This window comes from Gossypium hirsutum, chromosome A04 (genome assembly GCF_007990345.1).
Source record: "Gossypium hirsutum isolate 1008001.06 chromosome A04, Gossypium_hirsutum_v2.1, whole genome shotgun sequence".
Classification (NCBI taxonomy): domain Eukaryota; kingdom Viridiplantae; phylum Streptophyta; class Magnoliopsida; order Malvales; family Malvaceae; genus Gossypium; species Gossypium hirsutum.
The window spans coordinates 79,478,261-79,550,349 of NC_053427.1; the positions used below are offsets into that span (position 1 = coordinate 79,478,261).

The following is a 72,089-nucleotide window of genomic DNA, read 5'->3' on the forward strand; positions in this document are numbered from 1 at the left end:
AAAACATCCAAAGGTTAGATCTGCTATGTCTTCGATCTGCTCTCCTTCGAATATGGAGATGCCAAATCTGTTTCTTTGATTTTTTCTTTGACAATACAGAGATGTTAAATCATCTTGGATCTGCTTCAGCGTAAACACCTAAAGGTTAAATCTACTATGCTTTAGCCTGTTACCCTACTGCTTAGGGGGTTAAGGCGCATCAATCTTCATTGTCCCTTGAAGGACATAACCTGTATAATGTGTATGAGTTCATGCCTAATGATTAGGATGCTATGATCGAAGTGAGTCAAATACTCCTAATTAAACCTGTTATAATGCAAAATGTTTATGAATATGACCTCTATTCCAGACGTCACCACTCATTCTTTCGTCGAAGTTTATCCTTATTTCTCTCGAAGTATCATTCCTACTCAGGTTGTGGGTTTGTACCATTCTTCAAATGCTATGACCCACCAAAAATGTCTATAAGATTATCCTCTCTTTGGATCGAATCGTTTGATTTATCCAATCATCATTTTAGACTAAAGAAAGAATTTTCTCAAGTTCTTTCAAACGTCACTTACGTGAATTCTTCGAACAATTATTCTATTTTAGTTTCTTGTATTATCTAGAAATTTCTAGAGTAATGAGCAAAACTTCATTTGTGAAAATTATTTAGTTCATCTATCATTATTTTAATGCAACATACTTTAAGAATAATGGAAGATGAATTTAATCTTGAGAATAATTAGATTTGAATAAATTTGTCAAAAATACAAAGGAAATTAATCTGAAAGCCTATCTTTGAGAAGAAAAAGAATCTAAAGATAGCAAACAGGACAAAAGTTAGATGCCCTAGATATCGCCGCTTGAGCGTTTATATGCCAGCTCCATGAACTCAACATGTGTTTAAAAGATCCAAAGTACTTTGTTGATGCCCCGATATGCAACGTGCTTCACTCTTCGTTGAATCAGATATAGCAAGACTACCGTGTGCTTTTCAAAATTTGAGCTGCCTTTTCGGGTTTTCAACTCAAAACCCCTTTGGTCACAAGGCGCCCTTTGCGAGTTTTCACCTTGGCCTCTCCATTTTTTTTCGAAAACTCAAGGCACCCTTTGCGGGTTTTCACCCTAAATTCTTCTCTCCTTTAGACAAAGTACTTTTTGACTGAGTCTGAATTCACTGGATTAGGCAAACTCTTCCCATCCATTTCCGTTAAGATCAATGCACCCCCAGAGAAGAACTTCTTTACGACATACGGCCTTTCCCAATTTGGCATCCATTTTCCTCTAAAGTCCTTCTAAATAGGGAGGATCTTTTTTAGCACAAGATCCCCCTCGTGGAATTCTCTTGGTCGCACTTTCTTGTCGTAAGCTCACATCATTCGCTTCTGATACATCTGACCATAACGAATGGTCTTTAGCCTCTTTTCCTCAATCAAGTTCAACTGATCATATCGCGATTGTATCCATTTAGCTTCATTCAACTTTATCTCTGACAAGACTTGAAGAGACGGTATTTCCACTTTAATGGGTAACACTGCTTCCATCCTATAAACCAACGAGAAAGGAGTTGCCCCGGTAGAGGTTCTGACAGACATTTGGTAAGCTAAGAGTGCAAATAGTAACTTCTCATACCAGTCTCTGTAGGTTTCAGTCATTTTCCCCACTATCTTCTTGATGTTTTTGTTAGCAGCTTCCACTACCCCATTCATCTTTGGGCGATACAGCGAAGAGTTATGATGCTAAATCCTGAACTGACTGCAAACTTCTGCTATCGTTTTGTTGTTCAAGTTTAGTGCATTGTCTGATATGATCCTTTCAAGCATCCCATACCGACAAATAATCTCTTTCTTCAAGAATCGACTCACAGCCGACTTAGTAACATTCGCATAAGAAGCAGCCTCTACCCATTTCGTGAAGTAATCAATGACCACAAAAATAAAGTGATGCCCATTTGAAGCTTTTGGTGATATTGGCCCAGTGACATCCATGCCCCACATGGAAAAAGGCCATGGAGAAGTCATAACATGTAGAGGTAAAGGTGGTACATGAATCTTGTCTCCATAAATCTGACATTTATGGCATTTTTTGGCGTAGTTGATACAATCCCCTTCCAAAGTAGACCAATAATATCTAAACCTCATGATTTGTCTATACATCGTGAAACCATTAGCGTGCGTCCCACGAACACCCTCGTGAACTTCTTCCAAGATTAACTTAGCTTCCCCGGCGTCAACACATCTCAATAGTACTTGGTCCTTTCTTCTTTTGTACAAGATGTCCCCGTCCAAAATGTAGTCGCAGGCTAATTTCCTTAAAGTTCGCTTATCATTTTCAGTTGGCTGTTCTGGGTATTTACAATCTCTCACACATCGCAATATATCCTGATACCAAGGGTTATCATCCTTTTCTTCTTCCTCAATGTTACAACAGTGAGCTGGAGCCTCAAAGATACTCATCTGAATGGGTCTCATCTCCTCCTCTTTATTCACTTTAATTATTGAAGCCAAGGTTGCTAGAGCATCTGCCATCTAGTTTTCGTCTCGTGGGATATAATTGAAAGTGATGTCATCGAACTCCTCAAGTAACCCCAAAACTACCTTTCGATAATTGATCAATTTAGGATCTCTTGTCTCCCATTCACCTTTAAGCTGGTAAATTACCAACGCGGAGTCTCCATAAACTTCCAAGGTTCTTATTCTTCGCTCTATAACCGCTCGGAGTCCTATGATGCACGCTTCATACTCGGCCATATTGTTTGTGCAATCAAAATCCAATTTGTACGTGAATGGATAATAATCACCATTTGGGGATACCAAGACTGCTCCAATTCCATTTCCCACTGCATTGGATGCCCCATCAAAGCTCAACTTTCAAGGATAATCCTCTGTAGCTGCTACACACATCAACTCCTCATTTGGGAAATCAAAATTCAACAGCTCATAGTCTTCTAGAGCTCTACTAGCTAGAAATTCCGCTATCGCACTTCCTTTTATAGCCTTCTGGCTCACATAAACTATGTCAAACTCTAAAAGTAGAATTTGCCACCTCGCCATTCTTCCATTCAAAGCTGTTGGCTCCATCATATACTTCAGAGGATCAAGTTTTGAAATAAGCCAAGTAGTATGATACAACATATATTACCTCAACCTTCGAGTCATCTAGATTAAAGCATAGCACCAATTTCTCAATTGGCGAATATCTCATCTCACACTCTGTGAATTTCTTGCTGAGGTAGTATATCGCCTTCTCCTTTCTTCCCGAATCGTCATGTTAGCCAAGCACACATCCCATAAAATTGCTAAACACTGATAAGTACAGAATTAATGGTCTACTTGGATTAAGTAGAGATAACACAGGAGCATTTAACAAGTATTGCTTAACCTTATCGAAAGCACTCTGGCATTCATCATCCCAAGTACCTTGGTTGTGTTTTCTAAGGAGGCGAAATATAGGGTCACATTTTTTAGTTAATTGTGAAATAAACCGAGCAATATAATTCAACCTTCCAAGAAAACCCCGAACTTCTTTCTGAGTACGCGGTGAAGGCAAATCTTGTATGGCTCTAACTTTGTCTGAATCAACTTCTATTCCTTTTTCACTGACCACAAAACCTAGTAACTTCCCCGACCTGGCTCCGAAAGTGTATTTTGCCAAATTAAGTTTTAACTGAAACTTCCTTAATCTCAAGAGTAGTTTCTTTAAAACCTCAATATGTTCCTCCTCTGTTCAAGATTTGGCAATCATATCATCAACATACATCTCAATTTCCTTGTGCATCATATCGTGAAATAAGGTCACTATAGCCCTTTAGTATGTTGCCCCTGCATTCTTTAGCCCAAAGGGCATTACCTTGTAACAGAAAGTCCCCCACAAGGTTATGAAGGTGGTTTTGTCCATGTCTTCAAGATGCATCTTTATCTGATTGTACCTTGAAAAACCATCCATGAAGGAGAACAACAAATATCCTGATATGTTGTCTACCAAAGTGTCTATGTGAGGCAGAGGGAAATTATCTTTTGGGCTAGCTTTGTTCAGATCCCTGTAATCAACACACATTCGTACCTTCCCATCCTTCTTAGGAACTGGTACAATGTTAGCTACCCATTCAGAATACTTCACCTCTTGTAAGAATCCTGCATCGAACTGTTTCTTGACTTCATCCTTTATTTTTAATACGATATCTGGTCTCATTCTTCACAACTTCTGTTGAACTGGTTTACAATCCTATCTTGTTGGAAGACGATGCACCATAATATCAGTATTTAACCCTGGCATATCTCGATAGGACCATGCGAAGATATCTTTGAACTCACGTAACAACTCAATCAGTCCTTGCCTTATATCATCAGTAATATGTGTGCCAATTTTCACCTCTTTCCCTTCCTCTGGGGATACATTCTCTACTGCCTCTTTCTCATATGGCATGATTTGTTTCTCCTCCTGTTTTACCATCCTCAAAAGATCTAAAGACACATCACAATCCTAGACATCTTCAAAATCCTGTGATTCCTATAAACACATGTCTTACTCACGAGAGAAATCAGGATTTGTAATATCAATGCTCATGTCATTGATATCTAGGGATCTTTAAAGTATAAAGAATGAATGAATTTAAGAATGATTATTTAAGTACTATGAATGAAAGAATAAGAATTGCCAAAATTTAACAGAATATTGGTTGATAAAAATGAAACAATACTCGTTCAAATTGATAAAAGTTATGTTTTATTAAAAAAAATAATAGATGATCGTAAGCTCATTCCACAAATGTAATCCTATTACTCCTAAGCCCTAGAGTAACAAGAATGTTTTAGGAATTATTCTGAAAAATTCCTAAAGACTACAGGAAGTTTCTCCGTAGTCCATGTAATATCCCGAATTAAGGCCTAATCAGAATAGTGGTTTCATGACCACAAATCCAAGATAAAAATAATTATTTTAAAAAAATTTTGAGGTTTATGATATGATTGCATGATTGTGTGAAAATTTCGTGATGAAATTCTATGCATAAAGTGCTTAAGATGAGATTAGGGACTAAATCGAATAAGTTACAAAACTTGCATTCTAGAAGTTTTTAGTATGAAATTGCTTTGAAATATTAGTTAGGAGGTCTTAAATGGTAATTTGAGCAATTTTAAGTTCATGGACAAAATTAGGACATGGAAGGAATTTTTGGAAAGTTTAGTAGTAAGGGCATTTTGGTCATTTGGATATTAAATGAAATAAAAATAGGAAAAATAACCCAAAATGATCATCTTCTCCATATTGTTCTGCCGAATTTTGCTCTCCTCCATAGCTGGGGTTTCTTCAACTTTCAAACTTCATAGTAAGTGATTTCAAGCCCCGTTTTTAATGATTTTTATGTTTTTACAAACCCGGTAGCTCGATTTAGCTTATGTTAACAATAATTCAACTTATGGTTCATATTTGGAAAAATACTCATAGGTGAAATTTGTGTATTTTGGTGTTTTATGACAGAATATGAGGTTTTAAATTTTGTTAGACAACTTGTGCTACTCGGTATTGAGTAAAAACGAGTAAAAAGGTTTAATCGGTAAAAATATTTAGTAGTCATAAATACATGTTAGAGTGAGAATTTGATGTTGCCATAGAAGGGAAAAATGATAAAAATGTCATAAAACATAATAATAAGGGATGAAGTTTAATTCCCGAGCCTAGGGGCAAAAGTGTAATTATGCAAAAGTTTAGGGGTAAAATGGTAATTTTGCCAAAGTTCGTATTAAGGACTGTTTTAATGAATGTATGTATTAAATAAGATTAATTTGGTATTATAGATCAAGAGAAACGAGATTCAAGTCGTGATCGGGGGAAAAACAAAGTTTACGAGGAATAGGCTCGATTGTTAAAAATTTTGTACCAAGGTAAGTTCATGTGTAAATAAGGTAGCATAATTGTTATTTTTAAGTTATTGATGTTAAATATATGATATGCTGATTTTTATCATGAAATATATGCTTTGTGGTTATTTTCGAATAAAATGCAAATTAAGTGTATTATTTGTTAAATATAAAGTACTACCGAGTATTGGTTTCGGTATTTTACGGAAGATGGTAAGGAGATGTGTTCGAGGAAAATCCCGTTTGAACCTTAGGAATAGATTAGGATACAAGTGACATGTCACTAGGATGGTTGAACATCCGAACTCGTTGAGTTGAGTCCGAGTTCACTTATGGATGTGAAATGTCTGAACTCGTTGAGTTGAGTCCGAGTTCACTTATGGATGCGAACGCCCGAGCTCTTTGAGTTGAGTCCGAGTTCACTTATGGGCAGGTTACAGGGTAGCTTGGCTACAAATGTGGCACTTATGTGCAAATTATCCATGTATCCGAATTATATTCCGATGTGTTCAACGGGTAAAATTTCTAGTGAAATGGAAGAACACTTAAGATGCAGGTGACGTATTGGTAAGTATTGTGAAATGGACACTTTGGACAGGTATGTACTTAACCCTCGGGTTGAAAATAGATACAACAACGATAAGGTGGTAAGATGATGAATGATGTTTAAAAATGTGATATATGTTTTGGTGATACCATGCTAAGGTTGTTTGGTATAATTGTATGGTTATGTTATTTGTTATTTGCATATGAACTTACTAAGCATTTATGCTTACTCCCTACTTTTCGTTCATTATAGTTTTTAACAAGCCGACTTGAGAATTGGGATAGGTCGAAGACTCGTTCACACTATCCGAAGGCCTAAATTGGTAAAATGGCTTGTGTGTTTTGAATGTGGCATGTATGGCAAAATACTCACTTTGTGTAAATGATCTTATGATATGGCTATGGTTTGGAAAGAAAAGGGTTTGTAAATGATTAGCCATTGGAATGGCTAATCTAAGTCATATTTGATGTTATGTATGTTTAAAATGCTATTTAGTCCATGAAAATCCTTAGTAAAGTGAAATCTGCCATAAAATAGAATCTGACAGCAGCAGTGATGTAAATTTGAAAAATCACTAAAAATGGTAGAAATGGAATTAAATGATGAGAAAGTTATGAAATTTAATCTTAATGAGTCTATTTTCATATGGATTGAACAAAACAGGTATATGAATTATATTTTATGAGATATTTGAATTTTTGTGAAACAGGGCCAGAGTGATTTCTGGATCCCCTGTTCTGACTTTAGAAATTCACCATAAATTGTACCAAAATAATTAGGTGGTTTATTTTATATTATTAGAATCCTTATTTAGTCTAGTTTCAGGAGAAACAAACGGAATAGTTATTGAAACTCTGTACAGGGATATATATGATTTGTAATACACAGAGGTCAGAGCAGTCGAACCCTGAAACAGGGGAGACTTTAACTAATAAACTGTACTAATTGGCCTGACCAAAAATTCTAGAAAAAATTTAGTAGATAGATATATGAGTCTAGTTTAAGGAAAAATTTACGGAATTGGATTTTGAGCTTCGGAACTCGATATATGAATTTTTAAGTAACTGTGATGCAGTTGGACAGCTTGTTCGATTTTGTTTAAGTGCTCAAATAAGTTTAGTAATGCCTCGTGCTCGACTCCGGCGACGGTCTCGGGCGTGGGGGCGTTACAATCCAATTGTTCAGAAAGCTTCCCGGTTCGTAAGGGCAAATGCCCTCAAGGTTTCCTTAATCAGTCCCTTCTTCATGTATGGCATTGATGGAATGATTTTCATTTCCAAACACCCCCATCTCCAGGTAAGCTATCCCTCCTGATACAAAAGTCTAGGATATGTAAGGGAGCGTCTTCTTTTCGCTCAACCGTGACCCTCTTCTCTCTTTCTCTCTTTCTTTCTCTGTTTAACCTTAATTAGGGTCTTTCTATAAACTTGAATGCATATGATACAATGAGATGCTATGAAATGCAAATGCATGAATGCAAAAAGATGTCGATTCTGATTCAATTTCATTTTAGAAAATGTTATTTAAGGAACAAAAATCTTTTCATAATACGGATTACAAATACGCTTTTGCCCGTAGGCCTAGAGTCTTAACCCTATCTAATAACAATGTTAACTCCCATCCTCTGTCTGACGATGACTCATACATTATACTCAGCGTTCTAGCTTGTACTGCCAAATCCTGCAAGTGTTCAGCAACCTCTCGAATCTGAACTAAGGCTCCCCCCATGAGATAATCCCTATTTCCAACTTGATCCTAAAGATGGTGAAGTTCTCCCTTCCACTATTCTTCTCTTGCCTCGATCTGCTCAATCCGTAGCTCACAGCCCTGTAGTGCTACTTCCAGCCTTCCAATATCGTGCTTCATTTCCTCGATCTTATTCAAGCTTGCCTTTAACTCAATTGCAAGGTTACGACTTCGGTGATGATGAAGAGATTGTCCAAGTTCAGCCACCTTAGTTTTTAATCCTTGAATTTCCTTCTCTAGGGCCTGATTACGCGACTGCATCTCTTGGAACTTCTTCTCCCAATACTCAGCTTTGGCTCTTTCTTCCTAAATCTCCTACTGCCACTGCTCTGGAGATCTCCCTAATCCGACCCTTTTCAACTTTACCTGGGCCTTTTTGTAGTGCGTCTTTAAGTCATCTCGATCTTCTTCGATCTTTCTCTTTTCCTTTTTCACCTTCTCGACTTCCATCTTTTGAACATCGACGTCGAGACTTAAGCACATTTTTCCTCTTCGAGCTTCTCAATCCTCTTTTCAATCTCTGAATTCTTTCTCTTGAACTCTTGCTTCATAACCTCTAACTCTAATGGAATCACTCGTAAGCTCTCCTCTAATGATCGATCCACTCCCAAAATTGGCCTAGGGATATTATCGTTGACTCTCCTACTAAACCACCCTTTATACTCAAGGATTGACGTCGAGCCTTCGGTCAAGATCTTCATATAGAAAAGCTTCTTCCAAGCCTCAGAAATCTCTCGCATCTTCTTCTTATAGTGATCTCCTTTATAAGAGAAATCACTTTGAGCTAGACTCTGTGTAACCAGTATGAACTGCCTCGCTCTATATTGCCTTAGAACAAGCAATGGTGCATATCCAACAACTCCCCAAATTCCTAGCAAAGGGACCCAATCAAAACTGCCACAGCGGTAAAGGACTTCACTAGGAACCAACCAAAGAGCCTTCCACATAACATCTTCCTCTCGAAGATTCTGAAGAATGTCTATCCACCTCTCCTCTGAAATGTCATCTCTCCTCGGCATGTCTACTACTTCTTTTAAGGGAGAATAACCCTCAAAGAATACTCGGCAAGGAACCTTATCAAGCTTCCAAAAATGACTATGGAACCAAACCAACAGCAATTGTGCACATCTAATGAATCTACCTTCGCCGGCTCTTCAACATGCACTCAAAGATCAAAATGTCTCAGCTAGGATTGCTGGTACCGGTGTATTCTGCTTACCAACATGATCGAACAAATCCAAAACTGCCTCATCTATGTGGCCCAAAGCCTTTGGGAAAATCACCATGCCGTAAATACTCAAAGCCAGGACGTCGACCCTTTCTTTATGTCTGGATGTGTCGATATCAAATCCCTCAAAACGGCCCATAGAATACACTTACTATCACCCTTTTGTTGTATACGAGCTACAGCCCACTGCTCACTCATCCCAGTAATCATCACCAACTTCTTTGCAAAAGTTAGAAGACTATCAGGCCTAACATAAGCCTTGTGACCCTGAATCCTCGGGCAACGCAGTAAAGTCGTATACTCCTCCAAAGTAGGTGCAAGATCAACATCACCAAATGTAAAGCAACTATAAGCAGGGTTCCAGAACTGTACCATAGCTCGAAACAAGTGCCTATCTACTTTGACGTCTAGCAAATAGGGAAAGTCTCCATAAGTCTGATAGAAAAGCTGCTTAGCCTCATCATCCCATTGGGCTCAAATGTTTCTCAGCTCCTGAAACTCATTCTGATTCGGATTAATATGGGTGAAGTCTCATAACTCTTACGTATATCCCTCAGTGACACTATCTCCTTTCTCTAACTGGGTTTTCTCTGACTAGGTACAGACAGAAGCATTATCCTCCACTCTATCAAGGTATTCATTCCTCATTTCAAAACTTTCTAATCAAGAAATCGAGCCATGAATCGGCACTTTTAAATGCCAGATGACATGCAATGACAGTAAAATAAAAATAGGTCAATATCATAAAAAAATGATAAACAAGTACTTACAAGGGTAGCTTACTAAAGGCTATCACTATCTTTCCTAAACTCTTTAAAGTTCACTATATGAGTTTTAGCTCTAAAGCCAGGGTACCTGAACCAGCAGATTCCTTGGTCTTCACCCATTATAGGCTCATATAGACCAAGTTTAGTTCAGGGGGACACATTTCCCTATGGCCATACGAAGATGAAAATCTCACGAAGACATAGGTACAGTATCCCGGAAGCAATCCACTAGCTCATACGAAGGTGAAAACCTTACGAAAGCGTAACTTCTCACTCCCACTTAAGGGTGTGACCACAACGGTCATGCAAATGCAATGTACAGCAATAAGGTAACAAATATATGCAGCAAACACATGTAAAAAGGATCCAATTTTAAATTTTCCAAACTTCCGACATTAAGACAGAAAATACTCAATTTCTTGGCTTAACTTTCTTAAGTCCCTAGCGGAGTCGCCAAGCTGTCGAAACCATTTTTTAAAGGGATGTTTGAAAAATGGGGATCGACTTTTGAAAAACGAAAACGGGAGTCGCCACCAACCTTTTTAGGTGTGATTGAATCACCTTATAAAACGTTTTGGTCTACGAAAATTAAGAAAACAGGTTCGGGAGTCAGTTACGTACGAGGAAGGATTAGCACCCTCGCAACGCTCAAAATTGGTACCAAATTGAATATTTTTCTGTCTTAATGTCAAAATTTTGAAAGGATTTAAAAAATAGGATCCCTTTTTTAAAACCGGAATTATTTAAGTTGAAAAATCGAGATTCCTTAGCTCTGAAAGAATACAAACATCACATCCAGCATGATAGGACACGATGTTCTTAAACTCTCGTAACTGAAATCATCTCGTGATTTACAAAATCTATTTAGAATGATACTTTAGGCATTTAGACAAACGGGAAATCGCAACCCAGTATGTTAGGGCACTATTTCCCGAATTCCTAAATACGAAAAACATTGCCTCATTTTAGAAAAATTTAGGATAAAATATGACAATTAAATGAAATATATTTTTTTTAAAATAATGATTTGAGTAAAATTTAAAAAATAATTTACTAAGAGTAATACTAAAAAAAATTTATTAAAAAATGAAAGAGTTTGATATGATACTAAAATTATTAAAAAATTAAAATATATATAAAAAAATCAGGGAAACATGGATTAAATCAAAATAAAAAGGGTTGAAAAACGAAGATGAACAAAGAATAAAATAAGAACAAACCGTAGAAAATAAGAACGTAAAAGGGAGAGAAATTTGAGTGAAAGCTCTCAAAAATTTTTATTGTTTCCCAAAACTCCAGTGTGTTTATAATGAAGGAAGAGGCCTCTATTTATAGTTGAACCTCCTCAAATCCAACGGTACAGATGAATTACATCAACGGTTAAGATTAAAAGGTATCTACAAATTAAATCTCTAAGATTATAAAATCATATCTTCTAAGATTGCATATCATATCTAAGATTACAATCATATCTAAGATTGTATCATATCTAAGATTGCATATCATTGAAGATTATATTTCCATATGAGTCAAGCTTGTAGATGGACGTTAAATCTTTTCAAGTAATGGGCCATTCCGATCGGGCCAAATTATATTTGTAATTCTGGACTAAACTTGGACTTCGTTTTTTTTTTTGGGGGGGTTAATTATTTTTGTTTTTGGACTTATTTCTGGGCCCAGGCAAAATTGAGTGTCTACAAATTACATCTTCCGAAATATGTCCACAAACCCTACAAACCGAATTGTGTCCAAGGCCTCAAGGAACTCTCTCTGTACTAGTAAGCAACCGTTGTTCGTGTAATGACCCAAAATTCACGGGCATCAAAAAAGTACAATACCGGGCCTTTGTCTTAATAAATCGAGTTCAAAAAAATAATTATTAGAAATATTTATGAGTCTAGTGATGTGTTTAATTATGTTTAAATTAGGTGAATTTAGCTTAATTTAGAGTAATTGGTGAAAAGGATTAAATTAATTAAGGTGTAAAGTTTAATGATAAAGTAAAAGAAAATAAGAGGGACTAAATAGGTAAATAAGCCAATGGCTTAAGATGAGGCGGCAATACATGAAAAAATCTTAGATTTTTTTATTTATATTATAAAAATATTATTTAATTAAAACATTATAAATTATATTAATTAAAGTTAAGATATTATATTATAGGAACTAAATAAAATAAAGACAATTGTATGATAAATAAATTAAAAATTTGCCAAATGGATGGTGATGATATTGTACAAATGTACAAAAATATATGTGTACAATTGTAGTATTTATACTTGTTATTAAATAGATATTTATTATAGTGTATTATTATTATTAATTTATTAAATTATAATTTATATTAATTATATTATGAGATTTTTATAGGTTGATGAAATATTATATGATGAAATAAAATGAAGACAAGTGGATGGAGATGATTTATTATAAGTGTATAAATAAAATATATACATTTGTAATATTTATATTTAAATTGAAAAATAGATATTTATTAATTATTATTGTTAAGTTAAAGATATTTATTAATTAAATTATAAGATTTTTGTTTGATAAACAAATTAAATAATGACAATTGTAATAAAATTATTAGTACAAATGTAAAATAAATATATAATTACTTATAATTTAAGCTAAAAGATATTTGTTATTAAATAATTATTATATATTATATTATTATAACATAAAGTAATTAAACCAAAAAGAAATGAAAAGAAAAACAAAGAAGAAAGAAACAGAGGCATTCGAAACAGTGAGGAAAAAGAAAGAAAGAAAAGAAAAAGGAAAAACTAAGGGTTTAAGGTTTAAAGCCTTGATTGGTAAGTCAATTAAGCCTTTTTTTATTTATTTGAATGATTTAAAAGCTTTAAAACAAAGATTTGTTGAAAATAAGTTGAGGTTTTGAAAGTTTATAAGTTTTTAAGCATGGTTCATGTTGGACAAATTGTTGAATTAGGGATTTAATTGAATGAATTTCAAGTTAGAATTGATAAAGTGATTAAATTGTAAAAGAAACTATAAGTTTTGTGTTGTAGGGACTAAATTGAGAAAAATTTGAAATTAGGGATTTATGCTGAAAATTTAATAGTTAAATTTGAGTTTGGTTAAAATTTGAATAGAAATAAAGTATAAATTGAGTTAGGAAAGTAAGTGAACTTAGTTAGGATCAAATTGAGAATAAAGAAGAAATTGAATAGAAATTTAATTATTACTGTAAAATTTGTGTTATAATTAATAGTATAATTACTTAATTTTTGTAGCTAATAAAGAATTCGAGTTATCGGCACAAAAAGGGAAGGAGAAGGTCGTCGAGGAGTAATTGCGAAATTCGGGTTTGTATTACTATAATTCAAATTATTTATTTATTCATTAAATGTTAAATTAATTTATGTATATGGTAAGTAAATTATAAGGTAAGTTTTATTGTTGAATTGAATGAAAATTGAGTTGAGTGATGAATATGTATTGAAATTGAATTGTATGTGGATTGAAATGGAAAAGTATATTGAATTGAGTTGTAATTAAATTGAGAATGAAATTGAAATTGAAAAGTAATATGGAATACCCTATTAACTAGTCGGGCTGAGTCGAATATAATTGACATGCCATAGGATTTGGAAGAGTACGAGATTTATCGGCTTTGCTGATCGGCACTTTATGTGTCGTATTTCAGGCACCTCGTGTGTCGTTTCAGGCACTTATGTGTCGTATACTGATCAGGTACTATATACCGTTTTAGGCTCAATGTACCGTACTGGTGTGTTTAGGTTAGAATCTGTGTATCTGTCAAAGTCCAGGTTTGTTAATAGGGTGAACAACTGAAATGAGAAATTTAAAACAAATTTATTGATTATATTATTGAAAATATTGAAAGAAATGAGAAAGTTGAATTATGGATTGAAATTGAGTTTGAAAATGAAAGGCATGAACTTAATGTTCATGTAGTGATTGAAATTGTTACATGTGATATGTGATGGAAATTGAAGAATAGCTAAAAATTGTATTGTTATTGTTAATTAATGAAAGTTTAAGAATGAATTGATATTTGAGAAATTGGATAGTTACATGCTTGGTAATTATAATTCTTTATTGCTATTATAATTTGAATTATGGTAATACCACTGAGTAAGGAATACTCAGCGCACGGTTGTTTCCGTGCGCAGGTTGATAGGAGTCTAGTGTCCCGGTCCAGCATCCAAACGATCCTGACTCTAGCATCAAGATTTTGGTGATGTTTTCTTCCTTTAAGTGAAAGTGGCATGGACATAGGGATTATAATGGTTATTTTGGTATGTTATATAAATTTTGTTGTAAATAAAGGTATTTGGTGTTTTGATAATTAAATTAGTAAATGGTAAAATTTTTTTATGGCATTGGTATTGAATTGAAATGGTTTGAATAGTTTTATAAGCTAATTAGAAATAATAATAGGGTTTTCATTAATTAAGTTGTTAAGTCAATATGTCAAGTATGATTTAAGTATATTTGAGTATATAAATGCATTGGTTGAAATACTGGAATCTGTTTGGTTGCAATTTGAAATTTGCAGGGAATGTTAAATATTTATAAAGGGGTTATATTGAATTTAAAAAACTCAATTAGTAAAAGTTTTATATGAATTTATGATTGTATTATAATATGTTTGATAATTATTTGAATATTAATCGTAAATTGTTCGATTGTCCGGTAATGCCTCGTAATCTTGTTTCGGTGACGGTTTAGGGTTAGAGGGGTGTTACAGTTTGAAAGTGAGTCAAAGAAAAAAATGAACTCGTTGAGGCCCTTGATATCTCCATGGAAGATGCCACATTGCTTCTTTCAACTTCCAAGACCTTTCTGAAAGTTTTCGATAAGCACTCTTGACAGAGAAAGATCCTGTCAAAGTACCATTCGAAATAACTCTATGAATCCCTGCTATCGTATGGGGAGGGGGAATCCCTACTATCCTTCTGATCACCTCCTCTGGAAGCCAAAGCTAAAAGAGATCAATATTCCGATCTCCACCATCTGTAACCATATCATTAAGTAAACAGTCTAGATCAAGAAAAGAATGCCTAAGAATCAAATTGGCTGGGGGACCTATATTTGGCACCCAAGGATCACGCTATCACCTGATACTCCTCCCATCACCCACTGGCCAAAGAAGGTTCTCCCGGATAAGCAACCAAGCCTTCGCTAGGGCTCTCCACAGAAAAGAGCATCTACCACGAGCAATTGTCTCTAGCAGACCACTAGTGACCTCGTATTTGGCATGAAGTACTTGGACCCACAAAACCTTAGAATCCGACTTAAGGTTAAAGCCCAGCTTCATCATGAAAGACGTATTATGATTCTGCAACTTCTGAAAGCCAAGATTGCCATGCTTCCAAGGCTGACAAATATTCTCCCAGCTTAGTAGTTATCCCTTTAACACTATCTTCAAGGCTCGAACCATCCCAATTTTTTATCGTCTTTTCTAAATTTTCCCAATTTTTTATCATCTTTTCTAAATTTTTTGAACTTTTATGAATTTGTAAAAATATTTTTTTGTAATGGTTGAACCTACAATGTAGCGACCTAATATTTGATAATGTTGAAATTTTCAAATTTTATCTAGCTTTCCTTACAAAAATTTTTATCTCTTTGGTTTCTTTAGAGTTTGGTAACTAATTTTCATGAAAACTTTTCATTTTAACAAGAATTGAAGAACAAATTTCAACATTTTTCATTGTCATGATAGCTCTCCTTGAAATTTTTCGAAAAGTAAAAGAGTTTAGTTTTCTTTAATTTCTTTGCTTCGTTTTGTTCTTTCTCGAAAGTTAGGTGTTTTTCAACCTTGACCTATGACTTGAAACTTGAGTTTAATTTCATTTTTCTAATTTTTTTTTCCATATTGGAAGCTTTCTTCTCTTTTTGTTATTTTTAGGCTTAATTCTAGTTAGAAATGAGTTTAGAACATAGTGGAATAATGATGAGTCCACGGATAAAAAAAATCATTGGAAAAAATGTTTGAAAACAATTACAACTCAAAATAAAGGAAAATGAAAAAAAAAGAAAGCCTAACAGTCTAGGTTGATAAAGAAAGTCCGCCACAAATAATAACAACTAGGTTTGATTCGCCACACTATTAAAAAAAGGAGGTAAAGTTATAAAAATCGGAGTTACTTGCCACTAAATAAGAAAACTTGCTTAGATAAGAGTGGATGAGAATTGCAATAAGCAAATTCTTAAATTTTGAATATTCAACATATCATGTTTCATTACTAAAAAGGATATTTATAGGAACTTGGGATATCCCACAACATAAGTAACTTAAAAGGCCAAGAACATGATTAATAATTATATTAATGACCAAATACATGCATTTAATCCTACATGCATAATTACAAAATTCATACTTAATTAATTGCTTAAACAACAAAATTGACCTAAACTATGCTAGTTTTCCCAAATTGGTATCTACACTTTTTTTTGGGGGGTCAGAATTAGTACCTAGACTATTAAACCATTATCCATTCTACCCCAATTGTTAATTCCGTTAGAAAAAAAATTCAGCCAAACATAACTTGCCACGTGGACTTCTATTTATTTTACTTATTTTCTCATATTTTCTTCTTATGAGATTTTCTTATCAACCAAACACCCAAAAAAAATAGTTTGCTTCCTTGTGCAAAGCTTCCACCATTTTATCATCTTCCAACTTCGAACTATTTCTACTATCTTCAAGCTTGCAGTTCTAGTCTTTTTCTTTCTTCACCCGACTCTTTCCTTATACAATAATATGCAAAACCCAAAAAAGTCTTCAAGATTTCACTCTTAAAAAATATAAAAAATTATCTAGAAAATAGAGTTTGTATTGAAAATCTACGTTGAAGGAATAAAAAAATAAGAGCCAATAGAAGACTAAACAAAACTGGATAGAGGGAGGAGGATTAATAAGGAAGGATTTGAGGTAGAAAAGATAGTTGATATAAAACAATGTAGGCATTGTTGGTAAAGAGGCAAAAACATGGAGGATCATCATTAGAAAAAGAAAAGGAAATATTTAAGTTTAGTTATTGAGTTTTCATAATAAAATCACACCAAAAATCAGAAATTCAGGAAGCTTTAGTCCTCTGCTGGCACTTATTTCCTTATTTTCTTATTTCTTCAACATTTTCTGGGTTTTCAATATAAACTCTATTTCCTTAGATAATTTTATTTTTATTTTTTTAGAGAGAAATCTTGGAAATCTTTCTGGGTTTTTAATATCATTGTATAAGAAAAGAATCAGGTGAAGAAAGAAGAAGATTGGAAGCTTGAAGATGGTAAAAGCAGTTGAAGCTTCAAGATGATAAAATGGTAAAAATTGTTTGATGAGAAGAAAATATAAGAAAATAAGCAAAACAAATAAAGGTTTACGTAGTAAGTTATGATTGGCTGAAATTTCTTTTTCTAACGGAACCAATAGTTGGGGTAAAATAGATAACAGTTTAATAATTCAGGTATCAATTTTGAAAAAAAAAGTTTAGGTACTAATATGAGAAAAGTAGTATAATTTAAGTACCATTTTATTGTTTAATCCTACATGCATAATTACAAAATTCATACTTAATTAATTAAATACATGCAATTAATGTTCATTCATTCACGCACAAACTTCCTAATCCATACATTCTAATTTATTTAATGAAAGCATATAATTAAATAAACTCTAAAGTCAATTAGGAAACTTTCGTACCCTTGCAAACTAGAAATAAAATGAATTTCGACTTGCTTCAATGGGTTTGGATTCATTTCTTTGGGCTGAGCTAAAAATTCTTGCAAGTATAATGCAATTTCAACTTGCATTTGTTAGGCCTTAGTACGAGTTACTAACCCAAAATTATTCACTTAAATTAGGACAATTTAGGGCCCGTTTGGATGGATACTTATTTCTAATATGATGAATTTAGTTTTTTTTATCTCACGTTATAATATTACTATAATATTTAGGATCAACTTAGCATTACTTTATTTTTAAAATAAAAGCATTGCAAACAAGATGCTTTTAAATTTTTCAAAAATACTTTTAAGACAAAAAAAATACTTTAAAAAGTACATTTTTTTTGGCCAAAAGTTAGCAGAATTAAAAAATTTTAACTTTTGTTCAAAAGTATTTTTTTGGCCAAAAATATTTTTAAAAAGCATTATTAAATTAATTCTTAATTTTACTATCATTATTATTTTTACATTAACTACAGGTAAACGCACCTTTTAGTAGAGAGAAGAGAAAATATTATAATCTTTAGGCAACTGAATTATGAAAGCATTATCATTCACCTTTTCCAACACGTTGAAAGGGCCAATCAGCTCTTGGCATAAGTTTAAACTTCCTTTTAATTGAAAATCGACCTTTACGAAGATGGATCCATACGACGTCATCTGGACCAAAATGGACCATCTTTTGTCCTTTGTTGGCGGCCTTTTTATACCCTTCATTTTTCTTCTCAATTTGTTGTTTAACTCAGTTCGTGCAAGGACCTGATTCTTTTAGCTTTCCTTTTTCCATCTAAGCAAACTCTCTCAATGGTAATTTATTATTATTAACTTTTAAAAATTTTAAAAATATTTATAATTTCAAATAATTTTTAATTACTTTTGAATAACTTTTCTATCATTTTTAATAATTGTTTAAGAAGCCATTTTATATTAAACCCATGTAAACGTGTTCATGCTCATTTGAACTTAGACAACAATTTACCTAAATTTATTTTGTACGCCGTGTTAAATAATTTTAATAATTTCTTATAATCCTTATTAACTTTTTAAAAAAAATCTCATATTTACTTATAATTATTTAAAAACCACGTTTAGTATAAACATGACAATCATTTGTTTTTGTTCATTTGAATCTGAATAACTATTTGTTCAGGTTCATCCTTAACATGATTTTTAAATAATTATAAGAAATAATTTTTTTAAGATTTAAAATTTTTAAAATATTTATTAATGTGATAAAATGTCATGTTAACATGAAGTACATCTGGGACACCATGTGTTGCTTTATGGCTACTTCATCAACCACAACATCAGTTCATAGTAGAAATTGATAGAATTTTTAATATAAGGACGAGTTTGTTCATTGATCCAAAATACAGAGACTAATTTATCAATGTCTTAAGTAAAATGGGTAAAATATAATCATACTCTTGATTCAAAGGACTCCATGGTGCTTTTACCCAATTCTACTCATTGTATTTATTTTTTGGGGCCGAGAAATTCTACTCATTCTTTAATTCCACATCACTTATATGATTTTTTTTAAAAAAGCCAAAAATCACTTAACAACACAAATAGAAACAGAATGACCAATTTACACTTTCTTGTAGCGTATAAGGTTTAATTTGCATTTTTTTTGGTGTAGAAGAGGCAAAAATGTAATCTGACTCCTAGTACAAGAGCCTTCATAGTACTTTTATCAATAGTTTTATCATTATACTAATTTAGAGAGGTTCATGGGTTGAACTATGCCAGGCCTAAGCATGATATTCGCATATTTTATACTTGCCTAAACCCGACTCAAAATATAAGCTTAAAATTTTACTCAAACTAGCTTATATTTGCAAAAACTAACTTAAGTCCATTTTAAGTCCACTCATTTTTAAAGAAATATTAATATTATTTCAATCTAGTATATAATAATTTTTTATTTATTAAAAATTTTTAGATAGTCATCTTAACATTATTTTTTAAAAATATTATGAACTTAAAAACAGATCAAACCAAGCTAGGCTCAAATCTTGAATGTTTAAACTCAAACTCGACTCATATTTTAAATAAGCCTAATTTTTTTTGTTCAATCCTATTTTTCGGGCATATTACATTTACCCACTCTCCCAAATTTCAAACGGGGCTAGGAAAGTAGCCCAACCCATGACCAGTCTATTTGGTACCAACACATTGCCTGTACTCTCTTGCATTCACCTTTGCGGTTTATGAGGCAGCACATTTTCATAAACAAGGCCTATGGTTATAGTTTCCAAGTAAACATCTTGTTATCTAACTCAGAAAAAAAAAAAAAGGTCAACATCTAATTAAACAATTAAAACTTGAAAACTCATATTGTCAGCCTCAGCCTCAGCCTCACTAACTTATCCTGTTGAAGAAAACTACCCTCTACTAGCTAAAAACTAAAATCCATATGTAATGTAGAAAGAGAAATGGAACCATAAACACTCGTACTAAAATTTACGTATCCCACCATTGAATTAAATTAATGTTGTCGTATCAATACCTCACCAGCCCAGCACCATTATGAGCATCCGCCAAAGGGCTCTCCAACACAAAGGTTCACCCAACTCAGAATCCACCCATATATTTCCTAAAGATCTATCCCATCACATCCATTATATCTCAAATGACATGACTTGCTGCCATCAACCACCCACTGAATGACCTCTCTCATTCAATCACGCCGCCCAAAACCTTACAAAACAGAAAGGGCCATTGTTAGTTAGGGCCCGCCTACAGAGTCCTAAAGGCCTTTTGCCTATAAAAAGACCCTCTTCCTCAGGAAGAGGGGATGAGCTATTCTTTTCTCTAAGACTCACGCATCAGGTCTCTCGGTACCTTAACCACAGTGTGAACTGCCTTTAGCCGCCAACTGCCAAACCATTTGTTGATGTGTATTTGAGCCCAACCATTCTACTCTAACTGCTATTCGCATACAGTTAAAGATGCCATAACTTGTTAGAATCCGTCTACTTCTCAAACATAATTTCCTGTTTTTTCATTAGAACTGAATTCTGGATAAGCAATCATCGACTAGTATTGTATGCTATTAATCAACGTTCAAATTTGTTGGCATATATATTTCAAAAGATATTGTACTATGCTAGTTTCATATGTCATAAAGAAACAATAATTCAGGCATGCAGTATAGTTGAGGTGTTGGCTCAAGAAACACAATTATATTTATAAGAACATATTTTGCCTCTCTACAATCCACTTGGCATTTGTCCCTTAATATTTGTAAATGAATGGTGTGTGAAATAGGCATAACACTTTGATCTGAAGTGGTATGTAAAGGACTGATTTTAAGGGATATGAATCCTTCTCTTTCTTGCAATTCTATAAGGGCTAACTAAAATTAATTTCGATTTTTCTCTGTTTTAATTCCCCCCCCCCCCAACCCCCAAGGATTACAATCAAACAAAAAGTTGTAAAAGAAATACCTACTCGAATTGGTTTCCAATCTAGAATCATATTCTTCATTCCTTGCCCAAATGAAAGAATATCCCATGTCTACAAACAACTCAACTAGGTTCCTCACAACGAAGGAATTGAACAAATTTTGATCTGAATTCTGGAGGAATACGAGCAGGACGATAATTTTTGTCAAGCCATACAGCTGTGGCCTTTGCCTCCAGAATAGGCTGCACATCAAATCATCAGGTTACTAACAAAAACGCCAAATCCTTGACTTGAAGAAGAAGAGTTGCAGGTTCGATAATAACAAACCACTTCATTTGGAATCTTAAAGATGAAATGCTCAAAGTACAGGCGAGCCCCTGAGGAGTTGGAAACCCTCACCTTAACAACAAATTTGTCTCCACTCTGGTTTCCAGAATGTATATGAGAAGTAGACATAAGTAAGATTATTGAAGGGCTCAGTTCACAGTGAGAAAAGCTAATCATGCTATAAAAAGTTGCAGCAGACATGCTGAACTGGCACAAGCTAACATTTCTAACGAAGTTTGCTGAGTTCAATTCTAGAATGATGCAAACATAACTGCATGTATGATATACCAACCTCCCCAAATTCAAATCCAATTTTAGTACTGTGTAAAGCATTTAGTTTCTAATCTTTTTAATAAAACTTACTTAACACTTTCAGAAAAGCAGTTCTGCATATCCTAGCACTGCATTTAGTTAAGTGTACAGAAGAGTCTTAAGTAGATTGTATAGAAGATTATTAGATTGAACTATTTAATTTCTATAGCTGCTGGAAAAGAATTTAGAAGGACTCGTACTCTTATAGAACCCCAGCTAACATATCAATTGCTTTAGACTTAGAAGTATTATTAAGCTCTACCTTGCGCTTTTAAACTAAAGAAATTAAGAAACAAGAAATTCAAAAGATAGCAAGAACTTTCATCTCTTTTCACATAAGTTGTTAAACAATCAGGTAAATTGATTAAAGAAAGTGGCCTACCCTTAAAGGTCCAAGAAATTTGAGCGACAACTCTGACAGTGCTAACGAATCACCGGCGCGGGCAACTTCATCACAGCTGATACCAATACTTTCAAGTAGTTCATGGCGACCTAATTATCCAAGCAAGAGTATGGGTTTGAATCAACAAAATATGATAAATATATATATACAAATATAGCAATGAGAACACAATGAACATGCAAGATCTGAATCAACTGTCAGGGTAAACTGCAAGGAAAGCATCACTGTCTGAACCTCTATCATCCACTTCATCATCTGCGACTGCCAACGGCATAATTCCAGCAGCATGAAGTCCTTTTTCATTATAGTTTTAGACATGAAAGAGAACAAACCATTCAAAATAAAACCTCTCCCTGGTGATCCTAGACTCAATTCATGGACCTCCACCATTAGAAGTCCCAGCATTTTAGAAGGTTTTTGTTTCATAAATCAATTGGATGTGAATTACAGAGATCATAATTTATACTTCAGCAACTAGAGCAGTTAATGATCAAGTGCAGACTTCAATAAATAGAAATGCTAAAATGCATAGTCTGCCCTCTGAGTCTGACCTATATAGGAATTGAACAGTGAGACCAAAAAGCTGAAATTTAAGGCATTCAACCAAGTAATAGTTCGTAATAGAATTAAATAGACCAGAAACTAAACTCTAAGGTTATGTTCAAATTCTAGCCAAAAAAGAAAGAAAACTCACATCAATGTTTGAGGGCTCAAGGCACCTCTAATGAGCTACAAGATTAAATTAAGCAATGATAAACAAATAGAAAATAAATAAAAGAACCAAACAATTTGTGACTCACCGTGTTGACAATAACTTGCATAAACAGCATTATTAACAACTCCATACTGATCCAGTTCGTAGTCACGGACTTTGAGCTCAACCTCATGGAACGAAGTCATTCTGCAATTAGGACAACCAATAAATTTTGTTCACTTCTTCCTTTTAGCACCCACCTTCCCCAATTTTAGAGAATGAACACAAATTGATGAAAAATTTATTCCTTTCAGTTCGAAGTGGTGCAAATGTGCTACTTCCGATTCTGGCTTTTTCTAATCCTTATCAAATACACAATATCCATAAGTATTCTGAACATAGATTACTTCAAATCTTCTCGATTTTATTGTAGTTAAGGAAATTAACCAAAAGCAAATTAATGAAACTGGAAAGTACCCTTGACCGCCTTTGAGATCAAAAAGTGCTTCGACAGTGAAGCTCCTTGAGGTGGAAAGCGTAGGGACACGCAGCGGCATCAATAGCGGAGAGATTGGAAAGGATGAAGATGGACGGTGAAGATTGAGAAAAGTAGCATTTGGACGAGGGGAAGGCAAGGCGGCGTGCGCCGGGAAAACCGAAGCCTGGAGCATCTGGTTGGATCTTGCTGCAAGGTTGCCCAAGAAAGTCTAATGATTTGAAGGTTTCTCACTATTGATGGGCGAGAGTTCCCAGGCACGCTGCTTAACGAACACTGTCCTTTCGGCGAATAGGCTGTAAATAAATTTGCGTAGGCCGAATTATTCATTAAAAAGTGGGTTTCGGTAAACAATATTTTGAAGATGGGTTTAAGTATTAATAAATTGACTTGGTATTTGGATGATGTGTAAGACACATCTCAAAGAGAGTAAATTCGAATAGAGATTATATTTTTTTTAGAAAAAAAAATCAACCCATATAAAGGTATTGTTCTTGAATTGTAAAATCATTTACACTGAATTTGGTGGATCCACAAATAACAATAAAATTGGCATATCATTATTCATGTACTTAGTCATTTGATCAGCAGTCGCATTCTGAGATCTTGAAATATGACTAAGTCTTTTCTTTCAATTTTGTCTCAAAAGGTAATTGATTAAACATAAGTCCACCAAACTACTATTGGCAGCTCCACCAATTAGCAAGGTCTCCACTAGAAGTGCATTATCGCATTCAAGGTCTAATTGCGTGAATCATTTATCACATGTTATGCGTAGTCCTTCAAGCATGGCTTACGCTTCAACTTGAAAAATTATTTTCTTGTCAACTACCATTGAAAACCCACACAACCATCTCACATCAACATCTCTAAACACACCTCCCACCGAAGCACTAGTTCTATTGGACGACACTACTCCATCCGTGTTGAGTTTAATCCACCCTTTCTCCGATGGTGACCATCATAAAAGTCAACACCATAGGATTAGGTTTGAAGTATATTTTGCATAACTCTTCTCCCAAATAATACATGTATCTACAAGTTCTTGTACATAGTTATTACTATTAGCAAAAACATAAAGATTACGATTCTTCTATAACAACCAATATAACAAGGAGAAAAGGGAATACCATTCAAACTTCTCAGACCTCTAACTCCTTGAATTCATTAAGTTTCATAACAACCATTAACCAAGCAACAAGGAAAAGAATGCACTCTGAGCATGTTTTGGCACCACAGACTGCCATACCGCTCTTCAGAAAGTACAATCCCTAACAGCATGGAGTTCTGACTCTAACACCTCACCACATCTAGGACAGTGTCCCTCATTAGTCATGTGTCTCCTTTCTTATTCACCATTTGTCAACAGCCTATCTTTCCAAAAAGCCCAGAGAAAGACACGCACTCTTTGAGGTGCCTTAGATTTCCATATTAGCTTTCAACAGTTAGAGAATTCGCTAAGAACAAGTTGGTGCATATTCCTATACGTTCAACACTTGAAAAGTTGTCTTTAGTCATCCATTTCCAAGATAACCTATCCGGTCCTACATCAACGAATGGTAGAACCATAGTTGCAAATAAGCTTAACGACACTATCAGGAAGTAAATTGTGTAATCGGGACAAATCCCACCCCTACTATTATTCACCAAGTCACAGAAACGTAACGTATCATCTAGCTAGCCAAACCATATGTAAAAATCCCTAAGTTGACCAACTTGATGAACCCACAAACCATTCCAGAAGTTAGTAAGTCAACTATCCTCTAAAGACCAGAACACACATCTGACCATACCTTCATCAAAGATATCCAAATAAAAGAGCAATTACTCCTTGCTATGGACCCTGTCAACACCCCTTATACATTATACTTGTTTCTCAATAATTTCACCCACAAAGCTTCTATATTAGTGAGAATTTAAAACCCCAACTTCAATAAGAAAATTATGTTCTGATCAGCTAGGCTTCTAAGCCTAAGACCTCTGGAATTGAAAGGTCAACAACATTTCCCCCAAAACACTAATGTTGGTTTCTTGGACTCCAATGTCATTCCCCATATGAAATTACTAGCTTCCCCATATGAAATTACTAGCTAACTTTTCAATTTCACTGCATATAGAAATAGGAATACGAACTGTACTCATGAAATAGTTAGGAATAACAAGAAATACTAATCTTACCAACGTAATTCTTCTAGCCAAAGATAGCTTCTTTGCTTCCTACCCTTTCAACTTACTCCGAACTTTACTAACCACGAAATCAAATGTACTAGTCATATCTCTTTTGTGAAGCAGTGGCATGCCAAGATAATTACAAAGATCATCACGAAACTAATTTCATCAACATGCCTTAGATTGGTGCTGACAGTGTGAAAAGAGAAAACTATATAATAGTGATTTTAACAGCCAAGTGACTTCAATGAAAACTTTTGAATAGTTCAATAACCATTGTATAACTTTTTGAAGTTAAGTGACCAAAATATAAGCTTACTAATAATTTTGTGGCTTTTGATGTAATTTACCCTTAATTTTAACTATAGTTGTTCCTAATAATTCTACACTAGTTCAAAATTTAGCATTTTTTTCTCATTACATTTTTTATTAATTTAAAGTTTTAATTCAATTGATAATAGTTGATGTGGCGTTGTATAGCTGATTTAAGTAAATATGTTGGAAAAAAACATTTGAAAAACTACGTTGATTTTCAAAAAAAATTATTGTTTTATGCTGTTTTTGAATATAGAAAGGAAAATACATCATACAGGGCGTGTTTTCACTTAGCTAAAATTTGTTCTTTTTTTTTATTTTCTTGCGGTTGGAAACTAGAAGTTTGTACATTTATTTTTGTTCGTGTTTGAGATAGACATGGTTATAGTTTTAAGAAATGTTTGAATTTACGATGGAGTTGGGTGACCTATAAATTTCATATGCATGTGAGAATGGAGCCATCACCCAAGAACTCAAATTGCGTTGCAACTCAAGGTCCTAGTTGATAGTAATTATAGGTATCAGGTTGAATTGTAACTAGAGCTTTAAGTTTACAAAGGCTATGTTGTCAAGGGATGGAGCATAAATGGGGTCATAGTTGACAATGGTTATACGAGCACGACAACGAGTTCTTCTCATCAGAAGAGGATGTTTTATAAAACTCAAACATAAACACGAGGAAGAAAAACGCAGTGGTGTTTCAATATAACCAAGTAATACATCTTATCCATCACCATTGAAGGCGATGACCCCATTATTATAACCTGTGAAAGAATTGGGATGTAATAGGTTATACTAAAGATCACCACCATTAGTGTAGATGGACAACACAAATTACTTAATTATACTGAAAGGCCCTTTACATTTTTCTTCCTCTCGCTTATGTATGAATTTTATAAAGCATGCTCCTCCGATGAGGAAAAACTCATTGTGGTGCCCGCATTAGCACCGTCAACTACAACCCCAGTTATGCTCTATCCTTTAACAACATAACCTTTGTAAACTTGAAGCCTTAGTTACATTTCAACCTGAAACAGTATAATCACCGCCAACCTAGACCTTGAGTTGCAAAGTGATCATGACTTCTCAAGTGATGGCTTCATACTCACACGACAAGTGAAATTTGTAGGTTACTTAGCTCCACAACATCACCATGAATCCAAACACAACTTAAAACTATGGCTATGTCTCACGCAAAATGAAAGACAAATAAATATTTAAACCTGAAAATTCAACACGCAAGAAAAAAATGATTTAAAGGATACTGAGATATAGTAAGTATAGGATAGGAACGTGCATTTATATAGGGGATGGGGCGAGGTAAAAAGGGAAAAAAATTATCCCGGGAATCTTTGTTTGCAATGTATGAAATTTATCCTGGGAATCCAGGTTTACAGGGATTCAGAAGCAGAAGTAATCAAGTTGGCCTGGGGTTTGAAATGGATAGAGAGAAAATGCTCCATGTAATGGGCGTTTTCATCTAACTTATGGTTAGAAAACGCGTCTTGCAAGAAGTGTTTTCATCTAAAATGCAAATGAAAATGCCACTTGCAAGGGGCATTTTCTCTCTAGGTGTTTCAACCATCAAACTTAATTGCTTCTGAGCCTCTTCAACTCGAGATTCCCAAGATAAATTTCATGATTCTCGAAAAACACCGCTGCAGGGGAGTGTTTTCTCCCATAAAAATTTCATGTGCATGGAGGTAAGAGCTCTATAGAAAGAACTCAACGCAATAGATTTTCCATACTGACCATTGAAGTAGATTGTTGATCTGAATAATACTTGGCATTAGGAGTAATCGGCATTGTCGTGAAAACTTGAATTTCGTTCCTACATTGTTGTTGAAGCAGAGGTAATTTGTTAAAGTACGTGTAGGTTTAGGGTTTTAGGTGATGATAACTATATTTTTTATTATTTTCTCAGTTTCAAATATATGGAACAGTCTATTTAATTGAAGACGAATAGACGAGTCAGAGATGTTATCCATTACAACTGTCAAATTTGTGAGACTGAAATTGGCCCTATTTTTGTATTAGCACAATCTGAATATCTGATATTCAACTAGAGCGTAACGTTAAAAGAGTTTAGGACAAGGATTAGGTGTAAAGTGTGGATCCGAAGAAGAATTTTGAGCCTTAAATGTAAATATCTTTTGTCATTGGACCCCACTAGATATGTCATTTTTTAGATCGCTAGGGACAATGATTTGGAGTAGGTGGTTGAATCTCATTGCTTAAGTGGGAATGTTGTACTAGAGTTATATTTCGACTTTGTAGAAGAGGACGAAAGTGGCTCGAGCTCGATTACACCGTGCCTGTCAAATTCCACGCTAGATCAAGAAGTTGAAAGTCCCATGCCAAATCATCAACACGCACAAAACTAATATCTCTAAAAATTATTATCGACCCAACATAGTTTAGGATCATAGAAACCAATAAGCGTAGTAACTAAAGAATTTTGCCAATAATTTTTTACAACAACTCCGAAAGAATTTGGGGATGACTGAGATGTTTTCTTAACTAACCTAAGAAGGCGTGTTGTGTTGCAACCTAATGTATGCATAATTTCCAACACGGGCACCAGAATACAGACTGCATTCGATCAACGTTCAAGCCTATGGGATCCTGCACACCATAGGTATTGTTTGTGTCATATAAGGTCTAACTACATAGGCCGATACCATAAAGATGCGGAGTGTCGACATGTTATTAACATAGGTATGTTGTACATAGAATTTCTTTCATGTATAACAATTTAACATATACATTTGGGTCACTTTTCTTGAATGCAATATTGATTTTCATCGACAGGGTACAAGCTGCCAACATCGATTCCATGAAACGTTAGAGAGACTACAGGTTGTAAATCGACTGGGTGCAGAGTACCTCAATGGGATACCGAAAGAGTAGTAGGTATAATCGTATGATGCAGGACTATAATACAAACACATGACCATAAACCTAGTGGAATTAATTCTGTATTGAAGGGGATGACATCATTTACCGGTAACCTCGGTGGTCAATGAAACATATTTCTGATTGGCAGCCTTGCTCCCAAAGCGGGCTGAAACATACGCGAGTCAGTGTTGAAAGATATTGGGGAAAATGTAGAAATCACGAACTCAATGACATAAGTGTGTCACTCGTGACCAAATCTAGTATTCTAGGTTAAGCAGCCTTATGGACCCGAACGAGGAGTTATTAATGGAGGGTACTGCGTAAACTTGATATAAATGATCTACGACTATGGGAGATTTCAAACACTTCGTTATCTACATGTGGATTGCATGACTTACGTTGACTAAGTTTACAAACTTGAATGCACGTATAATGTTTGAAAATCTGAATTTCCACCTGTCCCGGGTAAACCTGTTCATTGGTCAAGTTACTCACTTAGGCCTAAAAGCCTGTCCAAAATTTAGAAGGGTTTGAGAAAAATATTATGCCCAAAAATGGGCTCAAGCAAAAGAATTAGGGTCGTTTAAAATATGGGTTGGGCTTGGGCTTGAATATTCAAGGTCCAAGCCTAGCCCGACCCAACCTAACCCATTTTTAAGTTTAAAATACTTTATATTATATTATTTTTATATATTATGTAATTTAGAACACATTAAAAAGATAAACCTATACTAAATATATAATACTATTCTAATATAAATGTAATATAGTGTTAAGATGACAATATAAAATTTTTCCATAAATAAAAAATGTATAAAATTATTAAATATTAAAATGATATAACATAAATATTTTAAAAAAATTAAAAATAATATGGGCAGACCTAAAATGGGCTTGGGTTAGTCTTTTACAAATATGGGTGGGTTTGAGCAAAATTTTAGGCACATATTTCTGGTCAGGCCGGGCTTGGACAAACATAAAGTATATTAATATAATGCTTAGGCTCGGTCCGAACTCGACCCATGACCACTTCTAGTCCGGGGTGAAAAGATGTGGCCGTCTACCTTGCACGCTCTATTCGAGTTGGGACCCGCTAAGAACTCACAGCGCAAGTCGAAATGTCAGCCGAACTCAACTCAAATATGAGACAATATGGATATTTAGGAGCGAGGAGACACAATAAGATTATGCAGTTACTGTAGGAACCCAGGGCATATGAAGCCAACATGTCCACACAACCTAGGAGCATAGAGGAGAAGAGCTAATTAAAGCACTAAATCATGTAGTGAAAACATTAACTTATTCGTTTATTCATTAATTTTTTCTGTAAAGTTTAATATTATTGAAGTAAGATATAATACAATACATAAGCTAAAGTTTTAATCTTTTTTCAAACCTTTTGAGCAACTCTTTGCTTTATCAAAATATTTTACTTAACAAATGGATGGAGAAAAACTTAAATGAAAAAGTAACATAAATAATTGTAAATTTTAAACTCACAATATATGGTACAAAGGAAACCAATTTAATAGATTTGTTTCGTATATTGTAAATAAGTGTACTTTGGGATGTAAAACAAAGTATACAATTTGGGAAAATTACGAATAACATAACCATCGGTATGTTGAATGTGTGCCACAACTCGATGGGCGTCGGGCACGCCTAGGGTTTCGTCACACTATTTGGGTTGGCGGCTCCTCCTCGACTTCATTTTCATCTTCACGTTCACGTTGGGGCTAGCTGTTAAAATCCTTTTAGCCGTTGGAAAAGTTACTATTAAAATAGTAAAGAAAATGTGCCCTGTAAGACGTATTTTTCTTTCTCTATCCAAAAACAACGTAAATCGGTAAAATTTAAAGTTTTCAACCTACTTTCTCAAATGTTTTTTTTCAGCATATGTATAAAAATTAGCCGGCGTTTTACTTACATGATTAATCGAAAAATTAATCAGTGAGTTTGATTCTTTTTAGAACTAAAGTAACTTTTTGGGTAAAGAACACAAATAGTCACCTAATTATTCAGTTTGTTTTATTTTAGTCACCCAACTATTTTTTTTGTCACTCAAGTTTCTAAATTAAATATTTTAGTCACTCTTCCGTTAATTATCTAACTGAAGTCTAACGTGGGCTTTGTTCTATTGGTCTAGTAATAAATTTAGCCTTCCAATGTTATACAATTGATGTGCACAAAACTAACTAAAATTTCAACAAAGACAAGTGCACCTATCAATTAATAGTATATCTACAGTGAGCACATATATCATTCCCACAAAGACTAAAAGTACTAGTAATTATCGTCTTTCTATTATTTAACCGAAAAACTAGAATGAATGATTAAAAAATAAAATTAACTAATTAAATTAACTAAAGAACAAGAAAAAATTAGGAAAATAATCGAGAAAATAATCAAGAAGCGAAACAATACCCAAAAGAGAATTCACCTAGACTTCATCTGTCATTATCAATCTGAATTAAACAATTTCTTCACTTAGTTTCTTTATCCGTGGAAATTTCTAAATTATGCTAATATCTCTTTCGAGAGTAAGAGCAACTGACTCTAGGTTGATTAATTGAAATTTCATTCTAATTGAAACCCCTATTGTCGATTAACTTGATCTATGGATCCCCCTATTAGATTTAACTCTAATTCGGTAGATTTATGTCGTCCTATTTCTAAGATTGCAAGCAACTCCACTCAATTATGTTAGATCTACTCTTAAACAAGAATTTTTCCTCTTCTACTCAAGCACATCAAACATGGATTAATAGTCTGAAAATATTAAACAAAGAATTAAGCACACAAAATTGAAAACAATACCCAAATATTTTTTGTGTAAAACAGAAATTAAAAGACAAAGTTCATCATAGGATTCATCTCCCGTAGGTATTTAGAAGATTAGTTCATAATCACAAATAAAAACATCTCAAAGACAGTATAACCTTAAGAAACAAGAAAACCCATAATAAACTTCAAAGAAATCAAAAGGAGATCTTTAATCTTGATGGAAATCTACTTCAGAGTCGGCTTCAATGGTGTTTTTTCAAGTTGTCTTCTTAACTGTTCTCTGACGGCTTGCTCCCTCTTCTTATATTTGGTATATATAAGTCTTATAATGCCTGAAAAACCTAAAAATTGTATATTTCTGCGTTTTCAGAGTACAGTTTGCAAAATCCACACGATCTAGCACATGACTGTGTGGCTCACATGGCCGTATGTCTAGCCTGTGTGGAATGGCTCAGCCTGTACGGTTCCTAAAACTTACTCTGATTTTTCGATTTCCGCTTATTTATCGCTCCTTTTGCGCCCAAATGCTCTTCTAAGAATAGAAACATGAATTTAGATGATTAGGAAAATAAAATTCACTGTTTTAAATCGAATAATCATCCAAAAACGCATTAAGAATGAGGCTAAAACATGTTACTTTTTAGCATTTATCGACAATCTACCAATTTGATCCTAAATCTAAAAAATTCAAAAAATTCGACCCTTAATTTTTACAAGATTGTTCATTGTAGTCCTAATTATTAAAAAATAATTAGAAAATCTTAAAATTTTGAAAAATTAAATATAAAAATAAGGTTAAGATTTTTGTACTCAAAGAGACTTTCAGCAGTATCTTCCACTTTGTTTGTTTTCTTTCATTCAATTGATGATGTTGAAAATATCAAATGTTATGTCCTTCACCAACAATATCTCTCTAATTCTTGAGTTAGAAATGATAAAGACACAAGAACACTAGAACTTGAAAACTAGTATTATCTTTATAGCAAAGAGTAAAGTTGTCGGAGTTGGTGTCATCAATCCAACCATTTGTCTGGGTTCATAAATTTGTTAATTTTTAGTTTTTCTTTTTCTAGGTTGTAACTAGGCATTTAAGATTAAGAATGTAGTAGCCCAAAATTGACCGGGCTGAAAACAGAATAAAAGAATTAAATAAATATTTATTTATTTAAAATGTCCATTTAAAAGTCCATAAATAACCAGCCCAATAGACCCATTACACCTAGCAGCCCATTTACAATCAAATACCTAAAACCCCACTAAACTAACCCATTAACTTGTAAACCACCTAAAACCCGGTTACACCCAAGCCCAAATACCCAAACAGACCCAGGACTAAAGTGGCCCAACTGGCCCAAATTATTACACCAAGGCAAGAAACCCTAGGGTTTCTGCCTTTCCCTCCTCGAGCCGCCACTGCTTCTGGAAGATTCGGGGAGCGTCTATTCAGTTCCCCAAAATCGAGACGGCCATCAATGCTCTGTCTCAGGTCATCAATGCATTGTCACAGACCCTTCAACGCACCACGACCCTTCAGCTTGGCCACCGATCACGCCTCCACCAGTAGGCCGAAATTTCAGCACCGTGTTAGAGCCATTTCCACCGATCGTGCCGAATCATCGTCAACACGAGTCCACGCCAGTAACCACCGTGATTTTCATGGTCACATGAAAGAAATGGAAGGAAATCAAAACAAATAAGATCAGCAGATAGACCCAAATAGATATGGAAAGAAATCTAAGATTTCTTTCCAAAACAGAACAGTTTCCAGGCTATAAAGCCTTCTTCAAACCTGTAAAGGTGGGGGGAACTGACGTTTTTACACAGATAGGCAGAGATTTACACACTTACACACATAGAGATTTTTACACACACACACATAGAAAAACACCAAAGATACACCACAAAGATATTGTACACCAAATATTTTTGCAATAATATACCAGAAAGATTTCACGAGAAACGAAGGTGACCTATTGTTCTCTTTCTACTTTTATTTCATTTTTTTTATTTTATTCAAGCAATCCGCATATAATACATTGAAGAACAGAGGAGAAAGAAGTACCTTTTAGATTAGCCGAGAAAAGCGAAGCTTTTCGGATCCCGACCACCGTGCGTGGCGGAGTTGGTGACGGCGCGTGGGGCTGAGCACGAAGGTCCGATGAACGGAGCAGACCGGCCTAGGGTCGGAGCTCAGAGGACTGGGAAGAATTTCAGAGGTTTTTTTTTCCACAAGGGATTAAAATGATTTTTGAAGCTAAAGTTCGGATTATATAGGAGAGGGATGCGACGTCGTTTTAGAATGACCGTTTAGTGACCAAAACGGTGTCGTTTCAAGGCCCAGAATCCACGCGTTGACCCGTGACTCGGGAAGGATCCGCGTGTTTTTGACAAAAGGGTTATTTGTGCAATTGATCCCTCTACATTTTCAACATTTGCGATTTCATTTTATTGTATTTATAATTTGCCCCTAATATTTTATGCTTGTTTCAATTTAGTCTTAACAGCTTCTTTAAGGTTTATCCCAGGAACGACATCGTTTTAAGGAGGGTTTAATTACCCTATGAGTCCCTCACATTTTGAGCGCATTTCTTTGGGGTCCCTAATTTATTTTATTTTTTTAAATTTTGCCCCATGTAGATTTTTAAAAGTTAAAATTAGCCCTATGTTTTATTTATTTTTATAATTATTTATTTTATTATCTTATATTATATGTTATTTATTGTATATATTATTATATATATTATTATCCTTAACTATTATATTTTATTAATTAATTATTCATATACTATATATATTATTGTAATTTTAAACCTATATACTTCTATATTATATATTATATAATGATTTTATTTACTATGTAAATTATTTATTTTATATATTATTATTATATATTTTGAAATTATTATTAAAATATTATATTATATGTTCATTATATTATTAATTACTTATTTTTTTTATTATGTATTATTTTTTCTAAATTATTTTTTTAAAGTTATGTTATTATATATATTAATTCTTTTGTATTTTTTTTAAATACCAAATGCTAATTTAAAATTATTATTAAGTGTTGTGTTTTTATTTTAGAATTGATATATTTATATATTATTATTATTCTTATATATATTAATGTATTATTATTATCTCTGTATGTATATATAAAGTATCATGCATTATTTTATTCATGAATTTTTGTTGGCATTATATGTTTTATTATCCGTATAAGTGTTTTATTTATTTATCTTTAAATGTATATTACCTATCTTATTTGTATATAATTTCTGTTTTAAAATTTCCCATGCTCCATTTTTAAATGTATGTAGGATTATTATGTTAGCTATATTTTCTACGTATTATTCATGTTTGTATAAAATGCTAGGTTATTTTATAACATATATTGTTATAATAGTTATGCTTTGCAATATGTTAGTGTCGAAACTATTTTTTTCATTTTTTTCCGATTTAAAAATGATGGATCGACTTTTTCGAAAGCGAAAATGGAGTCGCCACCAATCTTTTCTTGTTTAGGTGTGATCGGATCACCTAGAAATTTGGGTTGTTTTAATAAAACATTTTGGTTTACTAAAACAATAATTTTGGTCTACGAAAATAGGCTCGGGAGTCGGTTACATATGAGGAATGATTAGCACCCTCATTACGCCCAAAATTGGTACCAAATCGATTAAATACTAATCTTTTGTCTAAAATTAAAAATGTTTTTGAAATGTGGTTCTTGTTAATAACATTTGAATAACCCGAGTCCTTTGCCAAAAATCTTCTTGTTTTGACGTTCGAAAATTTATAATTCGAAAATAACAAAAGGATGCCCAACTATTTGGTCCAACGAAAAATTGATACCCAGCTCAGTAGGGCACAATTCCTCGAATTTCCAAATATTGACCATTGCCTCACCTTGGAAGATATGAGTGAAATTCCGAAGAGACATTCGATTATTTTGAACAAATGGGAGATTGCAACCCAACACGATAGGGCACTATTCCCCGAATTGCCAAACATCGAACATTTCTTTCATTTTAAAGAGTTTTTAGAAAACGTGAGTGAAATTCCAAAGGGGTCATCGATTGTTTTGAACAAATGAAAAAGCGCAACCCAGCACGATAGGACACAACATTTCAAATCCTCGATACAAGATCATTTTATAATTTCCAAAACTCATGCTTTTGAAATTTCAAAAGGATATTTAGTTATTTAGGCTAAACAAGAAAAATTGAAACCTAGTAAGTTAGGGTACTATTTTCTTGAATTTTCTAAATTCGAAATATTGCCTTATTTTTAATTTGAAAAAAACATGGACGAAATCTCGAGAGAATATTTATTTGGTCAAATAGAAAATCGAAACCCAACACGTTAGGGCACAATTTCTCGAATTACCAAACACGAAATATTACCTCGCTTTGAAATTTTATTTTTTTATTTTTTTTAAAAGGGAGTGATTATGGAAACAAACTTGCAACGTATTTATTCGATTCATTTGAAGCAAAGAAAATGAAATGAATAATTTCAAGCAAATAGGTTGGCAATCTCAATCATAATATAATATGGAAAACATATATCAATAATATATTATACAATTTTTTGAAAAGTACAAACACGAAAATTGAAACATGCCCAATGATAATAATCTTACCACATACACTATTTAACGTTTCTAACTAATGGTTAAATAAAAATCTATTTTAAGAAAAATATTTTAAAAGGTAATAAAAAATGTTAAAACAAATAAACTTGGAATGAACAATTTAAAAATAGCTAAATTATATATATACATAAACAGATAATACATGCAAAAAATTTACAATAGATCGTAAAATAAATAAAAAATAAAAATAAATAATACATAAAATATATAAAGTTTAACATATAAATGAGCTTCAAAATAAGTATTATAAGAGGAAATTTAAAGTTAGTGTTATGCAAAACAATTTAAAAACCAAGATTCAAAAAATGTATATATGTATATAATATATATTATGTGCATAGCAATAGTAATGTGTACCTATATAAAATTTTAAAACGAATAATGTACATATTAACAAGTTGTAACATAGATGAATTATATAAATGCAACCATGTAAGAATATACAAAAGAATATAAGAATGACATACTATATAATATAAATCAATAATTATACAAAATAATTTGAAACAAGATTTACTTACCAACAATTAACAAGATACATAAAGCATAAAACTTAATATAGACATTGTATATAAAAAAAATAGTAATATAGGCAAGTGTTTGAAATAAACAAAGTATAATTTAAAATTGGGGAATAAATGGCATACATAAATAGATTTAAAGGGAAAAATATAAACATGTTTGCAAGGGAATTCAAATAAGTAATTCAATTATATTATGTATATATGTATATATAAAATAAAGAAAATAAAATAAAATAACAAAAATGAAAAATGAACAAGGGAATACAAGAAATTAAAATCAACCTTTTTTTGCTTTGGATTTTTTATCTCTATGTGAAAATACAATGTTTTTTTATCCCTCATTCCCCTTTACATTTGGTTTTATGATGGCTTTTATAGCCTTGTTACAACATTTTTTATTATTTACTATCTTTTCTTTTTACAAGTGGTAGACAAAAGAGGACTAGGGCGGCGCTTAGGGCGGCACATAGGGTGAAGAGGTTAGGTTTTTTTCTTTTTCTTCATTTTTTTCTTTTTTTATTTTTTATTTTGGGTTGTATTTGGGCTTGGGGTATTTTGGGTTTTAGTTGAGTTTTGGTATTTGGGTTGTGATTTTTTTGGGCCCAGGGCAAAATTTGGGTCTTACAGTTAGTATGATATGTTATCCTCATGCATCGATTAAAAGATATACCAAAGTAAAAAAAAAGGGCAATGCTTGATATTTGGGAGCTTCGAAGAAAACAGTGCCCTAACTTACTGGGTTGTGACTCTCCTCAGTGAATTCGAATAGCGAAGCACCCTTCTAAGTGTTTTTGAGATTTTAAGTATAAACAACTATTTTGAGGTTTCAAAGCGTTGTGTCCTAACTTATTGGATATGGCGTTTTGTTATTTCGAAATAGAAATTTTCAAATGACGAACTTAGTCTCGAATGCTTTGAAATATTGTGTCCTAACTTACTGAATGTGATATTTTTATTCATTTGAGATAAGTAAGGCTTAGTTTTCAAAATCAAGACATTCTAATTCAAAAAGAGGATTGCATCTTAAAACTTTCAAATTTCTGACATTAAAGACACTTGATAATCAATTAGGTACCTTAACCACGGTGTGAACGGCCTTTAAACGAAAACTACCAAACCATTTGTTAATGTGTATTTGAGCCCAACCATTCTACTCTAAAGATGCTATAACTTGTTAGAATCCGTCCACTTCTCAAACATAATTTCCTTTTTTTCATTAGAGTTGAATTCTGGATCAGCAATTATTGACTAGTGTTGTATGCTATTAATCTCAACATCCAAATTTGTTGGCATATAGATCTCAAAAGATATTGTATGATGCTGGTTTCATATGTCATAAAGATATTGTATGATGCTGGTCTTCGTTCCTTGCCTAAATGAAAGAATCTCTCATGTCCACCAACAACTCAATTAGGTTCCTTACAACGAAGGAATTGAACAAATTTTGATCTGAATTCTGGATGAATATGAGCAGGACGATAACTTTTGTCAAGCCATACAACTGTGGCTTTTGCCTCCATAATAGGCTGCACATCAAATCATCAGGTTACTAACAAAAACACCAAATCCTTGACTTGAAGAAGAAGAGTTGCAAGTTTGATCATAACAAACCTCTTCATTTGGCATCTTAAAGATGAAATACTCAAAATACAGGCGAGCCCCTGAGGAGTTGGAAATTCTCGCCTTAACAGGGGCGAAGCCAGAAAATTTTTTAGGGGGGGCCGGATAAAATTTTAATTTTTTCTAGTTTATATTTTTATAATTTGTAAAGGATTAAATTTAATTTTTATAATTTTAGGGGGGCAAAGTGAAATTTTAACTTTACTAATTTAAAATTTTTAAAAAATTTCAAGGGCCTAAAATGAAATTTTCCATTTTAGGGGGGCCAGGGCCCATGCCAGCCCCCCTGGCTACGCCCCTGCGCCTTAACAAAAAATTTGTCTCCGCTCTGGTTTCCAAAATGTACATGAGAAGTAGACATAAGTAAGATTACTGAAAGGCTCAACTAACATGGAGAAAAGCTAATCATGATATAAAAATTTGCAGCAGACATGCTAAACTTGCACAAGCTAACATTTCTAATGAAGTTTGCTGAGTTCAATTCTAGAATGATGCAAACATAACTGCATGTATGATATACCAACCTCCCCAAATTCAAATCCAATTTTAGTACTGTGTCAAGCATTTATTTTCTAATCTTTTTAATAAAACTCAATTAACACTTTCAGAAAAGCAGTTCTGCATATCCTAGCACTGCATTCAGTTAAGTGTACAGAAGAGTCTCAAGTAGATTGCATAGAAGATTATTAGATTGAACTATTTAATTTATATAGCAGCTAGAATAGAATTTAGATGGTACTCCTATGGAACCCCAGCTAACATATCAATTGCTTTAGACTTTTAAGCTCTACCTTGCGCTTTAAACTAAAAAAATTAAGAAACAAGAAATTCAAAAGATAGCAAGAACTTTCTTCTCTTTTCACATAAGTTGTTAAACAAATAGGTAAAGTGATTAAAGAAAGTAGCCTACCCTTAAAGGTCTAAGAAATTTGAGCGACAACTCTGATAGTGCTAATGAATCACTAGTGTGGGCAATTTCATCACAGCTGATACCAATACTTTCAAGTAGTTCATAGCAACCTAATTATCCAAACAAGAGTATGGGTCTAAATCAAATAAATATTATTTATATATATAGCAATCAAAACACAAGGAACATGCAAGAGCTGAATCAACTACCAAGGTAAACTGCAAGGAAAACGTCATTTTCAGAACCTCATCGACTGCCAACGGCATAATTCCAGTAGCATGAAGTCCTTTTTAATAATAGTTTTAGACATGAAAGAGAACAAACTATTCAAAATAAAACCTCTCATTGGTGATCCTAACTCAATTCATGGAGCTCCATCTTTAGAAGTCCCAACATTTTAGAAGGTTTTTGTTTCATAAATAAATTGAATGTGAATTAAAGAGAACATACTTTATACTTTAGCAACTAGTATAACATCTCAGAATAAGGCCTAGGAGTTTGAGCCCTGGCGAGCTGGTTTTCACCAGTAAGCCTGGCGAGCTATGATTTCTAGTAGATTTTACGAACTATGATCGCTAGTGGATTTAGCGAGCTATGGTAGCTAGTGGGCTTGGTGAGTTGTGATCATTCTTTTGGGCCGAGTGTCAAAAGTAGGAGTAGTCAAATGAGAATTATACCAAATTTAGGAAGTCAACTTACTTTTCTCTTTGTAAACCATTCATGCACGTAACTCATTCCTACTTCTACTATGACTAGGGTTTCCTAAGAACATCGAAGCACTTAATGCCTATAAATTAAACTCCTTTCATTGAAAATTCATATTCTTTGAAAAAGAAAAGCTCTTTCAAATTCCTTTATCCATAATCCTGTTGTCAAGAATGCAGAACCTAACTTTTAGGATTTATGGTAAGACTCTATTCTTTAGAAGTAAGTAAGAAAAGTTCACAACAAAGGAAATCAAGTTCGTCAAAAGACCAGCATGTGCCAACCTAGGTTCGCTTGTGTTTATATATAAGTTTTAATGTGGTTTGTTTGTTAGTGACTTGTGTATAATTGTGAAATTGAGAAACTGAGAGAATCATCTACAAGCAAAGACAAGGGAAAAGTGAAGCTTGTTCAAAGCTTTCAGTAAATTGGTAAGTGTTCAAGGATCACCACATGTATGTACGAACCATAGTGTTAGTCAGAAGCTTAGGGTTTTTATCCTAAGTTTTGAGAGTAAGTCTTTTCTAAAATCGTTTCTGTGACTGTTAAATATATGTTTTTATGAACAATGATATGCGAGCTCTTAATGATTTGTGAGATTTTCATGATTTGTGAACTCTATGTTTAAGAAAATGTTTTTGACACTATAATCTTTCGAAACCGTTGGATATAATGGCATGCCATAGAATTGTGAGTACTCACCTTTATGTTTTGTGTTTTGGGCGAGAGACTATAAGACAGGTTGGAGACATAAGAGAATGTCGAGCTAAGATCCATTCAATGAGACATACTGGTGTATTTGGAGAGTGCGTAGTTTAATGCTACACTTATAGGACATGTTAGACTCTTTGAGTCGAAGTGAGGTGTTATAAGAAATCTCGCTTATCCAATAAGAAAGAACATGTGAATAAGACTGTTTTATGAAATATTACGTTTTATTGTTTTTAAGCTAACTGACAGTGATTAACTGCAAATTAGACTTCGCGTAAGTATGGCGAACCTAGTTTACAGTTCAGTGAATTTGCCAAAGCTTTTGTTTAACTTATGATTTGTGTGTGCTATGTGGTTATTATCTACTGTATATTCATTGAGTTCGCAAGAGCTTACACACTCATTTCTAAACATTGCAGATAGTTAGATCGATAAGGTGAGACGACGAAGTGAGTGATCCAAATGAAGCATAGACACTAGAAATGTAGTACAATCAAACCCTGGATACTAATGTAATGTGAGATATTCTACTTGGGCTTAGAGATATTTTTCTATTGACTTCACCTGTAGCTTTAGGACTTAATAAATTTGTACGATTTCTTATGTTTTTCTTTATGTTTTATTTGTGAACCGATAATACTTGATAAATACATTTGAATTTTAAGTATACGAATATAATCCAAGTTTGATTGATGTTTCTTTAATTACAAGTTCATACCTAAGTAATTAAATTCTGAACATAGTGTTCTCCATAAGCAATAGCATAAAATATATCAAATTGACTAACTTATATAGAGTTTACCAGGGTTGCTGTGAAGTAATAGGATTGGTGAACTGTGCAAAAGTACAAACCCAAACATGTGGCAAATTGATATTTACGAACCCTTAACAAATTTTGACATATTGAATAGGAGAAACCCTATGAAACGTGTTAAAAAAACCTAAGCACATAATAGTTGATACATGCATGGATGGGGTGAAATTTATTAAATTCCATTCACCAAAGCTGTCAATTTTCAAGCTTGGGAAATCAGTAGGCTTGTGAGGCATTTTTAGGTTGAGATGTCTCATGGAATTCGAAGATCTATCTCTTAGCTTCGAAACACAATTTGAATCACTCGATTTTGAGTTTGAAAGCTCAAGTTATGATATTTTTAGTGAAGACTACATGAACAAAATTTTTGGATGCGATTATGACAGGAATTACGAGTTTGGGCTTTTAATTCGAGTTTAAATCATATTAGGTTCGGGTTTCAGACTTAATTTCTATTATATATGAGGCCAATATTGTATTTATTAGCTATTATTATTTTATTATTCCAAATTTTTAATAATTATTAAGTAGTTCAAGTTATTTAGGAGTTTTATGTCAACAAGAAAGTTTAGTTTAAAACTACTTTTTGTTTAGATTAATTAGAGTTCTAGTATACTTAAGAGTTTTATTAGATTTATTTAGCTAGCCCATATAAGCCTTTGCATTGTACACAAATCACACAATTGATTATTATTCAAGTTCTCTTTGAATTTTTCTTTCAAGAATTATTCTTGAGTTTCTTTTAGAAGAGTTTTTAATAATCTTTAAATTGTGGGGATCATCTTCAAACTTTTTCTTGCCAAGCTTTCTAGTTTGGAGGGGAAATTAGAGTCGCTTGAAAGGGGTTGAGATTCTTCATATTTCCAAGGCTTCTTTGAACTTCTATATATCATGTTCTATCTTTTCCATCTATCTTTTTATTTTCTTCTTTATTGTTCCAATCATTCATTATTATGCTATTTATTTATCTTATTTATTTATTTTATTTGACTTGGGTTTGATTGTGTTTCAGGTTGTGTCAAAATCCAAGTTTCTTTCTGAACTTCTAGAGCCTTATGTAATAGCCCAAATTTGACCGGGCTTTAAAAGGGCAAAATAGATAAATGGATAAATAAATATTTATTTTAAAGTCCATTTAATAGTCCAGGTTACAAAGCCCAAGCATTGGGGCCTAAGCCTACTACTACCCCATAGCCCGTTACAGTGACCCAATACACCACAACCCAAATACAATCCTGGCCCAAATTTTAGCAGGCCCAACGAGCCCCAAACACACGGACCCCAAATCAAAAACTAGGGTTTCCAACAAACCCTATCATCGCAAGCACCCATCGTCAAGCCCTTGTGCCGCAACCCAACGCCCAGTCAATGCCCGATTGGCGCCGTAATCCTCGGGAGTACCTGCAAAAAGGGAAAGAAGAGCGACAGAGCACGGCAGAAATAGCAAGAAATTGAAAGAAAATACTTAACTAATCTGTAACTCTAAAAACAGTGGCTATAAAAAGCCCTTTGTAACCTGTAAACGATACACATACAGAGACAGAAATAAAAGGCAAATACAAACAGTTTTTTTCAAATAGGTGAATCTTCTATTTTATTTTTTTTATTTTTCGTGTTCAAAGCATATATACATACACAAACAGTTGGATAAATAGCTTTAAAGTGCACAAAAAAAGGGTTTTACCTTTCGTTTTTGCGTAAAAAAAATCGAGGTTTCTAACCTCCGAGGGCTGTGTACGACGGCGTAGAGGACGACGCGTGGGCGCGTAAGGCACGTGAACTGCCTGATGACGGAGGCTTGGCCAGAGCTCCGAGGGCCCCTTTTCCTTCCTCTTTTAGAGGATTTTTAAATTTTTTTTAAAAAACACGGATAGAAATGAAATTTTAGAGTTTTTTTTTGTATTTATAAGCTTCCTGAACGACGTCGTTTTGGGGTGATCGTTTAGTGACCGAAACGGCGTCGTTTCAAGGCCTCAAGATCCACGTGTTGACCCGTAACCCGGGGAGGATCAGCGTGTTTTCGATATTTGGGTTAATTGCCCAATTGGTCCTTTCGCAATTTTAATATTTATAATTTTATTTTATTTATTTTTTAATTTAGTTCTAATGTTTTAATTTTGTTTCAATTTGGTCATCACAGTGCTTTAAAATTTAATTTGGGGAAACAATGTCGTTTTGGGATTAGGGCAATTTGCCCAATGAGTCCCTCAGTTGCCCAATGAATTTTTTTTAAACTAGCCCTAAAACTTTAATTTTATTTCATTATAGTCCTTTTAAATATTTTTTTAAATCTATTAAATACTTTATATCTATAAAATATTAATTATAAAAAATAGTATATATTATTTTTATATATTATTTATTATATTATTTTTTACTTATAAATTGTATTTATTTATATATTTTATATATATTATTTTTTAAAAAAAATTATGTATTATTATTTATTAATTGTGTAAATTTTAATTTTTATTAAATAATAGTATATATATTATCCTTCATTATATTTACACATTACATTTTATTATATATATTTTTATATTACTTATTATATGGTTTATATTATATATTTTGGTTATAAATTATATTATACCCTAAATATTCACTATATATATATTATCATTTACATTACTTTTATTTCATTATAAAATATATACTATTTTATCACCTATTAGTTATATTTTTTATTACTAAATAAGTATGTGTAATATTAATATTTAGTACATTATTAAGGTATTATACCCTATAATATAACTTATATATATTTTTTTAAATACTCACTTTATTTTATATTTTAATACGTATTAAATTTTTTTTATATTGTTATTATATCATTTATATATTAAATGCTAGTTTCATAATATTATTATGTGTTGTTTTGTTTGATATATATATGTTACTACATTATTATTATTTTTTATATATTATCATGTTTGTTTTATATACATATTTATATGTCTAATTGTATATTATGCATCGTTTTTTTAAATTAATTATTACTTTGTATTGTACGTATATTTTACTTATTCATCTTCAATATATGCTATGTATATTTTAATATGTATGTTGTTGTGTAACTAAGATTTGCTATATTTATGTATGTATCTAGTATAAGACCTTTATATTATTGCTATCATATTATTTAAATGCATGTTTCAGCTACCTATTATTTGTAATCGACTATCTTGTATGTTATATTCTATAATGTTAATATGATCCCTCATGCATTAATTAAAAAACTAGATTCCAAAGTTTTCAAAAATAAAAAGGCAATGTTTGGTGTTTGGAAGCTTCGAGAAAAGTAGTGCCCTAACTTACTGGGCTGCAATTTTTCTCGTTGAACTCGAATAGTCAAGCACCCTTCTGGGTTTTAAGGTTTTCAAAATATGAGCAACTGTCTTGAAATTTCAAAGCGTTGTGTCCTAACTTACTGGATATGGCGTTTTGTCGTTTTGAGATAGGGACTTTCAAAAGGGGTTAGTTTAGCTTCGAGTATCTTAAAAACATTACTTCCTAACTTATTGGATGTATTATTGTGATTCATTTGATACAAGTGAACCCTAATTTTCAAAATTGAGACATTCTAATTAAAAGAGGTTTGCATCTTAAAACTTTCAAATTTTCGACATTAAAGACACTTGATAATCAATTAGGTGCCAATTTTTGGGCGTCACGAGGGTGCTAACCCTTCCTTGTACGTAGCCGACTCCCGAATCCATTTTCTCGACTTTTGTAGACCAAAATTAATGTTTTAAAACAAAACATTTTATAAGGTGATCCAATCACACCTAAAAAGATTGGTGGCGACTCCCGTTTTTGTTTTTCTTAAAGTCGATTCCCATTTTCCAAAACTCGATTTAAAAATGGTTTCGACACCTTAAGTCAAATCTGTGACTTGAACAAACTTTACGATCTGCTTCTGCTTTCATCCACACTCATCCGTATCAAGGGTAGTTCGCGAGACTTACCCTTTATAAGGAAACTTACTCTATAAAGTCTTAGAGTACAAACCCTAATACCAGATAGTTGGATTGTTGTATTTTTTTTTGTAAAAACTTAGGCTTCGCATGTTTTTAATTCCCTTCTTCAAATATTTGTGACTTCAGAAAAGAGTAGTTAAGTTCTTGTAAGCGAAGTAGGTTTACATATGACTTTCGTTGCGTATCATGAAGTAAGTGAAATGTGTGCTCACGAGCTTGTGCTTTCCTAATTTTTATGTATTTTTTTATTCTAATTTGTAGTGTGTTGGGGGTTAGGTTAGGTGTTAATGGGGAGTCACTTAGGTGGCTAATATGACATTTCATAGCTTGGGTTCGACAACGGGATCGAGTATGGGGTGTTACATTTAATGGTATCAGAGGTAACCAGGTTGGTTGAAATAATTAATTAGGTTTGCCAGATTTGTTTACTAATTGAAGTGATAAATATGATTGCTTCTTGTTGTTGGGGTAGGATTGGAAAAATACATTGCCTTGGTTCGGTTGTTTCTTTTGCAGTATTATGTTTCGAATCATTTTCTGCTATTCACCTGCCTAGTAGTTGTGCTCATAGATATGCTAGGTGAGCTATGCTCGCAATGTGTTTTGGCGAATCGTGTTTGCAGATGAGATTGGTGAACTATGTTCACAAATTTGTTTTTCAAGCTTAGGATGCATAATGAAACATGCTTATGATCTTTTTCTTAAGCTTGAGTCTTATGTACATTTAGAGCTAGTAAAATGTCTCGTAGAAGAGTAATTGTGAATATGAGCCTAGTTAATAGAGCTTCAGACCCTCTAAAAGGTTACAAGACTTTGGTGTCACCTATGTGACCTCGCAATGAAAATGTTTCAGTTGAGAGTGTTGAATCGTTGGTACAAGCCATGATCGAGCTTTCCAATTAGTCATTGGTACCAGTGCTGCTCTTGCCAATCAATGATTGCCATTAGAGCGTTTGTGAGCTCTAGGTGGTAAGGAATTCGGTGGTGTTAAGAGAGCTGATCCTATTGAGGTAGAATATTAGCTTAAAGGTGTTGAAAAGATCCTTGAGCAAATGGTCTGTACTGAGAAAGAAAAGTTGGGATGTACTGTGTCCTTTCAGACTTGCGAAGCCCATCATTGGTGGAACACAATGAAGTAAAAAACTACTATGAGCTGATTAACTTGGTACTTTTTCCTGGAAACATTTAAGAAGAAGTTCATAGGAAAACAATACATGGAAGCTCACAAGAGAGAATTCATTAATCTAGTGTAAGATGATATGTTTGTAGCTGAGTACGAGGTTGAATTTGGGCGATTAAGCCAATATGCAGCTGAGATGGTCTCTTTGGAAAAGGGGTCACCGCAAAAGGTTTCATTTTGGGTTATATCACAACATCCAACTCTATCTGGTAGCACATGACACGATGAACTTCGATGAGTTGGTAGATAAAGCGAAGGTTGTTGAGGAAATTAGAACAATGGCTCCGTGAACTGTAGCGGGGTCTGGGAAACAAATGTCTGATGAACATCCAAAAGGTATCGTGAATCACATAATGTTGGTAGAAATGTCAGAGTAACACCTAGGCTGAGAAAGGAGGTTCATACAAGTTGCTAAGTTGGCCACTTTGTGAACATTGCAAATGAAGGCATCTTGGGGAATTTCGTTAGGTGATAGGAGGATGTTTCAAGTGTGGGTACAAAAACACATGATAAAGGAATCCCCAGAATGACAAGATAGGATACAAGCTCAGAATTAAACCCTCACACCAATGCAAACAAGAGTTCACGAGCGAGGTCAATGTAGAGGTAGTGACACAAAACAGGCTAGACAGCGAACCCTAGTGTACATTATTGCCACATAAGGAGGGACAAGAGGGATCACACGAATATATGTTGTAAAGGAACCATAATACCAGGGAGTGACTGACGTCATCACAGGTACCTTCACTCTGGGAACTATTTCGTTGTTGTCTTTGATTGATTTTGGTTCCAACACTTGTACATTTTGAGCGAACTGCCTGTGAGTTGGGTATTCCAATAGGATACATTGATAAGGGTATAACTATCACTAGTTTGTTTGGTGAGAGTGTTCTAGTCAATAGAGTGTATTTTAGGTGCCCTTTAATAATCCAATGACATGTTTTCTTTGGTGATTTGATGGTATTACCCTTTATGGGTTCGACATAATTTTGGGAATGGATTGGCTAACTAAGAATAAAGCCAAGATAGACTTTAAGCTAAAAAGAGTGACCTTGCGAAGTGATAAAAGGTGGAAATTATTGTGGTTGGAGAGTGAACCCAATTTTTGTCCAACAGGGTCTCGATATTAAGAGCAAAGAAGATGATAGGGAAAGGTTGCCAAGCCTACCTCGCTTATGTGATGGGTTCGCAGGAGACAACGATATGGGTTCGCGATATACGTACTGTAAAAATTTTCCAGATGCATTTCCAGACTAGCTACCTAGTTTACTACCAGATTACGAAGTGGAGTTTGGCATCAATTCTAGTGTACTCATGAACTGAAGAAGGGCATGATGCTCACATGCAAACTGTGTTACAAATTCTGTGAGAGAATCAACATTTCGTGAAGCTTAGAAAATTTGAATTTTGGCTGAAAGAGGTAGTATTCTTGGGTCATGTGGTTTCGACAGAAGGATTTTTCATAGACCCAAAGAAGATCGAGGTAATTATAAAGTGGAGATCACCGAGGAGTAATACTGAAGTGCGAAGCTTTTTAGGGTTAGTAGGATATTATCGCAGGTTTGTTGAAGGGTTTGGCACCATAGCGACACCTTTAACAAAGCTACTGCAGAAATATGTGGAGTTCGTATTGACAGAGGAAAGATAGAAAAGCTTTGAAGAACTTAAGATGATACTCAACAAATCACCTATACTGATTTAACCAAAATCTAGACGGACTTTGTGGTCTACAGCGATGCCTCACACATGGGAATTGGTTGCATGCTAATGCAAGAAGAAAGGGTGGTGGCTTATGCTTTGAGACAATTGAAGCCTCAAAAGCAAAACTGTCCAACTCATGATCTGGAGTTAGCAACAGTAGTGCTCGCACTTAAGATTTGGTGAGACTACTTATATGGCGAGCGATTTGCCATCTATACAGACCATAAGAGCCTCAAGTACCTTCTCACCCAAAAAGAGCTGAACTTACAACAAAAAATATGGATAGAACTACTGAAGGACTATAATTGCGTGATAAAACATCACATTGGAAAGGCGAACGTGGTCGCAGATGCCTTAAGTAGGAATTCAATGAGTAAACTACGAGCTCTGTTCACACGGTTGAGTGTGACAAGTGATGGTGGACGACTCGCATAACTGCAAGAAAACCAACCCTTTAACAACAAATAAAGAAGATGCAGGGCACAGATAAAGACTTGGCGAGGTGGGTTCGCCAACTGGAACAGGAGATTCAGGGGGGACTTCACATTGACTAAGGAAGGCGTACTTTATTTCCGAGGGAGATTCTACGTACCATGTGATGAAGAGCTTCACCATGCAATCCTTACTAAAGTTTACAACAACCCTTACATAATGCATTGAGGGAGCAATAAGATGTACCGTGACCTCTACGAATTGGCGGCTTAGGTTAAAGCGAAATGTTACAGACTTTGTGGCGAAGTGTCTAGTCTGTCAGAATGTGAAAGCAGAGCATCAATTTCCCTCAGGATTGTTATAACCATTAAAAATTCTAGAGTGGAAGTAGGAAAGGATCACATGGACTTTGTTCTAGGCTTAACCCTAAGTTCGACAAAAAAAGATGCGATATAGGTGATTGTGGATCGCCTTACAAATAGTTCACACTTTTTTGTGGATTGCCTTACAAATAGTTCACACTTTTTAGTAGTTCGCACAAACTACACATTATAAAAACCCATAGAATTGTAAATCGTAGAGATAGTACGACTCCACCGCATACCAGTTTCCATTACCTTCGATTGAGATCCTCAATTCACCTCAAGATTCTGCTAAAGTCTGCAAGAAGCTTTGAGTTCAAAACTTAACTTCAGTACTGCTTATCATCTACAAACAAATGCTCAATTAGAGAGGGTGATCCAAGTACTAGATGAAAATACTGTAAAGTTGTGTTAAAGTTAGTAGGATGTTGGGAACGTTATTTACCTTTAACAGAGTTCGCATACAACAATAGCTAACAAGCAAGGATCCAAATCGAACTCTTTGAGGCATTGTCTAAAAAGAAGTGTAGAACTCCCTTGTGTTGGGCAGAACTTGATGAAAAGTGGATAGTTGGACTAGAGTTGGTTTATTAAACATATGCAAATGACTGAAAACTACTTTAGATAGAAAAATATCCTATATTGATTTAAAATGATAAAACATTGAGTACCAAGTGGGAGAGTGAGTGCTCTTAAATGTCTCGCCATAGAAAAAGGTTTTAAGGTTTGGGCGAAAAGAAAAATTAAGTCTAAGATTTATTGATCTATATGAAATGGTTGAAAGGATTGGCCCTATGGTCTATGAACTCAAGTTGACACCAAAACTTGAGTGAATCTATGATGTATTCTATATATCCATGTTAGGGAAATATCGTGCGGACCCATCCCATGTTGTGTAAGTAGAAGAAAATAAGGTGCAACATGGTCCTCCTTTTGATGAAAAACTAGTTGAAATTGTAGCTCGTGAGGAAAACTTCTTATGAAACAATAGAATTCCATTGGTCAAAGTGTTGTGGTGAAACCACAATATCAGCGAAGCCTCTTAAGAAACTAAGGAAGCAATGAAGCGTCAATATCCTCATATATTCTAACATAGGTAATTTCGAGGATGAAATTTCTTGAGAGAGAGAGGGTTTTAACATCCCAAAATAGGGCCTAAAAGTTTGAGGCCTAGCGAGTTGTGATTGGCAGTGGATTTAGCAAACTATGATCGTCACTGGCTTGGTGAAGTAGGGATAACTAGTGGGTCTGATAAGCTATGATCGTTGTTTTGAGCAGAGATTCAAAAGTAGGCGTAGTCAAGAGATAATTATACCAAAATTCGGAAGCCAACTTACTTTTCTCTTTGTAACACTATCCATGCACATAACTTTTTCCTACTTCTACTATGACTAGGGTTTGCTAAGAACATTGAAATACTTAATGTCTATAAATTAAACTTCTTCTGTAGAAAATTTATATTCTTTTGAAAAAGGCAAAACTCTCTCAAATTCCTTCATTGATAATCCTATTGTCAAGAATGCGTAACTTAGCTATTAGGATTTAAGCTAAGACTTTGTTCTTTAGAAGTAATTAAGAAAATATCGTAATAAAGAAAACTAGGTTTGTTAAAAGACTAGCATGTGTGAACCTAGGTTCGCTTTTGTTTATATATGAGTTTTAATGTGATTTGTCTATTAGTGACTTGTGTATGTTTATGAAATTGTGAAACTAATAGAATCGTTTACAAGCAAAGACAAGAGAAAAATGAATTTTGTTTAAAGCTTTCAGTAAATTTCTGAGTGTTCAGAGATCACCACGTGTATGTGTGAACCATAGTATTAATTAGAAGCTTAGGATTTTTATCCTAAGTTTTGTGAGTAAGTCTTTTCTAAACTCTATTTAGTGACTATGTTAAATATGTGTTTTTTATAAACAATGATATGCGAGCTTTATATTGTGAGCTAATTATGAAAAGTGCTTTGCGAGCTCCTCATTATTTGCGAGCTTTATGTTTAAGAAAATGTTTTTGACACTATAATATTCAGAAACCGTTAGATATACATGCCATAGGATTGTGAATACTTACCTTTATGTTTTGTGTTTTGGGTGAGAGGCCTTGAGACAGGTTGGAGAAATAAGGGAATGTTGAGGTAAGCTCCATTCAATAGGACATGTTAGTGTGTTTGGAGAGCGCTTAGCTTTAAACTACACTTATGAGACATGTTAGAATTTTTGAGTCAATGTGAGGTGTTATAAGGAGATCCGCTTATCCAACAGGAAAGAACATGTGAATAAGATTGTGTTTTATGAAATATTATGTTTTACTGCTTTTAAGTTAAGTGACAGTGTGTAACTGCGAACCAAGACTTCGCGTAAGTATGGCGAACCTAGTTGGCAATTCAGTGACTTTGCCAAAGCTTTTGTTTAACTTATGATTTGTGCGTGTTATGTGGTTATTATTTTCTGTATATTCACTGAGATTACAAGAGCTCTCACACTCCTTTTTAAGCACTGCAGAAAGTTAGATCGCACGAGGTGAGGCAGCGAAGCGAGTGATCCAAACGAAGCATAAACATTAGAAAGGTAGTATAAGTGAAATTAGGATACAAAGGCAATATGGGATATTATGCTTGGGGTTAGAGATATTCTACAAACCCTAAATAAATTTTGACATACTGAGTAGGAGAAACCTTGCAAAACCTGTTCGCAGAACCTAAGCAAATAGGGGTAGTTCGCGAGACTTACCCTGTATAAGGAAACTTACTCTGCGAAGTCTTAGAGTTTGAACCCCAATATCACATAGTTGAACTATTGTATATTGTTTTGCTAAAACTTAGGCTTCGCATGTTCTTAATTCTTTTCTTCAAATATTTGTTACTTCGGAAAAGAGTAGTTAATTTCTTACAAGCGAAGTAGGTTCGCATATTACTGTCGTAGCGTATCATGAATGAAGCGAAGTGTGTGCTCGTGAGCTTGTGCTTTCCCAAATTTTATATATGTTTGATGTTCTAATGTATGATGTGGTAGAGATTAGGTTGAGTGTTAATGGAGAATCATTTACGTGACTAATGTGTCATTCCATAGCTCGAGTTCGACGACTGAACCAAGTATGAGGTGTTATTAAATTAGTTAATGACTAAGTATAGACTTTCATAAATGGAAATGCTAAAGTGCATAGTCTGCCCTCTGAGTCTGACTTATACAAGCATTGCAAACAATGAGACCAAAAAGCTGAAATTCAAGGCATTCAACCAAGTAATAGTTTGTAATAGAATTAAATAGACTAGAAATTAAACTCCAAGGTTATTTTCAAATTCTAGCCAAAAAAGAAAGAAAACTCACATCGATGTTTGAGGGCTCAAGGCACCTCTAATGAGCTACAAGATTAAATTAAGCAATGATAAACAAATAGAAAATAAATAAAAGAACCAAACAATTTTGTGACTCACCGTGTTGACAATAACTTGCATAAACAGCATTATTAACAACTCCATACGGATCCAGTTCGTAATCAAGGACTTTGAGCTCAACCTTATGGAACGAAGTCATTCTGCAATTAGGACAACCAATAAAATTTGTTCACTTCTCCCTTTTAGCATACCACCATTCCCCAATTTTAAAAAATGAACTCAAATTGACGAAAAATTGGTTCCTTTCAGTTCGAAGTTGTGCAAATGTGCTAATCCCGATTTTGGCTTTTTCTAATCCTTACCAAATACACAATATCCATAAGTATTCTGAACATAGATAACTTCAAATCTTCTCGATTTTATTGTAGTAAAGCTAAATTAACCAAAAGGAAATTAATAAGACTGGAAAGTACCCTTGGCCGCCTTTGAGATCAAAATGTGCTTCGACAGTGAAGCTCCTTGAGGTGGAGAGCGTAGGGACACGCAGCGGCATCAACAGCGGAGAGATTGGAAAGGATGAAGATGGATGGTGAAGATTGAGAAAAGTAGCATTGGGACGAGGGGAAGGCAATGTGGCGTGCTCCGGGAAAACTGAAGCCTTGAGCATCTGGTTGGATATTGCTGCAAGGTCACCCAAGAAAGCCATGGTTATTTGAAGGTGTTCTCAGTACTGATTGGCGGGAGTTTCCATGCACGCTGCTTAACTAACAATGTCCTTTGGGCGAATAGGCTGTAAATGAAATTTGCGTAGTCTAAATAATTCATTAAAAAGTGGTTTTGGTAAACGATACTTTGAAGATGGGTTTAACTTAAGAATTAATAAATTGAGTTGATATTTGGATAATGATTAAGACAGATCTCAAAGATTGAAAGTAATTTAGAATATTAGAGATTAAAGACACATCTCAAAGATTGAAAGTAAATTTGAATATTAAAGTTTACTTTTTTTGTTTTAGAAAAAAGAAATAATATTAAGTGATTACATTAAATCAATTAATCCCATCACTACAGCAAAATAGACTTTTAGCGGTGCTTTCAGCGCCGTTCGGACAAAAAACGGTGAAAATATGCACATTAGTGGCGTTTGTATAAAAACGCCGCTATAGGTCAGAGTTATAGTGGCGCTTGCCAAAAAAATGCCGCAAAATATCAATATTAGCGGCGCTTATGTAGAAAACGCCGTAATAGGTGACGCATTAGCTGCGGTTGCCTAAAAATGCCGCAAATGTGTTGAGCAAAATGCGCTGTTTGTTGGTGAGCTGTTGAGGCATTAGTGGCATTTTTGGTAAAATGCCGCAAAAAATTCAAGCACTAGCAGCGTTTTTTAAAAACGCCGCAATAGGTGACGTATTAGCAGCGGTTGTCTAAAAACGCCGCAGAAGTGTTGAGCAAAACGGTGTCGTCCCTTAGATAGCTATGGAGGAATTAGCGGCGTTTTTTTTAAAACGCCGCAAAATATGAATCATTAGTGGCGTCTTTTTAGAAAATGCTGCAAATAAATTATGTTATTTTAAGGTTTAATATTATGAATTTTAGGTTAATTTAGAGTTTTAGGGTTTATGATATAATGTTTATTATTTTGGGTTATGGATTTATGTTTTAGAGTGTAAGTTTGGGGTTTACTGTGTTTTAGGTATTAGGGTCGAATTAATATTAATGTTCATGGTTTTAGGGGTTATGCTATTAGGGATTAGAGGTTACGATTAATGATAAAATATTAATTTATTTTAGGGTTTTGGTAAGCATTAAGATTCTATTTTAATTACTTTTGTCCCTTGTTATATATATATTAGAACTTGTAATATATATTAAGATTCTATATATTTAGGGTGTAAGTTTAGGTTTAGGGTTTAAAGAAAGGATACTATTAGCTAGAAATTGAAGAACATTTGGATTTTATTGAGATTCATGCCGTTTTGTATATACCCATATTATTTAATATAAGAATATAAACATATATATGTGTTTTAATTTGTACTACACTAACATTGGCCACACGAATTCCCAAAAATATGTCTACGATTATGGTTTAGGGTTAATGGTTTTTAGAGTTTATAGTTTGGGGGCTTTATAGTCTAGGATTTATGGTTGGTTTAGGGGTTACTGTGAATGGTTTTGGGGTTTAAAGTTTGGGGTTATGGGTTTTGTGTTTGTGGTTTAGGGTTTAGGGTTTAGAGTATAATTTTGGATTTTAATTTAGAAGATAAATATAAATAAGATAAATATATATAAATTATTATTTTAATATAAATAAGATAAATATATATATAAATTATTATTTTAAAATAATATATATCAAAATGGGTTAAATCCCAAACAGCTAAGATGAAAAATGGTTTAGTGTGCAATTGTGTACATAAACTATAATTTGATCTAGATCTTGTAAAATATTAACACAATTATTGATATAAATAGCGTTATGTTTTTATTTAATTAATTTATATGCTACGTAATATTTATATTTATTCAATATAAAAATATATTGATGTATTTTAAAATGTGTATTAAATCAAAATTAAAGTTTTAACTATAGTTAGGGTTTAGAGTGTAAGTTTATGGTTTGAGGTTTAAAGTTTAAGGTATATTGTTGATGACTGAACCAATATTTGGAATTTTATGAGATTCTTGCCATTTTGTATTACACCTAATATAAATATATGAAAAATATATTTTTTACTACACTAACATTCGTCACACTAACATTACTTGGATATAATATAAAAGAAATTCTAAATATATAGTTTTAAATTTTGACCAATTTTTAAAAAATATTCAGGTATTAGCGGCGTTTATACATAAAACGCCGCAAATAACAGGCAATAGCGGTGTTTTTCAGAAAACGCCACAAAATTTAATTATACATTAGAGTAAAACGGCAGCGTTTCCTCTGAATATTAGTGGCTTTAGCGGTGTTTCTATAATAAACGCCACAAATTGTATTAGAACTGCGTCGTTTTGTAGTGTAGATAAAAGAGGCGTTAGTGGCGCTTTGCCTAAAACGCCGCAAAATGTCTCATTAGCGGCGCTTTGATGAAAACGCCACAAAGTTTCCTTATTTGAAACGGCGTCATTTTTTCTCCCTTGAGGTTTATGCCCTTTACCCGAAATCAGTTTAGTTTTTTGCTAAGTCATTTTCCCCCATTTCTATTCTTCTTTCCTTAAATCCCTAAAACAAAAAACACCACTTTCTTTTTCCCCAAATCCTCCCCTAATTCCCTAAACCCGAAATCCCTAACATTTTCCTCAAATCCCATTTTTTCCCTAAATTTATTCTCCCATCCCTGAAATCCCTAACTATTTTCCCTTTCCTCTCGTCTCACTTGCTGTTATTCTCCGAAACCATTGCGTCTGTGCGATATCGACTTTGGAAGCGGTTCATCTGATTCTGCTACACTAATCGTGTAATTTAGGTACAAATTTGTTTTCCTCATTATTCTTTACTCCTTATGCTTACAATACTTTTTCTTGGATTTTTCAGTGTTGTTGGATGGTATAGTCAAGCAAGAAAGTGGAATCAGGTACTAAAGCTAGTGTTTTCTGATAGAAATTTCATGTTTCCCCTCATTGTTTCTTACAAAATATTTTAGAAGGACAAGGAAGGCATTATCCTCTCTCAATTGTTTTTCTGTTCATTTTATTCAATATTTATTTTAATTTTATTCATCTCCTCTTTCGATTCCGTTTTCAATCGCTTTCACGCTAATTTTATCGCCATTTAATCCATCAAACACCACTTTATGAAAATTTGTAAATAAATGAAATGTGTTTACCTTGGAAGTTATACTATACTTTATTTGTTCCAAAAGCCCTAATGTTTTTAAATCTATTTTCTGTCTCTACCTGTGTTTTAATGTGTTATGTATATGCAAGCATGCCACCAAATTTATCGAAAATCCTTATCGATTCATCACAAAATTAAACTTCAAAGATAGTGATGAGAAATATAAATCACTTTAGACTTGGTTTTTTTGTGCTTAGTATGTCACTGAATTTTTTGGGTACCTTTCGCAACAATTAATTAATTAGAATTTGTTATCAGAGTAATTTAACGATGATGAATTATCAACAATTGATGAAAGTGATTAGTTTCTATACCTTCTACTGGTTTCTTTTATTATCTATATATCTTTAAGCTCCTTTTGCAAACAATTGTATTTTTGCAATAATTTATAATAATTTATTTATATTTTTACCATGTACTATATCTATGTATTAAGATTAATTTTTCTACTTCAACGATAATAAGAGATTAAGGATTTAATTATCATTTAATATATTTCCATTAAAACATTTTAAACATTTTAGTTATATTTATGTATAAATATTGACTTAACTAATGCATGTTAAGTAGCAGGTCATTGTCAATTTCCTTGTCCTCTTTAGACGCCCATCGACCCTTTTAAGGCATTGTCATTTGAAAGCACATCTCCTTTGATTTGAACCTGTATGTGGAGAGTAATGACCAAATCCAGATAAGGATTGTTACATGAACTAAATTACAGTAAACCTTAGATTTGCATTTAAAGTGTTTTTACTTACTGTTTCTTTATCTTCATTTTGTAGACAACAATTCCAATATTGGTAGGGACCAAATTTGATGATTTTGTTGGTCTTCCCCCAGATTTGCAATGGACTATAGTGACTCAGGTAGAAAACTTAAATTTGTTATTTTCATGGTTATTTGATATCTACTCTTAAATTTGTTATTCTGCATGATTATTTGAGATCTGCTTCTGTCAATGTACTTTCTAATTTCATTGCTCTCAGACGTAAGGCTCAAAAATATTGACCAAACACTCAATCCTATTCTCAACTAATCCGTGTTAAACACATCTCGGGATGATGTGAAAATCTTTCCACCTGAAAATAAACATTCCCGTCTTAAACACATATCTATCGAACACTCGTTTTTTAATCCAAGAAAATCATGCATGTAAATTTGCCTTGAAAAAGGACAGATTTGTGTAAGAGGAATGTCCTGTGGAGTCTTCCTTAGTCTATTCTCAGCCATTTGACATTTGTTACAAAAAATCATTTCTTTTCCATTCGCAATCAATGTTTAATAATTGAAACACCAAGGGCCACCTTGTCGATTAAACTATACCAAATTGGAAGGTTGATTACTTATCTTATTCCTATGCATTCTTGCTTTAACTTACTTAAGAAATACTGCTTTTTTGACTCCAGCCTTTGTTTGCTGGTGAGAGTGGAGTAGACCAAGTTGTTGAAATACTACTTTGTCAAGTGAAAGGGGAACCAAACATATCTTACATCAGTTCTAGGTACTATCGAGCACATGTGAATTGCATACTTTCTTGGCTTATTTATATGCATTTTCACTTTCAATTAATTAACAAATACTATTTTTCTGACTCCAGCCTCTGTTTCCTGGTGAGAGTGGAGTAGACCAGCTTGTTGAAAATATTAAGGTACGTTTTAGTTCAAAATTCTCATCAATAATAGTTCCATCATGATGATGTTGGAAAAATTAATCTTCTGGGGCTCCGATTTTATACAGATTTAATTGCTGATTTTCCTTTCAAATATTGGATCATTTTACTTTACATTTGCCATCTAGTTTTCTGCATTATGTTTTCTGTTATCTGCCATTCAGTTTGCCATGTTCCTTTTTTGGGCCTAATTTTATTTCCATGTTTTTTTGTACAAATTAGTTGTGAAAAAGGTAATATATATAGTTTATTAATGAAATATGGAAGCAGAACTGATAAAGATTTGATTATGTTATTTTATTCCGTAGCTTGCGTGTCTATTAAAATAACAATAATGGCCGACTTTTTCTCCAACATTATTTTAAAATTTTTATTTTATTTTTAAATTACCGAATTAAATTAAAATGTATTTAAAGTTTTATTTTGAATATTTTATTTGATTTTAATTTAATCACAGAAAATATTTTGTCTACTTTTTTTTTTAAATTACCTAATTAAATTAAATTGTCTTTAAAGTTTTATTTTAAATATTTTACTTGATTTTAATTTAATCACTAAAAATATTTTGTCTACTTTTATTTTAATTTTTAAATTACCTAATTAAATTAAATTGTATTTAAATTTTTATTTTAAATATTTTATTGGATTTTAATTTAATCACGAAAAATATTTTGTCTACTTTTATTTTATTTTTTAAATTACCTAACTAAATTAAAATGTCTTTAAAGTTTTATTTTAAATATTTTACTTGATTTTAATTTAATCACTAAAAATATTTTGTCTACTTTTATTTTATTTTTTAAATATTTTATTTTATTTTTAATTTAAAATAATTAATTAACCCTAAACTTGTAAATTTAATCTAAACTTGTAAATAATTAATCAACACAATCACAATCCCATCAACAACTTACATAACTTATATAATACATAAATATATATCATATCTTACATAATTTACATAAGATAAACAACTTACATAATTTACATAACTTACATAATACATAAGTATATATTATATCGTACATAATTTACATAATTCGGATAGCTTACATAATTTACATAACTTTCATAATACATAAATATATATCATATCATACATAATTTACATAATTCGGATAACTTACATAATTTACATAACTTACATAATACATAAATATATATCATATCGTGCATAATTTACATAATTCAGATAACTTACATAATTTACATAACTTACATAATACATAAATATATATCATATCGTACATAATTTACATAATTCGGATAACTTACATAATTTACATAACTTACATAATACATAAATATATATCATATCATAACTTACATAACTTAATTATACTTATAAATAAACAACTTACCTGTGTAATTTATTGTAAACTTTAGATTTCAAGAACTACGAAATGGATAGGAGTTGGATGAATTTGTCAAGGGTAAGCAACGCCTATCGAAATGGAGTACAAACTTTTCTAAATTTTGCATTTCAAAATGCAAGCCAAGAGAATATGATTCTTTGCCCTTGTAAGAAGTGTGGCAACATCAATTGACATTACCGTGAAGTTGTCTACGAACATCTAATTGTTGATGGCTTTATTCGGGGGTATACAAAATGGATTTTTCATAGAGAGTGTACATCTAGTGGAACTTCTTCAATGATTAATCCGACTTATCCTGATACTGTTTACCATCAGTATGTTAGACAAGATGACACGGAAGGTATGTTGCGGGATGCATTTAATATGCACAGTTATGGTGAGCAATCATTTCCACCTGACTTTATTGCATCTGATGATTGTAATATTGGTGGAAATGTTTTGGGCAAAACGGAAACAAGTGCACCTGATGAGGAGCCAAATGAAGAAGCGGCGAAGTTTTACAATTTACTTAATGAAATGAACAAAGAACTTTACGAGGGATCAAAATATTCGAAATTGTCCTTCTGCATTGTCTATTTCACTTAAAATGTTTGAGAGGGTGGACCGAAAACTCTTTTACAATGCTGCTAGAGTTTCTGAGAGAGATGTTTCCATTTGCAAAAATCCCCCAGTCTTGTCAAGATATGAAGAGACTAATAAAAGATTTGGGCCTTGGGTACGATAAAATTCATAGTTGCTCAAATGACTGCATGTTATACTGGGGTGATCAGAAGACTGCGGTAAGTCTCGTTGGATGAATGGGAATATAGAAGATATGAATGCGGATGAAGGTGGGGCATAGTTAAGAAAGAAGTCAGTCAAGGTTTTGCGATATTTTCCCCTAATACCAAGACTTCAAAGGCTTTTTATGTCATCAAAGACGGCCGATTCTATGAGGTGGCATAATGATCAACAAACCGATGATGGATTATTAAGGCATCCTGCTGATTCTTTAGCTTGGAAATCGTTTGACAGTAAATTTACAAGCTTTGCAAGTGATCCTCGAAATGTGAGGCTTGGGCTAGCAGCTGACGGCTTTAATCCTTTTAAAATCATGAGTACTTCGTACAGTACTTGGCCTGTAGTGCTTGTTCCTTACAATTTATCTCCATGGATTTGCATGAAGCAATCTTCATTTATTTTATCAATGATTATCCCTGGAGAGAAAGGTCCCGGAAATGATATTGACATCTATTTGCAACCACTTATTAAAGAGTTAAAACGGTTATGGTCGGGTGTTGAGACATATGATGTATTGAGAAAGGAGAACTTTAATTTACGTGCAGCTTTGTTGTGGACAATTAATGATTTCCTGGCTTATGCTAATTTATCGGGTTAGAGTACTAAAGGACGTTATGCCTGTCCTTTTTGTGCTGCGCAAACTTGTTCGAAATGGTTGTATAATGGGAAGAAGTTCTCTTACATGGGCCATCATCGGTGGTTAGATGGAAATCATAAATTTAGATTTCAGAGGACTCTATTTGATGGTATTGAAAAGTACAGAGGAGCTCCTGAGCAGACCATTGGATCTGAAATCTTGTTTATGTTAAAAGATATCAACTTCAGTTATGGGAAGCTGAATCAACCACCTAACACGCAATCAAAAAGAAGATCGAGGGATGAATCTGATGATGAATCTGACGAAGAGGATGATCCTAATGAGGCAGACTTGTGGAAAAAAAGGAGTATTTTTTTTAGTTGCCTTATTGGGAGCACAACATTTTACGCCACAATCTTGATGTCATGCATATTGAGAAGAATGTCTGCGAGAACATAATTGGGACAATTTTGAATGTCGATGGAAAATCAAAAGACAATCTTCAGAGTCGACTTGATTTAGTTGACATGAGAATTCGGCGTGATCTTCATCCTCAAGTACTTCTGAATGGGACATATCGGTTGCCGCCTTTTATTTTTTCAATGTCAAAGGAAAAGGAAGAAGTGTTTTGCATGGTGTTGAAGGATATAAAGGTCCTAGATGCGTATGTGTCAAATATATCTCTATGTGTGAGTCTTAAAGATCGAAGATTATATTCATTAAAATCACATGATTACCACATCTTGATGCAAGATTTACTCCCAGTTGCTTTACGATGCTGTATGTCAAAAAATGTAACGTCTTGTATAATTGAACTATCTAATATAATGAAAGCTATTTGTGGCAAAGTTTTGGATGTTGAATAACTTGAGAAAGTACAGGATCGAGCCGCTTTGACTTTATGCAATTTGGAGAAGATCTTTCTACCTTCCTTCTTCACTATTATGGTGCATTTGGTAATCCATCTCCCTCAAGAAGCAATACTTGGTGGACCGGTTTTTTATCGATGGATGTATCCTATAGAAAGGTGCTAATTTATTTGTCAAGTATTCATTCATTCACCTCTATACATTTAGTTACAACTTTTGATAAATATTGTATATCGTGTTTAGGTTCCTAAGCAAATTGAAATCTTATTGTCGCAATAAGTGTTATCCAGAAGGATCAATTACTAAAGGCTACTTGGTAGAGGAGTGCATGACCTTCTATTTTAGATATTTAGAAGATGTTAAAACACGATTGAATAGACCAAGTAGAAATGCTGGGCTCAATGATCATAACTTGGCCGAAACTTATTTATTCCAAAGTTATGGAGAACCAATCGACAAAGTTGAAATTGCAGAATTAGATGATATATCGTGGATACAAGCACATCGATATGTACTTTTTCACCACGATTCAATTGAACCATTATGCAAGTAAGTTCTAAAATTTCCTCACATATTCGTCGTTTTAATTTGTTTATTTTCTAACCAATTAAACTTGTTTTTAACATAGTGAATACAAACAAATTTTGAGATTTCGTGCACGCTCTCAAAGATTGCAACATCGAGAGATTAATAAGTTATTCACAGAATCTTTTCATGAATGGTTAAGCCAAACGGTATGTAACTGAAGTTAATAAGTTACATATAATCGCAAAAATTAGTTAATCAAATAAGAATGTTTTTACATAATACATTTATAATTTCTCAATTTACTTTAAATTCAATAGGTTTGGAGTCGGAAGGACGTCAATGACGAAGTCAAATGGCTTTTCGAAGGTCTGAACAGAGTAATAAAAAGATATAGTGCCTTCCTCATCAATGGATACAGATTTCATACAAAATATCGCGAGAGAATGAGAACTCAAAATTGTGGAATTGTTGTTAATTCTTCAATTACAAGTTATGCTAGTGCTAGGGATAGTAATCTGGTTGAGGGTAATGTAGAGTATTACGGACTTCTTACCGACATTATTGAGTTGGATTACTATGGTAGATGGAAAGTTGTCTTATTTCGATGCGATTAAGCTGATGTTAATACTGCTCGCGAAATTAAAAAAGATCGATTTGGTTTTACAATAGTTAATTTCTCTCGCTTGATTCACATTGGACAAAAATTGATGGACGAGCCATATGTATTTTCTTCTCAAGTGAAACAAGTTTTTTATTCGAAAGATCCAACTGATGAGGGTTGGTATGTTGTACTCCGGAACACCCCTAGAGACTTGTTTGACATGGATAATGGAAGTAGAGATGACATCGTCGAAAGATCAGAAACATTGCCTTTTCCAGAACAAAACTTAGATGAAAATATCCCTAGTACTAGTACACAACATCAATGGGTTCGACATGATGTAAATGAAGATATTTACGAATAATGATGTAGTAAGATTTTACGATTTTTTAATTATATGTAATACTATAATCTTAATCTTGGTCATGTTATATAATTTAACTATTTTACATGTACTATTATTGTTGTAATTTGTTACTAAAATTTTAATCATTTTATGTGTATTGCAGGAAAAATGCGTAGAAAAAGATTATGAGATTTAAGTATTGTCCAGAATACTCCAAATTCGGAAGAAGCAAATAGTGAACAGCAGATAGTTGTTGGATCTTCAAATGTGCCGGAGATACTTGACGAGCCTGCAGAATTTCAAAGTAATGTTAAGTTTATTTTACATGTGTGTTGACTTTTATTATTGATTTATTTTTCAATTTTAATATAATAATATATCGTTTTTCAGCTGAAAGTGGTGGGACGCGTAGAGGTCTAGGACGTACGCTACTTAAAGATTTATACGAATTAAATCCTATCGAGCGTGTCAAAGTAAGTAGAAATAGTCATGGTCAACCTGTTGGATCTGAAGCTCGACTTTTAGCGGGCTATTTGGGCATTATAGCACGAAATGCTAATATGTTGCCCATCAACTACGAATCATGGCATCACATGCCTGATAGCAATAAAAATCAGGCTCTCGATAATATTAAGGTAACAAAACGTTAAAGTAGTTTATAATACTTCGGTTTAACTTTCATTTATATTTACATTCTAAACTTGTGTTTTTTTAGGAGAGATTTGCTTTAGAGGTCTCCGATGACTATATCAAGAAGGCATTGGGTAAAAAATAGAGAGACCATAAAAGCACTTTGAAAAAAACTATATTTTAAGAAAGACATAAGCCTCGAGGAAAAATTGAGAAATGTCCCACCAGAAATGCTGAGGTACTAATGGGAAGATGTGGTTAGATTCTGGAATTCAAAGAAAGGAGAGGTATTATGTATTTCCAAACTCTTATATATAGTATTTACTATATACGTAATAATAATTTCATTATGTAGGACCGTGAGCGAGTTGGAATAAGTAGTAGGCAAAAACAAAAATTCACGCACACGGCAGGTTCGAGAAGTTTTGCTTCTGTAACTGAGGCCGAGGTATTATGAATTTATTAATTCTGTCAAATATTAATGACTTTCTACTATTAAATAATATTTTTACTACTATATTGTAGGAAGTCTCGTCAGGTCAAAAAGTTGGTCACCTTTAGCTTTTTGAGATTACGCATAGGAAGAAAGATGGATCTCCTATGACATCCGAAGCTGGAGAAATTATGGTATATTAGTAGTTTTAAATAATGTTAAGTTATGTTGCATTTCTTTTTATTATATATTTCGTTTCTAACTCTTTAATTGATTTATTAGGAGAAACTAAAGGAGAAGAAAGCGGAGTACGAAGCGATTGCTTCGATTGATAGTTCTGTTAATCTTGAGAACATTGATAATAGAATTATCACTGAAGTTTTGGGTCCTGAAAGGTACAGTCGGGTTCGATTTCAAGGATCTGGTGTTACCCCCACCCAATATTTTGGATCCGGCTCCCAGCAATACATGCCTTCCGGGAGTCAAGCTCAAGCTGAAGTTCAGAGGTTAAGAGACCAGATAGCTCAGATGCAAGCGAGCACAGTTGAGCAAATTGCCGAGGTTCAAAGAAAATATGAAGAACTCCAGCAACAACTTAGAGCAGAGGCAGCAGAGAGGGAGGCAGCGGTAGCAGCGAGAGAGGCTGAGGCAGCAGCGATGGCAGTAGAGCAGAGTAAAAAGTACGACGAGCTCCAGCTACAGCTTCAGCAAATGATGCAGATGTTTCAGCAGTCACAAAAGCCACCATTTTAGACATTAGTTTTCTCCTTGTAAGAAATGTTTTTAACATTGTTACATTTAACATTATTGTAAGAATGTTTTGAGTTATACTTAATTTATTAATTCACATCATAGATCTTTCGTTGAATTTGAAGTATCATTTAGATTTAATATTTTTTATTCTGTTTTTTATGCTACATTTGTTGTTTTTTGTTTGATTTCATGTTATATTTGCTGTTTTTGGTTGGATTTAATACAAGAAGGGTTGGAAATTGGTAAAAAAAATGAACATTTCAAATCTGCCAAAACTAGCGGCGTTTGTATGAAAAAAGCACCGCTAAAAGTCTGTTTTCTTGTAGTGCCATGTAAAAGCATTACTCCCGAACTTTAAAATCTCTTATACTGAATTTAGTGGATCCATAAATAATAACATATTCAGTATACCATTATTCACGTACTTGGCTATTTGATTAGCAACCGCATTTTGAGACCTTGGAATATGACGGAATTTTTTCTCTCACTTTCGTCTAAAAAGGAAATTGACTAAACATAAGTAGACCAAACTACTATTGGCAGCTCCACTATTTAGCAAAGTCTCCACTAGAAGTGCACTATCGGATTCTAGTTCTAACTGTCTGAATCCTTTCTCCCATTCTATGCGCAATCCTTCAAACATAGTGATGGCTGTCAATTCCACCAATATAAACCTACACCTAGTTTGCAAATTAAAGCAGTCTAGGGAGTAGGGTCGATCCCACAGAGACTGGTTTATTGAAAATTGTTTATCTCTCGACCAGATTTATGTTTGGGCAGTTGTTGTGCCCGCGATGTTTGGGGGGAAATAAAATATGAAACCTGAAATAAACACAAAAAAAGTAAAAAGTAAAAGATGAAATAAAAAGAACAACGAAGTAATCTGAAGAAAAATCAATTAAACTTAGCTCAGCTTTAAGCACGGGTTTTTCCGTCTTTGACTAGATCCTCGAAATTAGGTGAACTCCTCTTTTCCGATAAGCTAGTTATAGCTACCAAGGACGCCTCGGACACCAACTCTTCCTTGTGTAAATTAGTTATGGAACGTCCTATAACTAACCCTTACCGATTGAACAACCTACGAAACGCTCGTGATTTAGAACTCCGGCAACTTTGCGTTCTAGAAGAGCCTAGCTCGAACCAATGCCCTCAAACGTTTGGGACATTTAAATCCGGTTACTACTTCCCTTGACGGAACCAAACAACAATCCCCACTTGGCAGAATGTGTTCACGGAAGACCAATTAAACAATCGATCCTTTCGGAATTCCAACTGTATGTCTAGCCACACTAACTCAACCGACGTCTTTTTTGACTTAGTGTTGTCTTGACTTTGTGAGTTGACGAAGTCATACTCTTAATCCAGGGAAATAATAAATATCGAAAGTTGGGAGTTAAACAGCTCGGGTTCGTAACTCACGGGTTTTTTTGACGGGGTTAACACCGGCTTAAAATTGAAAGGGGTTTAGTGTGACATGAATTTAATCATGCTTGAAGGTTGTGGATTGTGTTTTGGCTTTGTGTGAAGGATGATGGAATTTTGGAAAGGAAAGGGGACTTGGAAGGCAATTGAACCAATTGTGGAAAAGAAACAAAAATTGGAGACAAAGCTACAAATTACAACGTCAAATTGAAGAGAAAAGAAATGGTATTCCAACTCCAAATTGAAAAAGGAAATACAAGAGAGAGAGCATTTCTATTCCAAGTAGAAGAAGGAATACAAATTAAGGATGATTTTTTTAGGAAACTAAAAGCCCCTATTTATATACATAGGGTTACTAAAAATAGCCTATTCTAAATTAATAAAATAAAAATAAAAATAAAAATAAATAATAAAGCAAAATAATATCTTCTATTTTTAGATTTTTACAAAGTCAAAATTGATGTTAAATCCTTGGCCTTCCCAACTTTATGATTTGGCCCCAACTCAACGATTTGTCTTTCAATTTGGCCTCTTTTTGCTCGTTTTTGACCAATTACATCCCTGACAAGATTAAATCATAAAAACACCAATTAAGTAGGGATTAATTCAGAAATAAACCAAATTAGACACAAGAATTATGTAAATTAATGTGTTTATCACATAGCTTGCGCTTCAACTCGAAAAATTATTTCCTTGCTAACTGCAATTGAAAACCCACACAACCATCTCGCATCCGCATCTCTAAAAATGCCTCCCATTGAAGTACTAATGTTATTGGACAACACTGCTCCATCTGTGTTGAGTTTAACCCATCCTTTCTCTGGTGGTGACCATCATATAATTGACATCATAGGATTCAGTTGAGGCCAGTTTGAAGTCTATTTTGCATAACTCCTCACTTAAATAATACTTGTATCTACAAGTTTTTGTACACAATTATTACTATTAGCAATAACATAAAGTTATGATTCTTCCATAACAACCAACATAACATGGAGAAAATGGACTACCACTCAAACTCCTCAGACCTCCAACTCCTTGAATTCAATAATTTCCATAACAATTCACCAAGTGACAAGGAAATGAATGTACTCTAAGCATGTTTTGGCACTAGAGACTACCATACCGCGCATCAGAGAGAACAATTCCTAACAACATGTTTTAAAGATTTTTTCTAAATGTATTTGATAATTTTTATAATTTTGTAAATATTGAGAGCTAAATTTTTTGAATTTTTTTATTTAAGATCAAGTTAAAAGAAATATAAATATTGGAGGTGTAAATTTCTTATTAGGCCAATGAAAAAATTCATGTTAAACTTCCGTTAATAAGTTAATAAAAAGAGAGACAAAACTATTTAATTTTAAAAAGTTGAGTGGCTAAATCGAAAAAATTAATAGTTGGATAACCAAAATAGGATAAACTTGATAGTTAGGTGATTGTTCTTGTATTTTACCCATTTTTTTATTTTGATTCTCCTATCTACAAATATCAATTCTTTCAAGCTTAGTAGTTATCCCTTTAACATTATCTTCAACATTTGAACCAACCCAATTTTTTATTATTTTTTCTAAATTTTTTGAACTTTTATGAATTTGTAAAAATAATTTTTTTTAAAAATATATTTTGTAATGGTTGAACCTACTATGTAGTGACTCGATATTTGATATTGTCAAAAAATTCGATTTTGGTCCGAATTTCTTAAATGGAGCCATTCTAGGAAGCTAAATTGAGAGGTTTCCGGGAATGATTACAATAGTAGATTAGGGTGCCATTAGTAAGTAATTAGTTAATAAATTGAATTATTAAGGGGTTAATTTAGAGAAGTTAATAATTAAGGCTTATGAACAAAATGGCAATGTTAGCAAAATTAAAGGGGTTAATATGTGTATTAAAATTTATGATTTAGCACGTTAGAGATCCTTATCAAGCTTTTGTTAGTGAAATACCCATTTTCGAAAAAAATGCAAGAGAGGGAACGGTTGGGGGTGATTTCCATGATCATTTTCCTTATTTCTTGCAAAATATCCTCTCTAGCTTTTCTTTCAAAATTCTTTATTTCTTTGGTTGCTTTAGAATTTGGTAGCTAATTTTCATGAAAACTTTTCATTTTAACAAGAATTCAAGAACAAATTTCAACATTTTTCATTGTCATGCTACCTCTCCTTGAAATTTTTGGAAGAGTAAAAGAGTTTAGTTCTCTTTAATTTCTTTGCTTCATTTTGATCTTTCCTGCAAGTTAGGTGTTTTTCAACCTTCATCTATGACTTAAACTTGATTTTAATTTCATTTTTCTAGATCTTTTTCCATATTGGAAGCTTTCATTTTTTTTTGTTATTTTTAAGCTTAATTCTAGTTTAAAATGAGATTAGAACAGAGTGGAATAATGATGAGCCATGGATAAAAAATCACTGGAAGAAATATTTAAAGAAAATTACAACTCAAAATAAAGGAAAACAAAAAAAAGAAGAAAGGAAAGAACGGCTAGCCGCCTTGGTTGATAAAGAAAATCCTTCGCCACAAACAATAACAACTAGGTTTGATTGGCCATACTCTTAAAAAAGAAAAGAAAAGGTAAAAGTGATAAAAATCGAAGTTACCTGCCACTAAATAAAAAAGATTTACTTAAACAAGAGTGGATGAGAATTACAATAAGCAAATTATAAAATTTAAAATATTCAATATATCAAGTTTCATTACTAATTTATAGCAACTTGGGACATCCTCCAACCTATGAAACTCAAAGGCTAAGTACATGATTAATAATTACATTAATAACCAAATACATGCATCTAATCTTACATACATAATTTCAAAATTCATACTTAATTAATTAAATACATGTAATTAATGTTCATTTATGTAACTGAAAGACTAAGCACATGATTAATAATTACATTAATGACCAAATAAATACATTTAATCTTGCATGCATAATTTCAAAATTCATACTTAATTAATTAAATACATGCAATTAATATTCATTCATGCACTAACTTTTTAAGCCATGCATTCTAATTTATTTAATGAAAGCATATAATTAAATAAACTATAAAGTTAATTAGGAAACTTTCATGTCCTTGCAAACTAGAAATAAAATGAACTTCGACTTGTCTTTAATGGGTTTAGATTCATTTTCTTTGAGTCGAAAATTCTTGCAAGTGTAATGCAATTTCAACTTGCATTTGTTATGCCTTAGAGTTATTATTCCAAAATTATTCACTTGAACTAGGACAAGTTAGGGTCCCTTTAGATTGGCGTTTATTTTCAGGGCAGTACGTTTAACTTTTTTTTTGTATCACGCTACAGTATTGCTATAATATTTAGGGCCAGCTTAGCAGTGCTTCTCAGAAGTACTTTTAAAATAAAGGCATTGCTAAACAAGATACTTTTGAATTTTTTAAAAGTGATTTTAGGACGAAAATTGCTTTGAAAGATAACTGTTTTGGCCAAAAGAAGAAGTAAAAAAATTTTAACTTTTGTTCAAAAGTACTTTTAGTCCAAAACCACTTTTGAAAAGCATTGTTAAACTAGACTCTAATCTCACCGTCATTGCTATTTTTACACTATTTATAAGTAAACACACTACCTATCCAAAGGGGCCCTTAATCTACTTCATGATTCATATCATCTAAGGATTTCCCCCCAAATCAAAGCTCCTTGCTATCTTCCACAAAAGTAGACAAGTCTCGAACGTAGAGAACAGAGAAAACATTGTAATCTTTAGGCAACTCAATTTTGTAAGTATTATCATTCACCTTTTTCAACACATTCAGTTCTTGGCATAAGTTTAAACTTCCTTTTCTTTAGAAATCGACCTTTACTAGGATGGATTCATACGACGTCATCTGGACCAAAATGGATCATCTTTTTCCCTTTGTTGGCTGCCTTTTTATACGCTTAATTTTTCTTCTGAATTTGTTGTTTCACTCGTTCATGCAAGAACCTGATTATTTTAGCTTTCCTTTTTCCATCTAAGCAAACTCTCTCAATGGTAATTTATTATTATTATTATAAAATTTCAAAATTTTAAAAAATATATTTATAATTTCTTATAATTTTTAATCATTTTTAGATAGCTTTTCTATAATTTTTAATAATTATTTAAAAAACTACTTTAAATTGAACCTACACAAATGTGTCCATAATCATTTGAACCTAGACAACAAGTTACCTAAATTCATTTTGTACACCGTCTTAAATAAATTTAATAATTTCTTATAATCTTTAATAACTTCTAAAAATATCATATTTATTTATAATTATTTAAAAACCACATCCAAGATGAGCATGACAACCATTTGTTTTTGCTCATTTGAACCTGAATAACTATTTGTTCAGATTCATCCTTAACATGATTTTTAAATAATTATAATTTTTTTAAGATTATAAAAATTTTAAAAAAAAATTTAATGTGATAAAATGTTATGTCAACATAATGTACATGTGACACACCATGTGTTGCTTCATGGCTACTCTATCAACCATGACATCACTTTATAGTAGAAATTGATAGAATTTTTAATACAATGATCAATTTATTCTTTGATCCCAAAATATAGAGATTAATTTGTCCATGTCTTGAGTAAAAAGGACAAAATACAATCAAACTCCTCATACAAAGGCCTCCATGGTGTTTTTACCCAATCCTACTCATTCTTTTTTTTTTTGGTGAGAAGTTCTATTCATTTTTTAATTCCACATCACTTATATGATTTTTAAAAAAAAAACCAAAACATCACTTAACAATACAAATAGATAGAATTTTTAACATAATTATCAATTTGCAATTTCTTCTAACGTATAAGGTCTAATTTACATATTTTTTCATGTAAAAGAAATAAAATGCAATTTAACTCTTAATATCATAAGATTAAAACTTTAGTCTTACAATTCGTACCGCGTTAGACCATCATATTGTTTCAAACACACCTTGAATCAGCCATCAGCTCTTGGCATAAGTTTAAACTTCCTTTTATTTAGAAATCAACCTTTACGAAGATGGATCCATACGACGTCATCTGGACCAAAATGGATCATCTTTTGCCTTTTGTTGGTTGCCTTTTTATACGCTTCATTTTTCTTCTCAATTTGTTGTCTCACTCGTTCACGCAAGGACCTAATTCTTTTAGCTTTCCATTTTCCATCTAGGTAAACTCACTTAATGGTAATTTATTATTATTATTAAATTTTAAAATTTTAAAAATATTTATAATTTCTTATAATTATTAATCATTTTAAATAACTTTTTTTATAAATTTTAATAATTATTTAAGAAACTATTTTAGATTAAACCTACGCAAATGTATCCGTGTTCATTTGAACCTAGACAACAATATTGTTGTCTAAATTCATTTTGTAGGCCATTTTAAATAATTTTAATAATTTCTTATAATCTTTAATAACTTTTAAAAAAATTTTATTAATTTATAATTATTTAAAAAATCAGATCCAATATGAACATGACAATTTGTTTCTGTTCATTTGAACTGTATAATTATTTATCAAAGTTCATCCTTAACATGGTTTTTAAATAATTATAAGAAATGATTTATTTTTTTAAAGATTTTAAACCTTTAAAATATTTGTTAATGTGATAAAATGTTATGTCAACATGAGGTACATGTGACATAATATAGAGACTAATTTATCTATGTCTTGAGTAAAATAGGCA

The 72,089-nt window shown here is 33.1% G+C and overlaps 2 protein-coding genes across 4 annotated transcripts; both read right to left on the minus strand.

Moving 5' to 3' along the window:
* Positions 1 to 21,021: 21,021 nt before the first annotated feature.
* Positions 21,022 to 23,845, minus strand: LOC121228182 (acyl-acyl carrier protein thioesterase ATL3, chloroplastic). Of its 3 annotated transcripts, none has more exons than XM_041111445.1 (5): positions 23,478 to 23,845; positions 23,107 to 23,207; positions 22,286 to 22,395; positions 21,664 to 21,687; positions 21,022 to 21,506 (listed from the first exon to the last, which is right to left on the minus strand). In XM_041111445.1, exons 1-5 carry the CDS (start codon positions 23,669 to 23,671, stop codon positions 21,387 to 21,389), a joined length of 549 nt encoding a protein of 182 aa, XP_040967379.1. In that variant the 5' UTR covers positions 23,672 to 23,845; the 3' UTR covers positions 21,022 to 21,386. The 3 variants fall into 3 exon arrangements, with proteins under 3 accessions (XP_040967379.1, XP_040967378.1, XP_040967380.1); XM_041111444.1 differs by having other exon boundaries at positions 21,592 to 21,687; XM_041111446.1 differs by lacking the exon at positions 21,664 to 21,687.
* Positions 23,846 to 38,249: 14,404 nt separating this feature from the next.
* On the minus strand, positions 38,250 to 53,150 carry LOC121228183 (acyl-acyl carrier protein thioesterase ATL3, chloroplastic). The gene is made up of 6 exons (XM_041111447.1): positions 53,064 to 53,150; positions 52,690 to 52,790; positions 39,374 to 39,483; positions 38,768 to 38,791; positions 38,455 to 38,526; positions 38,250 to 38,369 (listed from the first exon to the last, which is right to left on the minus strand). The coding sequence occupies exons 1-6, from the start codon at positions 53,141 to 53,143 to the stop codon at positions 38,250 to 38,252; spliced, it is 507 nt and encodes a 168-aa protein (XP_040967381.1). The 5' UTR covers positions 53,144 to 53,150.
* Positions 53,151 to 72,089: the final 18,939 nt, after the last annotated feature.

Coding starts and splice junctions, on each gene's coding strand:
- LOC121228182 (XM_041111444.1), bottom strand. CDS start 23,671: ATGCTCCAGGCTTCGGTTTTCCCGGCGCACGCCGCCTTGCCTTCCCCT. Junction 22,396..23,106: donor TGCAAGTTATTGTCAACACG/GTGAGTCACAAA, acceptor TTGGATAATTAG/GTCGCCATGAACTACTTGAA. Junction 21,507..21,591: donor TTAAGATTCCAAATGAAGTG/GTTTGTTATTAT, acceptor TTTGATGTGCAG/CCTATTCTGGAGGCAAAGGC.
- LOC121228183 (XM_041111447.1), bottom strand. CDS start 53,143: ATGCCGCTGCGTGTCCCTACGCTCTCCACCTCAAGGAGCTTCACTGTC. Junction 52,791..53,063: donor GATCTCAAAGGCGGCCAAGG/GTACTTTCCAGT, acceptor TCCTAATTGCAG/AATGACTTCGTTCCATAAGG. Junction 38,527..38,767: donor GAGACAAATTTTTTGTTAAG/GCGCAGGGGCGT, acceptor GCCCCTGTTAAG/GCGAGAATTTCCAACTCCTC.